At 39.4% G+C, this 72,089-nt stretch overlaps 1 pseudogene; it reads right to left on the reverse strand.

Annotated features, from left to right (window-relative positions):
• Positions 1–10,320: 10,320 nt before the first annotated feature.
• Positions 10,321–33,965, reverse strand: LOC140713105 (histone-lysine N-methyltransferase SETMAR-like; annotated as a pseudogene).
• Positions 33,966–72,089: the final 38,124 nt, after the last annotated feature.

Consider the following 72,089-nt stretch of genomic DNA (forward strand, 5'->3'; position numbering starts at 1 on the left):
TTATCATAATTATTAGGTTTACAATTCTAAACCTTTGGTGAAAAGTAACAATCCAAGGCATTTTTCAACAGCCAGTTTTAAAAATGAATAGCTTCATGCCTTCTCTGTAATATTTTTGTTCATATCGGTTGTTTTCAAATGGAAACGTTTTTGAGGTCTTTTCTTAGCTTCAGTTTTTGAATTGAACCCACTTTCCTACTATAGTCACAAAGGACTCTCAATGTTCGATGCTAATATCAGAATCTAAAATCAGAGTCTTACAAAATTTAGGGCTAAATGAGCTAAGGGCACAGAAAAGCTCGAAGTGGCTTGTGTAACTGAAGAACAGCTACTCCTTCTCATTTGCCTCATTCAGGGGATGAATGCTCCTTCTCTTCCTCTTCATCCCCCACATCCTAAACAGATTTCCTGAAAGACCTTCTGGTTAAGTTCTCATCCCCTTGGCAAGGCAACTTGTCTGCTGAGCCAGTCAGCTGTCTCATTGAGATTCACTGCCAGGTGGACAGCTTTGATGGCAAGGAGGTGGCGTTCCGCCCAGTTAAGCAGCTTTCAAGCCTCAAGCCATAAAGATGAGCTCCTGGCCCTCCTTCCTCCAGGAGGATACTGCAGACATATTGCCTGCCCTTGGAAGGATGGCTTTCCTGTGGTGCAAATTATTGAGCTGTGCAGAGCACCTTACTTACTGCTCTCTCCTCAGAGCACTTGAGACACAGACCTTGTCCAGTTTCTTGTGTCAGCTTTTTTCCTGTGAAAGGTGCTGTTCAAGTAATTAGCTTGAGTTGGAAACAAGCAGTAAGTAAGTTAGGGGAATATGTGTTTTTTTTTTTTTAGCTGAGGCTGATCTTTCTAGATACACAAGGGGAAGAAAATCCTATGCTGTAAGATGTGTACAAAATAAAAGAGCGCATGTTTCTGAATGAACCTTTCTTTTTTCAATAGTCCTTGCACACTTTTTCAGCTAAATAAACCAATAGCTATTACACCTTGAGCAATGATGGTGTTATCTAGCCCATTTTATAGATGTGAATATTAAGAACAAAAGATGATCAAAGACTTGAATGTGACATTTTAAAAATGAAACAGAATATGTCACATATTTTTATCAGAAAGGTACTATGTGTCCATTAAAAATACAAATGGGGGGAAACAAAAATCTCCTATTAAGACAGCAATCAGAGAGAATTGTCATGGAGGAAACCTGTTTAGGAAACTCACCAGTAAAGAATGGGCAGTTGGGATTTTGTGACGTGGACTCGCCGGGAGTGGGCTATGCTGTTGTTTTCACCGATTCACTGCCTCTCAGAAAGGGAGGCAGAGAGGAGCTTCCTCTCCCCTTATGCATGTGAGAGAGGTTGTCAAGGAAACTCTGGGTCTTGCTATGGTTATGCAGGAGTTTGGTGAGCAGAATGTGCCAATGTCCAACATCCACCTGGAAAATCTAAAGGCAGAGATGAGTCATCCAGCTGTTTAGCTAGTGAAGCAAAAAAAAAAGAACTGTTGCCACACTGGAGTCAGCTGCATGCCTAGAGTGTGTCAAGCTGAAATGTGCATGAATATTTACTGTGGGACATCAGGGTAGAGGTGGAGGATTAAGCCAAATGTGAAACATTTCAAATCCTGCCCAACAGGATACCCTAATAAAGGGCTGGACAGGGGACTCAGATAGAGACAGTCCACATGGAAGGCCACAGGAAAAGAAAGGGGAGTACAGCTGGAGCAAAACGAATTGTCTGCATCATGGGATGTTCCATCACCTTTTGGTTCTTTAAATAAACAAAACACACATGTACCCAACAATGAGTCAATCTGCCAAGGCCAGAAGTGAAGCCATCTTTTAAAAGCACCAGTTGAGTAAGAATGTTTCTGTCCTTCTTTGCCATCTCGCCTGTCCTCTGTGCTTTTTTCTACCCTTCTCGGGGTGAGCCAAATAGAGAAGAAAAGGTGGAAGTCAACAGTGGGTAAAGAGGAAAGAAAGTCTATATGCCACAACTCCCACTGTTGGTTGTAGGCAGTTTGATTATAGTTGCTGCTAGCGGGCCAGCTGAATGAGGTGTGGCGAATCCTTACGCTTAAGACTGAAGTGTTGGCTAATATATTAGGTGGGCTCTTTTTGAATAAACACTGTGTATTGTAACCAACATCACTGTAAGATTTTCTTCTAACAATCAAAGTTGTCATAATATTTCAGGGGTAAGGAAAAATTCGAATAAATATTAAAAGGATAGTAAGAGATGTAAAAGAGAGTCATACAGTCTGTCACAGCTGCACAACTGCTGTAGTAGCTCAAAAAACAGCCATGACAATATGTAAATGATGGGTGTGGCTGTGCTTCCATAAAATTTGCAGGCTACCATGGCCCATGAGCTGTAGTTTGCCAACTCCTGTTCTGCATCATCATTTTTAATGGCTGCATAGAGTTCCATTCTGCAATTTTAACCAGATCCTATTTAATCATTACACCGCTATTGGACATTTAAGTTGCTTCTAGTCTGCTACAAAACGTGATGCTTGGATGCGCATCTTTATACATAAAACTTGATGCCCATCTTATTTATTGTCTGTTCCTAAAGTGCAACTTCTGGGACAGTTCCCATTTTAAGGGCTTTTGAACAATACTGCCAAATTGCCCTGAAGAAAAGTTGTCACGGTTTTCGTACTCACCAGTGGGGTGAGAAAGTGTCCATTTCCCTATAAGACAGACTATGAAGGGGAACGCTTTGCACACACATCACACAAATTTTAAAAGAAGGAAATGGAAGCTGGGCAGATTGTGTGCCTAAAGTGGTTTATGAGTTACAGTCTTGGTCCAGGAGATGGTGAGGCCCAACTGTCTCTATTACATGATGCTGCTTCTAAGAGACACAGTGAGAACAGATGATTATCCACTTCTGAAATCTCTGGCTACTGTCTGGCATCACATTTTCTTGATTTTGTTTCCATGGGCTGCCGTGATTACAAGCAGAGTGAACTAGTGAACCAAACCGAGAGTGGGCACACACAGTAAATGATAACCCTATTCTAACCTTGTCGCACAGTGTGACCCTGGGCAAGACCCTGAACCTCAGCTGTGTGGCGGCTTCTCCTCAGAAAAATGTGACAGCACCCTCCGGGGAGAAAGCAGAAACTAAATGATTACACTCCTCCCTACAAATAACAGATGTTCGTGAAAAGAGTTTTCTGACCCCATCGCAAGGGAGGAAGGATACGAACTCTTTAAAGATAGATGGCTACTGCTTTATCTGAAAGAACGAAAGCAATGGAATTTTATTGCCTTTATATCGTTTGGAGAGTTAACACTGTTCCTCAGTCTGGGCGTTAACTGAAAAAACCTCTGCATCTTGTTCACCAGTTTATATCATGGTCCCATCGTGGCCCTGTTTAAGCCCCAGGAAGACATGCACATGGGACATGTTTCAGAGCTGCCACAAGCATTGACACCCTAACCCCAGGATTCTCCAAACCATCTCCACTCATGTTTCTTGCCTTCCTTTGTTGTCCAGCAGCCACTTGGCTCCCCACCCAGCTTCTAGCTCACCACTCTGACCCCTCTTATTCTAATATCCATTTCAGTGCAGCTTTATGGCTTGACTTCTCTTTCCAAATTTTGATAGTCTGTTTTAGGTCCCAACGCTGGAAGCTTGCACCCAGATCTAAGGACATTCCCCAGGAATATGCAGTGATTGCGTGTGTGATCAGATAATTACCTTCAAAGATGAAGCCACAACTCAGCAGCTATTGCCTTTAAAAAACTCTTTTAACATTTTTACAACATCTGGAATAAACCTAGGCAATTTCACCACACAGTAGCTTAACCACTACGCCATAGGCTCTCCATATAATTATATTCATTCTCCACAGTTTCACTGCCCTATTTATCTAAAACATGAATCAGAAAATCTCACTTTTCTGCCTAAAACCTTTCGGGGACTGTCTACTGTCCTCAGGATTAAGTTCCCTTGGCAGAGCTTAATGAGATATGTTGCTATCTGACCTTGACCTTGCCAGTCTTTTCACTTATCTGACTCATTCCCCTTTTTCCATTCTCAGCATCCTCCACTTCCAAAACACACGGCTCTCACATTCTAGATTTTAGCCAAGAATATTGAACCCAGGCTGTGCATCTGAATTGCCTGTGGAGTGTTTTAAATATATATGATGTTCAAGGGGGAGGGAGTATATAGGACCTCTCTGTGCTAGCTGCTCTTTTTTTTTCTGTAAACCTAAAACTATTCTAAAACTAAAGTGTACTAAATGTAGCCAGGTGCCATCATGAAGTTTTGAAGTGGGCTGGCGCTAGCTGGTGAGTCTGCTCCGCAGGTAAGACCATTGCTTGGTCCATACTGATCACTCACCACTCCCTCTGGGACACAGAGCACTTCCAGGTTCCATTACGTACGTAGCTCAGACTTTATTTCTGGGGAGGAACTATACAGCCATCATACATCACTCCATTGTGAAGTCCTCCCAACTTGCCAGACAGAACAGACCACTCTTCCCCGCTGTTCTGTATTTCTCTGGACACACCTCTACCATGAAATTGATCACAGAGTGAAATAGTGTTCTTTATGAACCTGTCTCTTCTATTAGACTACACACCCTGTCAGGGAAGAAGCTCTGTTCTCCTCAAATTTGCATCCTCTACTGTCCAAGTTCAATGCCAGACATATTATGAACCTTGTACATGATTTATGAGTAAATAAATGGATGACTAATAGTTAATATTTATTGAGCATTTACTATGTGTTGGCCCAGCTTTAAGAGTTTCACAAACACTCTGTAAGTCAACACTTCTAACAGGTTGAAATTGATATTTTTTATTATCCATTTTATGCAACAGTCAATAACTGGTTTGCTACATAGTTGGTTTCAAGTCAGAGTAGCCCAGATCCAGCAACCACTATATATTGTGGCCTTGCATACATTAAGGACCACCAAAATTCAGGATCTCTGATATTAAGGGATATTTTAATCCATTCCTAAATATTTCTTCTATTTTGAACTTATAATACTGAACACTTTGACCCATTGTCATGTCTGTATGAGAGATTGGTTTCACCAAATAATGCAATAAACATCAAACTAAAGTATACACATAAGCACAGAATAGCTCTGGAAACCAGACTGCTTAAGTTCAAATCTATTAATAACTGTGCAACCTTGAGCAAATTATTTAACCTCTCTTTGACTCAGTACCTCTCCTTAAAGTAGGGATATCAGTAGTTCCTATTTCATTATTATAAAGAGTAAATAAATAAAGCAGTTACAACAGCACTTAGCATGTAGAAAGAGCTATGTAAAAGCTGTGTGTGTATTTTTTATATAAACAAATCTAACTTTAGCTGGTTTCAGCCATAAATCATCCGAATCATTGAGAAAGATGTCTTATAACCTTTACCCTTATGGGTTCTTTAGGTAATACAATTTGTATGAATTACATATCATATGTATTGCATAATCTCTGATGACTCTTGACCATTTTCTTTCATTTAATTGAAAGTTCACAGCACGAATAATGTAACTTCCTGGTCTATCTCCTAGGAGTCATCTTTGTAGGTGTCATTTGGTCACAAACTTATGATTGATGGTATGTTCATACAATTGCTGTAATTTGTGTTTCTTTTGAAGTCAGCATTGGAACCAGCAGGAGACAGACCCTACCACAAAGGCAGCTGCAACCACAGTCTCTCCAGGAGACAGACCAGGTTAGGATTATGCAGAATTTGATCAGCAAACTTTTTTTTTTTTTTTTTTTTTGAGACAGAGTCTTGCTCTAGTGCCAGACTGGAGTGCAGTGGCGCAATCTCAGCTCACTGCAACCTCCCTGTTCAAGTGATACTCCTGCCTCAGCCTACTGAGCTGGGACTACAGGCATGCGCCACCATGCCCAGGTATTTTTCTTTTTTTTGTATTTTTAGTAGAGACAGGGTTTTACCATGTTGGCCAGGATGGTCTCCATCTCTTGACCTTGTGATCCTCCCACCTCAGCCTCCCAAAGTGCTGGGATTACAGGCGTGAGCCACTGAGCCTGGCCAATAAGCAGACTCTTAATATGTCACCTGAACTCCTGCCAAATGTGCAGGACCATGCTTCCATGGCAAAGACTGGGAGACTAAAGGGGCCCCAAGAGACCAGTCAGGAAGCATGGTACTCTCTTTTAAGTGCCAAGATAAATGATTTAACGCAACAAACAAGGACAGAAAGTTGCCAGAGATCTCAGAGGGCCCATAAAATACTAGATGGCAGATGTTTTTTGAACACTTATGTGGAACCCCAAGTTTACTTCAAACCCAGCTCCCTTTATACTAAACTCCACTACCTGCCAATGCAATTTAAATAGCTAGACATTTTCAATAGGCACCTCATAGTCACATTCCTAGTAACATTTTGTTTGGCCTCTAGGGTGTTTCTTTAAAAAAAAGTAGTTTCCAAAATTTAAAAATAGGGAGATGTCAAATAAAATCTATGTTTTTGGTTTTTCTGAAAAAAAAATCAGATCTGATCACCTTGGGATACAATTCTTCATGGCAACAATTGGCATCTGTGGGGTAGCAGCTATACCTTTACCTAGGGCAGGGGTGTTCAAGTCTACTCTGGATCCACCAACCCATCTTCTGTTCTGTAGATATTTGAGGTTACATCCTCTTGGATTTCATGCAAAACCACTTATTGAATACTACGTACTCATTGATTGTTCAATTTATGTCTGAGGTCTTAAAAAAAGGCTTTACTGTTTTGTTGGGTTAAATGATAAATCAGTACCTGATAAGAGAGGTTCTGATCTTTAACAATACAATAGCTTTTATGAAACCATAATATATATGCACATACCTTTGTCCTTACTCTATGAAAAAAGACACAGCTCAATAGAGAAGAGAAAGAAAATGCTTTGGGGTCAGCCAAAGTGGAGGCAAAGTGAATGCTGGCGCTTCCCCTTTGAGCAGTATAACTAACTCTCTCTGAAGACTCTCAAAGTTTCTGTTTTCTCTTTTCTACAATGAGGATAATTAAATCAGCCTCACAGGGACATTGCAAGGTTTAAAGCAATACTTTTGTGTTTTGCTCATGTTGTAGCTTCAGCTTGAAACTTTCTGCGCAGTCCACCCTTTGTCAAGCTGACAAACTTCTCTTGTCGACCAAGACCAAGACACAAATGCCATTTATTCTCCAGTCTTCCAGCCCTTGCTGCCCATGCCATATCCTCTAGCACCCTGCCCCAGAGAAAAATTAATGCCTGTGCTTCTGATTTCTGTACTTACTATCTCTGTAGCAGCATGTTCTATTATATGTAAACTTGTATGCAAATCTTTCCCTCCACAACAGGAAGCATTCTTTGTGTTCCTAGAATATGATACAGTACCTGTTTTATATGTGTTTAGATAATAGTGACCCATTAATACGTGGATACATGCCCTCATTTTTTCTTACTGTTTGACTCATGATCTTAAGACGACTACTAATAGTAATGATGATGTTTTATTAACTCAATTGCCTAGAATAGATGCATACACACTTGCACTTTTCCAAGCTGTCTGTTAAAAATATATGAAATGAGCTTATGTAGAAGGAATTTTCTACTCAAGCAGTTTTATTAGGATGGAAAAAAAGTTTCAGTAATAAATGCTATGGGCGTGTTTAACCTCCATATGGCCAGAAGAAGCTGATCTGAATAATTCAGGGGAAATATGATAAACCCTCTTTTTCTCCCAGGATTCATATGTAATTTTAACCCAAAGTCTTTTCAAATTTCAGACTTCTATCAAAATCTAGGTGATAAGGTTCCTGAGGGCAAGGCTGTTTTCTTTATTAATTTATGTAATCTTTGGAACAAGATCTGCCACATTAGAGAAATTCAACAAATATTTACTGAATCAACATATGAATATGTCAAGGATGCACTGGAATATCAAGCACTTGGTAGGAAGTAACATTAACATCACACTACTTGCCAGTCAATGTGATAGTCACTTTCCCTTTTTTTTCTTTTTAGAGAGACAGCTTCTCATCCTGTCACCCAGGCTAGACTGCAATGGTGCCATCATAGCTCATTGTAACTTCAAACTCCTGGGCTCAAACCATTCTCCTGCCTCAGCTTCCTGAGTAGCTAGAACTACAGGTGTGCTGCCACCATATCTGGCTTCTTCTTCTTCTTCTTCTTATTATTATTATTATTGAGACTGAGTCTCGCTCTGTCGCCCAGGCTGGAGTGCAGTGGCACGATCTCGGCACTGCCCCTCGAATTCAAGCAACTCTTGTGCTCAGCCTCCCGAATAGCTCGGACTATAGGCGTGTGTCACCATGCCCAGCTAATTTTTTGTGTGTTTAATAGAGACAAAGTTTCACCATGTTGGCCAGGCTGCTCTCAAACTCCTGACCTCAAGTGATTCACCTACCTCGGCCTCCCAAAGTACTAGGATTACAGGAGTGAGCCACCACGCCCGGCCATGTCTGGCTAATTTTTTTAAATGTTTGTAGAGATAAAGTCTCCCTATCTTGTCCAGGCTGGTCTTGAACTCCTGGCCTCAAGAGATCCTTCTACCTCAGCCTCCTAAAGCACTGGGATTACAGGCATGAGTCAGCACACTTGGCCACTTTCTGTACATAATCTCATTTATTTTTATAAGTCTTCTCTGAGATTGGTACCATTATTATTGTACCATTTTACAGTTATGTCCTCTTGACTCCAAAGTCTTTGCTCTCTCCCACCACCCATGCCTGTTCTTGAGGTCTGCATCTCCTAAGAAAGGGCAGACACGCAGAGCATGTCCTCCTAGAGCATTGAAGGCAAAGGAAGGTCATGGATAATTTTTCTCTCCCTGTGGACCCTGCCTCCAATCATGAAGTTGTCAGTGGGCACAGCGATATTCCCAAGTGGAGGAGCTGCTGTTGAACTTTTAGATTAATGAACAGGCTTTTTTTTTTTTCTTCTAGTCCTGATCTGGCTCCCTGGCAAGCAGAACACAATTATGTCTTAACCTTTAAAGCCTTTAAGTCATGGCATGCCTTGCATGGTTGTGTATATGGTTTTACCTTATTAACTTAATTTTTATTTATTTAAATGGCCCTCATGAGAGTAAGTCGTCTTTGAAAGGGGATGGTTAATAGGGCTTCCTTTCACTCTGTCTACAGAAATCTCAATAAGAGGACTGATGACCAATCTGATGGAACAGCACTTCCCTGTAGGCCATTATTTGCAACTGCTAGAGTAACCAAAACAAAAACTTGCCAACAATGTTATATAAAAACAGAATCTGGTGGCACAGAAGATCGTGTATAGGTCTAGAGGAAAATTGATCCACAGGGCATGAAATAGAAAATCTATCCTGGTACTCCCCTGCCAACTCTCCTTCCTTAATACTGTCTTTGGAATGGATACTTTGGACCAGGTGAAAATTGAGCATTTAATCATCTTTACTGGCTTTAGCTAATTCAGAGCAAGCTTTTGTTTGCTCAAATTATAGATGCATTAAATCTAAAAACTGTGTCCTTTTCTTGAATTATAAGTTTAAGTTTCAAGTCTGGGCCTTTCTTTTATTCTTTCTTTTCTTTCACCTTTCGCCCACCCTCTTTCCCTTCCTCCTCTCCTTCGTTTTTGTGAGACAGTGTCACTCTGTCACCCAGGTTGGAGTGCAGTGGTGTGATCTCAGCTCACTGCAACCTCCACCTCCCAGATTCAAGTGATTCTCGTGCCTCCCAAGTAGCTGGAACTACAGGCACCCACCACCATGCCCGGCTATTGATTCCCATTTGATTTCACAAATGAGAATCAATTTAAACCAGATTGCAGAGATTTGGATTCAACTCTTGGCTATTTATTATTCTGCATAGCATCTGTACTAGAATCCTAGCATCAAAGTATGATTTCATGGTAATAGTCTGTTGCTGGATCATATAAATTCCACTGGGACAAAACAAAGGTATTTTCTGCCTTTATATCTTTTAACGTTGTACTTAAATTATTTGAAGCTACTTTGAGTGAGTTGAATATGTAATCTCTCAATGTAAAGAATGTCAAAAAAATCATTGTTGGTGTTAAGACTGCATAACAAATCACCCCAAATATTAGTGACATTAAAAAATAACCATTTTAGTAAGAAATTCTGCATGTCAGGAATTCAGGGCACTGCAGGGATGGCTTGCCTCTACTTCTTAATATCTGGGGACTCAACTGGGAGTGATTCAAATGCCTTGGGGATTTCCACAGCTGGGCCTGGAGGATTTGCTTTGAGATGACTTCTTTAGGCTCTTATTAGGTTGGTACAAAAGTAATTGTGGTTTTGGACCGTGAATTTTAAATCATTATAACTAGGCTGAAACACATCTTTATTGGTCAAAATAGGAACCATTACAATTAACATGTTTTTGTCGATGAGAAATAAGTTTGTTTATTCCTGTAGCATAAAAATCTGTGCTTCTGCATTCGACAAACTATTGGAAAGCATTTTCTGCATCCTGCTGGTTGTGGAAGCATTTTCCCTGGAAAAAGTTGTCGAGATGCTTGAAGAAGTGGTAGTCAGTTGGTAAGAGGTCACGTGAATATGGCAGATGAGGCAAAACTTTGTAGCCCAATTTGTTCAACTTTTGAAGCTTTGGTTGTGAAATGTGTGGTCCGGCTTGTCGAGAAGAATTGGGCCTTTTCTACTGACCAATCCCAGCTCCAGGCATTGCAGTTTTTGGTGCATCTCATCGATTTGTTGATCATACTTCTCAGACATAATGTTTTCACCGGGATTCAGAAAGTTGTAGTGGATCAGACCAGCAGCAGGCCACCCACCAGTGACCATGACCTTTCTTTGGTGCAAGTTTGATTTGGGGAAGTGCTTTGGGGCTTCTTCTCAGTTCAGCCACTGACCTGGTCATCACTGGTTGTCATATAAAATCCACTTTTCATTGCACATCACAATCTGATGGAGAAATGGTTCATTGTTGTTGTATAGAGTAAGAATAAGATGACACTTCAAAATGACGATTTTTTTTTTTACTTTTGCTCAGCTCACGAAGCACCCACTTACCAAAATTTTTTCATCTTTCCAATTTGCTTCAAATGCCTAATGACCATAGAGTGGTTGACACTGAGTTCTTCGGCAACTTCTCGAGTAGTTGTAAGTGGATTCACTCTCAATTGATTATTATCAGCTTCCGGTGGCCGGCTGCTGTGCTCCTCTTCTTCAAGGTTCTCATCTCCTTTGTGAAACTTCTTGAACCGCCACTGTACTGTACGTTTGTTAGTAGTTCCTGGGTCAAATGCATTGTTGATGTTACGAGTTGTCTCTGCTGCTTTATGACCCATTTTGAACTTGAATAAGAAAATCACTCAAATTTGCTTTTTGTCTCACACCATTTCTATAGTCTAAAATAAATACAAAATTAGCAGTAATAATTCATTGGCAAAAAACAGAAAGCAAGAAATGTGCATTAACGTGATGTATAACATAACCACATTTGTTTCAGAATGTATTCCAATATCAAATGGCAAATTTCAAAAATGCAAAAACCACAATTATGTTTTCACCAACCTAATATTTGACACCTCAGTGGATGTGGCTGCAAGGCTGAGCTCAGCTGGGACTATAGGTCCAAGTGTCTATAGGTACCCTCTCCAACATGGTGGCTCAAGGAATACTTCCCCCATGACAACCAAGTATTCCAGTAAAGCAAGTTGTAAGCTGCAAACCAAGTGACCTTTGCATAGTGTCACCTCAGAAGTTACAGTGTCACTTCCACCATCCTTTATTGGTGGAATTGGTCACAAGTCTACCAGGAAGAAGGAAAGGAAAGATAGACTGCACTTTTCAATGGGAGGAGAGTTAAAAGGATTTGCATCTGTTTTAGAAACCACTATACTCGTGTAAACTCTGATGTACATTTTTTGGACATTTTATTTTTATGCACTAGATCACTGTGTGAAAAAAATATTGTCTGAACTTTTCTGAAATAAGCTTTTCTGAAGTAAAACAAGCATTTTTGGAGACATTTTATAGGTGTTTTGTAGCTAATTATCTTCTGTAGCTATAATACGTAAGGGAGTAACTTTTAATTAGGTTGTCTTAGATGGCACACTAGGAAAGTCACATGTGATAAAACTAGACATTAGTGGCCATGATGGATGTTTGGCTATAATTTGACATTTATCCAGAGCATTTTAATGTATTTACACTTTAATATTAGCAGTTTCATTTCTAGAGGAAAATTTAAAAGTAGTCAAGGAGTTAAATCAAGATTTACTTACAAATATGTTAATCACAGAATTATTTGTATAGAACTATAAAATTGAAGGTAATCTAAATATACCACAAAAGACTTTGAAACTATTATGGTATATTTATTTCACAGAACACTACAAAAACTCATGCTCTGAAGGATATTTAGTGACAGGAGAAAATATTCATAATATGCTTGTTAGTGCTAAAAGGACTAGAAAATGGGTATATGAAATAATATAAATTATATAAAATATCTGACTGTATTGTATATATAAAACTAAAATATTAACCCAAAATATTGGCAGTGATGATCTGTTAGGTTTGAAAATGTGCATAAGTTTATTGTTTTTGTTGTGCTTTTCTAACGGTGTATTTTAAAACTTTTCTAAAATGATTACATATTTTTTATATTTATAAAATGAATAAATCTTGCATTACTTTATAAAATATGTAAATTTAAATTTTTAGACCTTTTGAATTTTATACCAATAGGGTATATTCCCTCTTAAAAAATAGAAGAGAGAAGAAAAAGAAAGAAAAGGAAAAGTCAAAGGAGAAATGGGGCAGCAAAATATAAATACAAAGAAGGAATTATTTGCATGACACAGAAAAACAGCCTAAACACTGTCTTCAACTACTTGTCTCACTGAAGTTCTCTTTGAAGGGCCTAGAAGATCTCATCTCTACCTTTTAAAATCCAGTTTGCTTTAATTTTTTCATTTGTGTCTGCTTGTTGTGGGTTGAAATGTGTCTCCCTCAGAAAACATAGTTTGAATTCCTAACCCCCCAGCATCTCAGAATATGATCTTATTTGCAAATAGGGTTTTAACAGAGGTAATCAAGTTAAAATTATGTCATTAGGATGGGCTCTAATTCAATATGACTGATGTCCTTATACAAGGAAAATCTGAACAAGAGGATAGAGAGAGAGGAAAGATGATGTGAAGAGACACAAAAGAAGGAAGAAGACAGACATCTACAAGTCAAGGAACACCTGAAGTTGTGAGAGGCAAAAAGAAGAAGAGAGAAAGAGAGAGGGAGACCTGGAACAGATCCTCCCTAATAACTTCAGGGAGCATGGTTTTGTCAACATCTTGATTTTGGACTTCTGGCCTTTAGAACTGGAATACAATCAAGTTCTGTTCTAAGCCATCCAGTTTGTAGTACTTCGTTATAGCAGCTCTAGGAAACACACACACACTAATATATCCTCCTCTTTCTATCTTCCCCCGAAAAAGACTTTTTTTAAATTGACATTCTTCTATTAAAAGATGAAGAAGAAAAAAAGAGGAGGAGCAGAAAAAGTACAGTTGATAAGGCTACATGAAACACAACATAATAAAACAAAAATACATATAAAGAAAGTTAAAGAGAAATAGGATAAGATAGAAAGAGGGAAGATAGGGAAGATTTGGTGAGTTTAGGGCATTAAAAAACTTGCCAAATTAGGAGAAGCCTCATTGCTTTCCCAACTGAGACAAAGGTCTTCCCCATACAAAAGATACATTAGGATATCATCAACAATGTCCTCATCAGTATTCATTCAGGAACAAATTGATAGATAAGTGGGAGTTTCTTTATCTGTCAATACAGGCTTACCACATCTTGCAAAAGCATAACTACCCTGGAGGAATTCAGAGGAGTAAGGAGTATGTAGACATAATATGTCTGAGTTGTCACAAAGGAGGAAGGTGAGGGAAGAAGGGGAGGAGTAATCAATACATTTAGACCCCAAACATAGCTCTAACAGTCTAGGGTAATCCAGATCCATTTCTTTCCCAGACTCATTTTCTGAAACAAAACAAAACAAAACAAAAAGTAGCTCCATGCCCATTAAATGTAAATCTCACCTTTCAAGTCGCCAAGTAATTCCATAGTTTTTCTCAATTAGCACAGTGAAAGCCCAAACTGGTTTTGTTTTGTTTTCTTTTTTTAGACAAGGTCTGGCTCTGTCGCCTAGGCTGGAGTACAGTGGCATTATCTCAGTTCACTGCAACCTCTGCCTCCTGAGTTCAAGTGATTCTCATGCCTCAGTCTCCCAAGTAGCTGGAACTACAGGCACCCACCACCACATCTGGCTAATTTTTGTGTTTTTAATAGAGACGGGGTTTTGCCACGTTGGCCAGGCTGGTCTAGAACTCTTGACCTCAAGTGATCCACCCACCTCGACCTCCCAAAGTGCTGGGATTACAGGTGTGAGCCACCACACCCAACCAGAATACTTCCACTAATTTATTTTTGTCCTGATAACACATAATCATTCTTTTAATGGGTAAAGCATTTCACTGTATAGCTGTATCATAATTTATTTAATCATTTGCTGTGTTGTTGGGTATCTATGCTGTTTCCCACTTTCCAGTATTGGATAAATTCCTTAGAAGTGGACTTTATGACTCAAAGGGCAAACATGCTTTATGTTATCTGGTACATATTATCAAATAGCCATCTAGAAAATCTAAACAATTGGGAGCTTGTTTTTAAGTTTAGAAATCAGAAAAAGTATTAACAATATTGTAGTCATGACCTATTGCTTATGGTACAGAACAAGGGTTGGCAAACTCTTTCAGCAAAGGGCCACATTGTAAATATTTTCAGCTTTGTAGGCCATACAGTCTCTGTTGCATCTCTGCCACTGTAGTACAAGAACGGCCATGGACAATATGTAAATGAACTGGCCTGGCTGAGTTCCAATAAAATCTTATTTATGGATCCTGAAATTGAATTTCAAGTAATCGTCACATGTTATAAAATATTATTCTTTTGATTTTTTTTTCAGCCATTAAAAAAAAAGGCCCAGACTATGGTTCACAGGCCACACAAAAACAAGTTCAGGCTATATTTGACCCACAGGCTGTGGTTTGCCAATTCTTGGTGTAGAATTTACTACTTTGATAAACAATTTTGCAGCATACTAAAAAATCCCTCCTTGAGGAGAAACTTGAACTTTCCTGCAGGTTCTTCTTGGCTCTTTAATATTCACACGATATTAAGACTTCCTTGGACACCACCAATTGTTAGAACAGTCAATGGGTAAATTAATGTCCCTGCACATTAATTGCTGTCCATGTTAATTCAAATAACCGTTGAGCGTATTTCCTAAGGATATAAAGAATATCCATTCCTATGGTTTCTCTTAGAGCTGTCCAAGGATTAAGACAGACCATTAGAGCCATGTTCAGAATCATACTGTATTGATTACTCTTCCCCTTCCTCCCTCACCCTCATCCTTTGTGACAACTCAGACATATACATGACACACTCCTTACTCCTCCAAATTCCTCCAGAGTAGCTATGCAAGATGTGGTAAGTCTATATTGAGAGAGAAAGATACTCTTACTTATCTATCAATTTTTTCCTGAATGAATACCGATGAGGACATTGTTGATGGCATCCCAGTGTATCCTTTGTATGAGGAAGACCTTTGTCTCTGTTGGGAAAACAATTAGGCTTCTTTTAATGTTAGCATCTTTATTATGCCCTAAAGTCACCAAGTCTTTCTTACCTGTTTACTCTATTTTCTCTTTAATTAGCTTTCTGTATACATGTTTTAATCTATTTGGTTATGCTGTATTTTATGTAGTTTTATAAGCTGTATCTTCTTTATCTCCATCTTTTAATGGAGGAATTTTAATAAAAAGAAAATAAGAATGAGGGGGTGACAGGCAGGGATATAGAAGATCAGGATTTGCCAGGGGGTGGGGTGGGGAGGGTCCTAATGCCCCACAGTAGTGTCTTTCAGCTTTCTCATAGGATTTCCTTCTAGTCTCTTTTCTCAGTGCAATATAGCAGCACCATTCAAAACAGAGCCCCACATTTATTTAGCTCTTCTGCCTTTTGTCTAATGGTTCCGTTTGTGAACCACTCTGCCCTAGGAGCCCAGACATGGATTCTCCTGAAGGTCTGGAGACTCTCAGGCTGGAAGTTCTCTGTGCCCAAGATCAGAGCCCAGAAAGGAGCTCAGGCCAAAGAGTTTGCCCTGGGGGTTTATCTGCAAGGTTGTCGGGAATGACAGCAAAGAGCCAGGCTGCTTGATGAATCCAACGAACAGAAAAATCTGTCAAAACACGCAGAACGTTCATTGCAGGGATCGTGGAAACATTGCCTATTTGTTTGGAGCGCGTTTAATTATTTTTAAACATATGCAGTCTGTAGTTCAGTGAACATGTCAGGAATAATAGAGGAAGAAAAGCAAAGGAGGGGAGGGCGGCGCTGTTCCCAGAGCGACTCCTCTTCGCAGCTGGCTGATGGGGAGAAGCAGTCGATGCCCTCCGAAGTGTGGCTCCCTGTCTGTCACCTAATGAAAAGCAGTAGGGGGATTAATGTCATTAGCTCCAGGCCAGCATGCTGTGTAGTAAACAGATATACATCCTGGCTCATTTGGGTGAGTATTTCTCAGCTCCTGCCCACTGGCCTGCAAAGGTCACTCCCCAGCCTTCTATTAGTTAAATGGGGAAAAAAATGGGTTGGTTGAGAGAATCTTGTGGTCTGTTCCAGTGGGAGCAGTCGCTGGGAATTCTGGCACCTAACTCTGCCCCTCCCCCCCCCACTCACCCTAATTGGGTTTAGATTTCTTCTTTGGGAAAAATCTGAGGTAACAAGAGAAGATAAAAGTCCTACAAGTAAATGCTTTGCAGAAGAAAAGAAAATGCTTTATTTTGATAACAAAATTGAATAAGGAGTGTGGAAAAAATTGGGGGTTTGCTGTTTGGATATCATGACCATCTCTCTTCACTCTTGAACCAAGAGCTTTTTCCACATATTAGCACACGCAAAGCTGAAGGCTGAGCCATGCGTGTGTTCACTTTTCCCTAATCCGCAAAAATGTGAACAGTAAACAGTCACAGGTGAATAAAACTTAAATATTTTATGTTCTTAGAAAACACAGAAATTCTGACTTTAGAGTGGAAACTATTTAGGGAATGGGAAATAAAAACATAAGAATGTCAAGAGGAAGAACAAATACTTCCTGAAGATGGTGATGACCAACCTACAGCCACAACAGGAAACTTTAAATAGAGGAATACCCAGAATCCTCCAGAGAGAACCAGGGAGGGTCCAGGAAGCCATTTTGATAAAATGAAGAAATAACTAAGGAAAAGAAAAAGCATGTTTGAGGGAAATGTGGCAAGGAAAATTTAGAGTTAATGCAACATTCCACAAATAGTAGATGAAGAAAAATAAATGCTGCCTTGTAAGAATTTACCTTCTTTTCTTATCAAAGCAGAACACTCTATTTTATACTAAAAGCTTTGAACTGTGCCCTGATGTTTGTGGGCTGTGTAGTATTTTATAGCAATAGATGTTACTATCAAAGAAACAATACAAATGAAAAATAAAAAGAAAATTCAGAATCATTTGTATTTGTTATGTCACAAACTCAATTCTGAGCTCCCCCTCCTCACCCTTATGACTTCCTGAGAGTCACTGGAAGTCATATTTCTTGAAAAGCATCATGGCAGAGTTAATTTTCTCTTCCACTAGTAACGGGCCAGCAAGGGAGAAAAGGAATAATGGAGAGGAAGAGCACACCATAAAAAAACCAAAGCAGAACAAAACAACATCAACAACAACAACAACAACAACAAAAGGCAAATTTAAATAGTTTTAGCTTTTAGAGATGAACCTAAATCTTTAGGCCTAACCAGCCTCTAGGTAGAAACAGGATCCGAGAGCTTGATACTAGTGATCAGACTGTTCTCACTGGTCAGCTGTTGACATAAAGCCTCAGACCCTTTTCCTAGGTCCTAGTTCACAAATAGGAAGGAGGAGGCCCCTCTGATGCCTCTGGCTGCTCTGGAGACCCACGCGCCTGGGAATAATTCACTACACCCCTGCAGGTCCCACCATGTCCCAAGGAAAATGGGGACTTCACTGCAGAAAGATTGCTACCTTGCCCATTCAGCTGCTTCCTGATCTTTCCTGATCCCCCATGTTCTCCACCAGGCCAGAGTCAATTCTCTCCTGCACACAGAGAGAGGATTATATGGCTCTTGATGGTTAGATTTAGGCCCCAGGGCCAGCCTGGGGGAGGCCCATCCTGGCTGATCTCTCCTTGACTTGTCTCTTCTGGCTCCAGGCTTCAGTGCAGGACATTCCTCACTCCTGGGTTCCTTTCTCCTTTATCGAAGCACTCATGCCATGGATGCTCAGAGTGGAGGTGGATTACAGTTAGGGCAGAGGAAGACAAGGTCAGTTTCCACTGTCTAAGGATGAACCAGGATCTACCTCTCAGAAGTTTGATTACCAAAGCTTACAAGAAAATGTTTACATCTTACATGACTTAATATGTTAAAGTAAAAGTGTTCTTATGAACAAAGGGGGAGACTAATGAAACTAGGTATTATCCAAGCATTTTCAGAAGTGCAATTGAATCAAATAGAGAAGGAATATGCTCTGTGTGTGATTATAAGAAAAGTGTGGACTCCCTGCTTCATTTTAACTGATTGACTACTATTGACTACTGAGGTGTTTTTTTTTTGTTTTTTTTTTGTTTTTTTTGTTTTGTGGTAAAAATAAAAATCCTAAGAGATTCCCTCTTGCTTAGCCAAAACTAGCAGTTTTCATGTATGACAAAATAAACTCTTCCAGCTGCAGAAAGCTGGGGCTATATTTTTATCTCTGGGGTCTGGTGACTGCATAAACTATAAGAACAAAGCTAGAGTGATTTATTTACTAAGTGTCAATTAGAAACTTCAGATTTTTTTAAGGGTTTGTAAACATGTACAGTATGGGACATATTATATATATACTGTTTGGCTAACACAAAACACTCATAGCAACCTTGCACATTACAAATTTGATCCAGAAAGCCATTGGGGGTATTTTTCATCCCCTTTCTTTTTCAGCCAGTGTCATTGTCTTGCCTGACCTCAGTGTCACAGGGCCTTCTGGACGAGGAAAGAAGACTATAGTGGTCTGAGGGCCCTGATTTCGCTGGCTTAAGCCATCAAGGGCAATGGGATCCTGTGTTCTTTTCCTTGGACTTTAAATCTCTCTTTTTTTTTTCTTTTTTTAAGACAGGGTCTCTTTCTCTTGCCCAGGCTGGAGTGCAGTGGCACAGTCATGGCTCACAGCAGCCTCTACCTCCCACCTTAACCCCCCGAATAGTTGGGCCTGCAGGCACACACCACCATGCTCAGCTAATTTTTTGTATGTTTTGTAGAGACGGGGTTTCGCCACATTGCCCAGGCTAATCTTGAACTCTTGGGCTCAAGCTATCTGCTGACCTTGGCCTCCCAAAGTGCTGGGATTACAGATGTGAGCCAACTGTGCTGGTCAACTTGAAAACTTAATGGGCATCAGAAGCATCTGGAAAATTTGTTAACAAAAATGTAATTGCACAGATTCCACCTCTGGATACTCTGATTCAGTAGTATGTGTTGAGATCTAAGAATCTGCTATCTATATATATCTATATATAGATATTTTATATACTTTAAGTCCTGGGGTACATGTGCACAACATGCAGATTTGTTATATAGGTAAACATGTGCCGTGTTGGTTTGCTGAACCTATCAACTCGTCATTTACATTAGGTATTTCTCCTAATGCTATCTCTCCCCCAACCCCAACAGGCCCCAGTGTGTGATGTTCCCCTCCCTGTGCCCATGTGTTTTCATTCTTCACCTCCCACTTATGAGTGAGAACATGCAGTGTTTGGTTTTCTTGCCTTGTGATATTTTGCTGAGAATGATGGTTTCCAGCTTCATGTCCCTGAAAAGGACATGAACTCATCCTTTTTTATGGCTGCACAGTATTCCATGGTGTATATGTGCCACATTTTCTTTATCCAGTCTATTATTGATGGACATTTGGGTTGGTTCCAAGTCTTTGCTATTGTGAATAGTGCTGCAATAAACATACGTGTGCATGCATCTCTATAATAACATGATTTATACACCTTTAGGTATATACCCAGTAATGGGATTAGTGAGTCAAATGGTATTTTTTTTTTTTTTTTTTTTTGAGATGGAGTCGTCTTGCTCTGTCACCCAGGTTCAAGTGCAGTGGCGCGATCTCAGCTCACTGCAGGCTCCACCTCCTGGGTTCACGCCATTCTCCTGCCTCAGCCTCCCAAGTAGCTGGGACTACTGGTGCCCGCCACCATGCCCAGCTAATTTTTTTGTATTTTTAGTAGAGACGGGGTTTCACTACGTTAGCCGGGATGGTTTCAATCTCCTGACTTTGTGATCCACCTGCCTCGGCCTCCCAAAGTGCTGGGATTACAGGCCTGAGCCACCGTGCCCGGCCCAAATGGTGTTTCTAATTCTAGATCCTTGAGGAATCACCACACTGTCTTCCACAATGGTTGAACTAATTTACACTCCCACCAACAGTGTAAAAGTGTTCCTATTTCTCCAGTATCTGTTGCTTCCTGACTTTTTAATGATTGCCATTCTAACTGGCATGAGATGGTATCCCATTGTGGTTTTGATTTGCATTTCTCTGATCACCAGTGATGATGAGCATTTTTTCATAAGTTTGTTGGCTGCATAAATGTCCTCTTTTGAGAAGTGTCTGTTCATATCTTTTGCCCACTTTTTGATGTTTTTTTTTTTTTTTCTTGTAAATTTGTTTAAGTTTTTTGTAAATTCTGGCTATTAGCCCTTTGTCAGATGGATAGATTGCAAAAATTTTCTCCCATTCTGTGGGTTGCCTGTTCACTCTGATGATAGTTTATTTTGTGTGCAGAAGCTCTTTAGTTTAATTAGATCCTGTCTGTCAATTTTGGTTTTTGTTGCGATTGCTTTTGGTGTTTTAGTTATGAAGTGTTTGCCCATGCCTATGTCCTGAATGGTATTGCCTAGGTTATCTTCTATGGTTTTTGTGCTTTTAGGTCTTACATTTAAGTTTTTAATCCATCTTGAGTTAATTTTTGTATAAGGTGTAAGGAAGGGATCCAGTTTCAGCTTTCTACCTATGGCTAGTCAGTTTTTCTAGCACCATTTCTTAATAGGCAATGCTTTCCGCATTGCTTGTTTCTGTCAGGTTTGTCAGAGATCAGATGGTTGTAGATGTGTGGGGTTATTTCTGAGCGCTCTGTTCTGTTCCATTGGTCTATATATCCGTTTTGGTACCAGTACCATACTGTTTTGATTACTGTAGCCTTGTAGTATAGTTTTAAGTCAGATAGCATGATGTCTCCAGTTTTGTTCTTTTTGTTTATGATTGTCTTGGCAATGCAGGCTCTTTTTTTGGTTCCATATGAACTTTACAGTAGTTTTTTCCAATTCTGTGAAGAAAGTCATTGGTAGCTTGATGGGGATGGCATTGAATCTGTAAATTACCTTGGGCAGTATGGCCATTTTGATGATGTTGATTCTGGTTATCCATGAACGTGGAATGTTCTTCCATTTGTTTGTGTCCTCTTTTATTTCCTTGAGCAGTGGTTTGTAGTTCTCCTTGAAAGGGTCCTTTACATCCCTTGTAAGTTGGATTCCTAGGTATTGTATTCTCTTAGAATCTGTATTTTAATAAGCACCTCCCCTCAATCTAGTCATTATTCAATATTAGGATCACATTTTTGAAACATTGATTAGATCTTTCAATTACAGTAATGCTTTAAATATTATAATTTAAATTATGGAATTTGGGGGAGCACTTTTTAGGAAGGTGTGAAGCACAGCATTTAGTATGCATTGGGGGCCTGGCCTCATTTGCTTAATGCATAGTATGACTTTAGGACGACTATTATCATCTTGATGACATTGTTTAGTGTACATTGCAGATGGAGTATTTTCTCTGTTCCCTCCAGCAGTCTGTTTAGGGCTGGAACCAAGTGATCATAAAATATTGCAGGGAATTTGAAAGTTTTTCCATTTAACTCGTCATACTGGAGCTCAGGGATAGAGCAAAATGTGTGGGGCTCATGTCGCCTGTTAGTATGATTATGTGTGCAACTCAGAAACATGGGGCCTTGAACAAGAAAGTGACTTAGTGGGTGGCGCTTTGTAAGTAGCATAAGACAAAACACATAAGAAAACTATATGTGTGTATGTACATGCGTGTATATGGTGAGTTACACTGTTTGGCACTTAATGGTTTGGACCTATACCAAAGGCAAACCACTGAAAAAAATACTTGCCATTTCAAGGACTGCATAAGGTGACCGAATTTCCTCTATGAGACATAAATTTCACTCTTGCTGCCCAGCTGGCTGATTGTTCAAATTCAATAAATCACAGATTCAACAAACACATATTTAGAGAAGGAGGGAAGAGGAGGAGATGAGTAATATCAAGCTGTGCAGATAAGAAGGCCAGGGCTAAGTCTTTGAATTTGTGCACAATAGAATGAATACCTTTTATCCATTCGCCCCACTAAACACCACCACCAGGAAAATCATTTTCCAATTAGTCAGCAGGTTTCAGCATCATTACCTTTGAGATCAGATTTGCTACCATTCAAAAATGCATCAGAGGCAGTGTAGGAAGAGTTAAGCATCATTCCTGGCATGCGAGGTCTGGGAGGAGGTGAAATTAGATTAGCTGCAGGAAAATGGGAGGGTTTACATTACCAGAGGGGCTCTACCTGGCTCCAGGCTTAACAGTGAACAACGCTCTCAGCATATGGCATTACAATGGATTAGTGATCAAGTACGATTAATCCTAATAGATCGTCTTTTGAACCTCAGTGGCTTGTTAGGTGAGAAAAAATTGTCTGTCCCCAAAGTGTCAGGTGAAACTCTCATTTGAGGTAAGACTGCCATGTGGAGATGGGTCTCCATCTGGTGGCTTCCTTTTGTGAAACTCCACCAGAAGGTGTTTTAATGAGGCTTTTATAGCAGGCACCACCTGCCACTAATCTTCCCCTCTAAAAAGGTGTAATTGAGGGTTGGTTTTACAGTATGGCTCATATCCTAACCTTGGGAATTCATCAAGAAATGCAAATCTGGGTGGGATGGTGTAATCATGAAATGCCATTTTGGCTTTGGGTTTAGACTGAAGTGGTTATAGAAATTTGTGGTGGGCTAATTACAACCAGCTATATAGTAGCTTCCCCTTTTCAGTTAGATTAATATGTGTGTCATCTCAGAATTAAATAACCAAGTTGATGGTGACCATATGTCTTCATTCAATTTTTTGCACATGTAAAGAGTTGCAAGGCTGCTAGTGGTTCACACAATTTAAAGGTTTCATTTACACTATTAAGGTTTAACTGGTTTGAATTTACTGTACATTCGTCCTCTTAGTAGATACTTCAGTTCTACAATGCATTATTTCAATAAGACATGAGCAAATTACAGAATCACTGAGTCATTTTCTATCTATGGGACTTGGGGAGTAGAGGTATTTTTCTTTATGTCTTAATTTAAGATACAGATTTCTGTTACACTGCTATGCTGGCAGGTTAGTTATTGATTATGCTGATGTTTCTACCCAGGACTTTGAAGTATAAGACGCTGTAGAAGATAGAGTATTATAGAACAACTTTGATGTTTTTAATTCAACAAACATGAGTTAAATTCCTACTATGTACTAGTTAATGTTGTTACAGATTAGGAAATAATATTATTAATAACAGTAACGATAATAATATTACACAAACTCTGCCTCCCAATAGTGTGGTATCATTTTGTTTTCATTCTTGTGCTACTCAGAATATTTTTGAAAATCATTTCCTTTTGCCAGTACTACCTTAGAATAATATGTTAAGAAACATCTCAGCTATATGTAATCAAATCAATAAAATAGTATGTATACTTAGATAAATTTCAATATTTGAGGTTCATCTATACTCCATTTTAAAAGTCAAAGAAATGCATGGCTCCTGGTTACTTGCCTTTCAATTATTAGTTTAATGAAAGAGTATTGTAAGAAAGGTACGTGACCCAAAATATCCCCAGATCCAAGCCTGGTTTGCAGTTTGAGTTTGGAACAGCATTTATAAATATGAAATATGACTTTAAAACAGAAGACATAAACTGGCATCCCAAAGGCTCTGACCTGCAGTTTTATATTTGGGCTTTTATTATTTTTGTTTGCTGGACTACACACGGTTTGTGTTTTTTAATACAAATTTTAATCCATGTGGACATAATACACTCTTTCTTTTTCACCAAAGGCCTTGTTTACTTCCTAATCTCACACCAAAGCACACTGACAAAATTGAATCCCAGATCTAAATAAGGTTGATATTCACACAAGTTTGTGAGCATTGATCCCATTACTTTAGAATCAATCCGTGAACTTGTCTGCATGCATGCAGTGAAGCCCTTAGGGATGTATGAGTGAGGGAGAAGGCAGGAACCTACCCAATTAGCAGAATCACAGAAACAAAATCTACCATTTGTAGGGCTCAACATTTTATAACTATTTTGCTCCCCTGTCCCTAAAGTCCTTGCTACACAACCAGAAGCCAGAAACTGGAGGGACAGGGTAGGTGAGAAGAAGACAAGACCACATTATTTAACCTATTTTCCACTTAGAAAAAGATTTACAATCAGTTTGAAAATGTGTAACTCGAACTTCAACTTTCCCAATGCCTTTCTCCAGGAAATTCAGTTCTCACAGACATGAATGATTAGAACTAATCTTACCAAAGAAAGAGAGTACGTGAATATTGTTCTCTCATTGACAGGAGAATGAGGTTGATTATATTTTTCTTTAGGCTTTGACAAATTAGAAAGTCAGTCTCTCCTTTCCCCTCAATAACCCCTCAGTGTAGGTTTCATTTAGAGGAAATAAGAGCTGCCTGAAGGTTACATGACTGCCTGACACCTAGTCTGTCTCTTAGTATTGGCTACATCCATGCATCATATTAAAGAAGTATCCAACCTCTCCCTGCCTCAGCTTTTCCACCTATTTTACTCATTCCACTAATGCCATAATCAGACCTAGCCTTGGGAATGATTATGAAGCAAGAAAATGTTGTCTTTGAAGTTTCCTCGCTTGATGCTGCCTTTTAGTTTCCTTTACTGTCTGGTAATGCTCTTCCCGATTGCAGCCCCTCCCCAACTCTAGGATACAGTGCCAGGGCTTCCAGCCTCAGACAGTTCACAACCACATCTGTCCGTCCATGTCTCTCCAGCCCAAACCCCCTGGGCCATGATTTTCTAGCTACTTTCACCAAGCACCTTGTTGTGAAGTGGGTTTTTGTGCCCTGTGATTTTGGACTTTAAAAGCATTGGGTCTGAAGCTAAGGGAATGGTTTTCTTGATAAAAACGAATAAAAACTCTGTAGCTGGATTGGAGAATCATATAAGACCAGAAGAGGTCTGTGGATCGCCAAATCACACCATGCTTTGCCAGGTGCCTGCCCCTGCGCCTGGATAGTTTTGTGTATTTTTAGTAGAGATGAGATTTCACTGTGTTGTCCAGGCTGGTCTCCAACTCCTGAACTCAAGCAATCCACCCACCTCAACCTCTCAAAGTGTTGGGATTATAGGCATGAGTCACCACACCCAGCCAATATGGATTTTTATGAGAGTGAGACAGTTATCCGGGCATGTTTCCTGTGACTTTTAGGACTTGAGGATAGTCACAATGGAGGTATATTGGCTAAAACTTTGTGATTCCATATTTTTGGTAATAAGTAGGAGAGTACTCACTTCTTTGGCTCAGGTAGAAGTCAAATAAATTTATTTAAACCCTTTCCTTCCTCACACAACATTCACCAGCATAATGACGCTGGGTTGTATTTTGTGTCAAATTTACATCCCTCGGTATCTTCAATTCACTACCGTTTGTCCTCTTTCATAAATTATGTCTTTATTTTATTCTTCAGCATTCACCTTTCCAGCTCTCCTATGCTCTCCCTGAGAGCCTTGCAGTGTGCCATTCTTCCCCTGGAGAACCCACCTGTAAATAAATTCCCCCCCTCAGACTTTCTACATGAATCCCAAAAATGAGGTTGGCTCACCTTGACATTTTATTGTTATCTGGCATTTTACCCTCTATCTTCCTCATTATGTCACATATGTTTGTAACTGAGGCCAGGAAAGTTTTAAGAGAAGAGAAAAGAAGAAGAGAGCAAAGGAGGAGAGGGATAGGGAAGAAAGGACCAGGAAGAAGATTTTTGTTTAAATCCTTGTTTCTGTTTTAGATAAATTATTTAGACACTAATCCATATCCCTAGAATCAGATAAAAATGTAGGTAAGCAACCTTACATGAATTTCTCTATAAGCATGAGAATTACTCACCCAAAACACTAGAATAGGTGTAGCATTGCCCCTGAAAACAAGTTGCTGGCCTCTGGCAGAGGCTCACAAAGTGCTTGTGAGATTTATATGTATGGAAGATTCCTGAACCAGCACAAGATTTTGATTTAGTAGACCTGGGTTGAATCCCAAGAATCTCAATTTATAACAGCCACCCACAGTGGTTCAGACACCGTTCTAGAGAAAGAATATGTCACAGTTTTGGGCTATTTCATCAGATCTTCATTACTCTCCTTGGCCGTTTGAGAATCCTGAGTGAGGAATTTCAAAGATGAATGTGTGTAGAGAAGGAGCCTGTTGCATAGAGAAACAGTAAATTTCATTGCATATTATGTATTTTTTAATTTAAAGAAGAGCTATCTTGGACCAGTTATGCTCCATAAATAAAGCATATAAGCATTAAACTTAAGAAAGAGTCTAGTCTCTGAAGCAGTTATTGTCTACTCACCAAAAGAACTGGAATGAATATAGGCAGCCCAGGCCAGGTATGTAATGTGGGTGTTAAGACTCTGTTTACAAAAACCAATGTGGGAAGGCATGGAATTTCCATACTGAGTGCTACTTGTGTATACAGTTCCTCAATTTGTATTCTAGAGGAACCCAAAGTTTGTTTGCTGCAGGAGCAAATCTCACATTGCAGCAAAGCTGGACATTCCATAGCTCCCAAGCTGATGTGTTGCCCTGCCTGCCCTATGCTTCCCTCCTTGTCCACTCTAGCCAATTCCTTAAAGAGCATCTAATTTAGATGAACTATAACCGTTCAGAGCATTATTGTTTAAAGCCCCCATGCCAGCTGACAGCACTATAAAGTTTGAAATCACCAATCAGCAATTATCTTCATATATTCATGATGAAATAAAGTTGCAGAAAAAGCCAGTTTTTGTTTCAAGAATACCCTCTTTTAGTTATTTTAGGGTGGTAGTGATGCTTATGGCCATTGGACAGTCTCATGCACAAAGAAATTCAAGTTGGATACAGCAAAAGTATCCAAACATGAAGGGCAATGATAGCATCCCAGCCTTTGGATAAAAAAGAAGGCCTTGATTCAATAATTTTTGGCTGGGTCAACCAGTACTTGAAATTTAATTTTTTTACCCAACATTTCTCTCATATATAAAGGATTGCAGGTAGACTTGGACTACTAGTACCTAATATAAACCACTATTTTTTTCAACTCGGAATCTACATATGCATTCATTCTGAAGCTTATCTTTTATTCCTAAAGCCTGCAAACTAGATGTAATACTAACTTTCAGCAAGCAGGCCTGGTGCTTACTCAGGAGAAAGTTTCCCTTCTTGCTTTCATCCATAGGACTTTCTATTCTGAGAGTGTTTGACTTCATCCCTGATTGATCTTTAACTGGCATGCATTAAAAGACTCTCCCTGAATAAGAAGTGCCATGGAAATAGGCACCTTTCATCTTTGGAGGCAAAGGAGCCCTGTGCCACATGGTGGGGTGGCAGTTCCTTTGATCAGCATTTCTTTACTAGAGCCCAGAAATTGAGTCACCCCAGCAGGCATAGCAATACAATAGGCAGTCAGTATCCCAACGGAACCAATGCTAAGCAGTGATTGGGAATTTCCATCAGAGCATCTTAATCCACTAGTCTGAGTTGTCACCATGAGTTCCACGATGCCCATTAAAATGACTTCAGGTCACCTTTACTGAGCCTGCCCATTCACTCCAAAACAATTATCCTAATCCCCTTAGCAGACCCAATCCCTTAACACTTATGAAGTGCCCTCCTACGCGGGGTGCTGACATTTTCCAACAACACTGGCCTCTTTGAAACGCCAATCAAAAGTCCTCCTTGTTAAAATACACGACCCTCTCTGCAAGTATAAACAGACCTTCATACATCACCACCACCATCATTAAAAAGCACTTACAGAACACCCACCTGTGCACGATGCTGTGCAGCCCGGCCCGGAACAAGCAAGTGTTCCAAGTGCTAGCCTGACGAAGGAGTGGCTACAACCCTGCGGCTTCAGGGTTCTTCTGCTGTTTATTTAACACAGACTGTGCCTAAGGGCATGGGCCTGCAGCAGACCATTTCTGGTAGCTGGATAATTGCCCCAAGAGAATTAATTAGCTGCTTAACAGAGCAGATCTAGGAAATGTAGTGTGTGACAAAGCTTACCATTAAAGTTTTACCAAAATACTACTTCTCAAAATGTTAGTTACTACTCCCCAGTACTCAACTACTTGGTTCTGCACGGGGTGATTCGGGAGGATCTTTCAGTTATTTTCCTTCCCCTATATACTGTCACCCTACTGACTACTCACCACTAAGGAAGGAAGGGTAAATCGAATCAATGTTGGTCCAGTGTCATGCTTTTGGCCAGCAAATCAGGGCAGAGGACATCGATTTATTTATCACTCCACTACTTACCAGCAGGGCAACTTTGGAGAAGCTGGTAAATGCTCTGGGCTTCAGTTTTCTTCAGTGTCGAATGGGAAGCGTACCATATATGGATTGTTTTAAAGGTTGAGTGAAACAACATAGGGTGAAAATTAAGTGCTTGGGACTCAGTGGTGTCAGAGAAATCTGGGCTAAATCTTAGACAAGACTGATAGTATTTACTAAGTCTGGGAGCCTTTTGAGAGGTGAAGCTGGGAAGGCCTTTGCATACTCAGGGGGGTGAGAAAGTCTGATGAGAAAGGAGTGAGAAAATAACACGAGAAAAGGGAAGACATTTTTTTAAAAATTATACTTTAAGTTCTAGGGTACATGTGCACAACATGCAGGTTTGTTACATATGTATGCATGTGCCATGTTGGTGTGCTGCACCCATTAACTTGTCCTTTACATTAGGTATATCTCCTAATGCTATCCCTCCCCCCACCCCCTCCCCACAACAGGACCCAGTGTGTGATGATCCTCTTCCTGTGTCCAAGTGATCTCATTGTTCAATTCCCACCTATGAGTGAGAACCTGTGGTATTTGGTTTTCTGTTCTTGCGATAGTTTGCTGAGAATGATAGTTTCCAGCTGCATCCATGTCCCTACAAAGGACATGAACCCATCCTTTTTTATGGCTTCATAGTATTCCATGGTGTATATGTGCCACATTTTCTTAATCCAGTCTGTCACTGAGGGAAATTTGGGTTGATTCCAAGTCTTTGCTATTGAAGTGAACACATTTAAGGCTAGCAAAAGTTAGGCAGGGACAACCAAGGAATTAGGGTGCCTGGAACCTAAGGGCTTCATTGGGAAGTAAGAAGAAGACAGGGTGAAACGTAAGAGAGAAGCAGTGGTGGAGGGGATGTGTGCCATCATCCATTTGTTCATTCATTTCCTCAGCCATGTACAGACATCAGCATTTATTGTTGTCTACCCTGTGCCCGATGCGATGTTTGACAAATTTACATGATTCTTTATGCAGAAAGCAATATAGTAACCTGGAAGGAACAATGATTGTGGAGATGTGAGCTTGAATCCTGGCTCTCACCTCTATTATTTTAGGCTTCTCATTAGCATCATTTTACCCTTCTTTAGCTGCATCCTTCCTGTGGGCCCAAGGGAGACATATGTTTCACATAATTTTAAATCTTGGCATAATAAAGATACTGGTGCTTCGAATCTAGCTAAAAACATGTTTTGACAAAGATGTATATGATTTAGTTTCCTCCTCCCCATTGCAATATTTTCCCCACAATGCAAGTTTAGGTATCTGTCCTTTACTTAAACCATACACAACGTGACAAGTAATAAAGACTTTAATAAGAAACATGAAAAGAATAAACCTGAAGATGCAATCTTTCCCAATTCAAAGATGTTTGTTCAAAGCAGTTCCACTCAACAGTCTTAATCTCTTGAGAGGAGTCTTGGTTTATTGTGAGAGTCTCCTACCTAAGATTGCTTGAAATGCCTGCAAAGGGAACCTGGTCTGTAACCTAGCACTGTGATGGTCTTAGGTCCTTTCATGTCTTTTCCAGTGCTTAATGATAGGTAACCTATATTCCAAAATTCTAAGTGGATATCGCTGATTCAAAGTACATAATACATATGGGTTCTAGCAAACAATATTTTACCTACAAAAGAAAAGTGAATGTGGGCTGCAAACATCCATTGATTTTAGATGTCCACATAGTGAAGAGGAGGTATTCAGTGTAGCTCACTCGATTCTGATTGAATATCCACATTTTTAAGCCTGCTCTGTTAGAGCTAACCTATAGAACTTCACTTTCTCTATTGGCAAATGGGAACAGTAGTGCCTACCACAACAGGGATATCAGCAAAACTGCATGAGGATAATTATTTAAATATCCTGGGACTGTTCTACCTAAAGCAGTCTTTTTAGTTCCTCATTGTACCATCCTTTTAAATGCTGAGGATAGGTGTCCCCATAATCTGAAAATGTATTATTTATTTACAAGTTCAATTGTCTGTTTTCTTCATTTACTAGAATGTATGCCCCAAGAGAAGAGAAATCTCACTTGTTATATATCAAGACTTGCCTGCTCATAGGAGGTACTCAATGTTTGTTGAGTGCATAGTAGTTGATCAACAAATGACAGATATATACAAAACTATACATATGTATATATATATTCATATATTTATAGCTTCTTTATTAGTGTCTGTTTACATATATATTCATGATAAAAACATTCTATATGAGCTATCATAATCCTAATTTCATGTATATAAAGAAATGAGTTGAGAAAGGTTGAGTAACTAGTCTAACTTCACAGTGCTAAGAGTACCGGTCTTGGGAATTGAACCTGTAAACCCACACCCAGTTGACATTTCCTCCATTACAGCACAGCTCCTACTCACTAATTTTTTCTTCAAGAGATGGCTATCAGTCTTCCTTACCATACCCTGTTTCAGAGTCTGTTTCATAGGTTGTAACTGTATCTATCCTTCCCAATGTTTCCTCAGCCCACAATAGCCTGTTCCATATGTACAGGGCTATAGCCTGAGGTATCCTTGTGTGGCTCTCTGGCTCTGATCTTGTCATGGAGCCATCTCAGTGCTATTATTTCCAGCAGTGGGCTGCTCCAGCATTCTTAAAGCCCCTCATTTAATTGGCTATTCAAAACTCAGATACTGTGAGCCCTCGTCCCCATGGGGTTAAAGCACCCAAAAGAAACCCCACAGATTTTCTTCTACTTCCCAGCAAATTTAAGCCACACATGTACCAGCTGCTGATGGACTCCACACCCCAGCTGTGCTGCTGAAGGGTGACTATACTCGGGCAACCGCTTCCAAATCGAGCTGCTGAAATGGGGCCTCATGAGACTTTGACAGTGTTAATTACTGAATCCTCCCAGCCTGCCAGCCAGGCTTCTCCACGGAAGGCCTCGCCTCGCCATGTGGAACTGCTCCTGGTGGCACTCCCTCTGAGCTCCCATTTGGCAGCACACAGGCAACATTTTAAAAGATGTTTTCATTTGCTTTAGCGTTTGGTTCATCCTCCCCCTTCTGCCCCCCGACTCTGACACTTCGGGACTGAAATATGTTTTTTGTAGTTGTGGCCGAGTTCCACCAGGTTCCTGAATCCTGCATTTAATAAGATAGTTGTCAGAGGAGAGGCCACAGCTGGAGGCGTTGACCCAGGTTTTACATTCAGGGGTCTGTGCACACAGACCGCATGAATGGTTACAAGTAAGGGCATGGGACAGCTCTTTACTTTGTAAGTCTGACTAAGTTTTGTTCCAGAGTCCTCCTACACAGGATATGCTCCACGTTCATATATAATATTTAACTTTTCTGTAAGAGTACATACAGAAAGAGAGCCTTGGTTGGGACAAGAGTGCTTTTGTGACAGGTTTCCTGAAAGAAAAAACTCTACATCATTTTTATGCCTGATTTAACTTGACCCGTCAATCACAAGAATTTGGCCAGCTATGCTATGAAACAATGCAAGTTCCATTCACAAGGGCTGTAATATGCCATTCATTACGATGACTCTCTTGGCTTCCACCGTGGGTGTCCTCTTGCTCCACCAGAAGACCTAAGGGGATAAAAAAGAGCCAAGCCACTAGAATAGCTGCAATAGAAAGCACTGTGGTCACAGGGCCAGTGCCAACTCCAAAGGCATGTACCAACCAAAATGCAGATGTTCGATTTGGCCATGAGAGATGGCATGCAGGCCTTTCAGGTTCAGTGAACCAAACAGGATGATGAGGGTTTTCATCTTCCAGAAGTTGCGCCCATAATTCTAATTGCTAGATTGAATTCTCCTTCTCCAGAAGATTAGCTGTAGCCAGTTACTAGGGACCCATGCAGAGAAGACACTTTATTCTTTTTCTTGGTTTTTGTACCATAAAGTTTTCAGATGGAGCAGAGAGACAGGTATAAGTCAGGATACAAATGGAGTCTAGTGCTTTCTGCTGCCTCATCTGAAAGGCAGCCATGCAGGAGATGCCCCAGACAGCAAATCATTTTTCTTGTGGAATCATGATCTAAATTTTCCACATGAAAAGAATCCCAGGCCCATTACTCTACAATTTGAATTTTTTTCCCACTTAACTTCCCAAAGAAATGCAATCTTTTCCCCAAAGTTCAGTTCCATGGGCTGAATTGCGTCTCACAAGAATTGATATGTTGAGATCCTAATCCCCAGTATCTTAAAATGTAATCTTATTTTGAAAATAGGGTCATTACATATGTAATTAGTTAAGATGAGATCATGGTAGAATAGGGTAGGCTCCTAATCCAGTATGATTGATGTCCTCATAAAAAGGGAAATTTGGACCAGAGACACTCACACAGGGAGAATGCTGTGTGAAGACAAAGGATGAGATTGGGGTAATGTCCCATAAGCCAGGGAAGACCAAAAGTTGCCAGCAAATCACTGGAAGTTAGGGGAGAGGAACAGCCTAGAACAGATTCTCCCTCTCGGCCCTCAGAAGGAACTTACCTGCCAATGCCTTAATCTTGAACTTCCAGCCTCTAGATCTGTGAGCAGTACATTTCTTTTGTTTAAGCCATTCAGCTTGTGGTACTGGTTACAGCAGCCCTTGCAAACTAATGAATAGAGCAAGTGTAACTGCTTTTTTGCACTTGTGTCCCCTGAAAATTAAAACTCTTAGGGAGAATTCTCTACCAGTTTTCCAGGTAAGTTTTAGAGAAAGATATCTGCCTTACAAGCTGAAAAATGTCATAGGTGAGCAGACGATGCTATGTTTACAGGTCAATATACTTTCTGTAAGGTTATTTATAAGCAGTGGATTTATTGCAAATTATTTAATGTCCCTCTGAGGAAAGGGGAAATTGAGATATGAAGGGCAGAGTCTCTGCAAATGAGGTTCTGTGGTGGAGAGTTGCATGCAGACTAGGGCTTGCTCACAGAAATAGTACCTGTAAGGAGATGAGGCAGAGGAGAAGTTGAGTGGTAGTGTGGCTACAACAGATGGATAAAATGACGACCATCCATTGTGGCCCTAAGACCAGCTCCAGTGTTGGGAATTGTAAATTGTGTCACTAATTTCCTATAATTTTGCAATGAAGAGAAACTTACCAGAATCCTGAGAAAGCTGTTCCCAGATGGGGTGAAATGTCCATAAAAGTTGTGCACTGCCCAGCACTGCAAGGAATGGACTGTAGTGGATGCTGTGGTTGTTGGCCAATCCCCTCTTCAAGATGAAGACCATTATTTCCGCAGATGCCAAGAGTCATGACTTGCTGAAGGCTCATAGCCGAGTTCCTCCCTCAGCATTGACCTCTGTCAAAGAAAGCTACCTAATCTTAGGACACACCTTATCTAAGGGACATCCCACATTCAACAGCTCAAAGTAACCAGGTAGCAGTCAGAATTCAAAGTTGGTGATACTCTTGCTGTGTCCTGTGGTGGAATCATTCCCTCTCTGAGGTTCAGAACTTCTGGGTCTTTGACCCACAGAGTTTCAGAGACAGAAAGCATAAATTATCCAAATGGGTCTGTGGGAATAATCAGGGGCAATCCCAATATCACTTTTCTTCCTGAGTCTTGGTATTCTACCTACTGGGGACATAATACCATGTAATGGTCATTATATGTGAATGTACATTGTATACTGTAGGATGGAGCCCCCTCCTTACAGCACCCTCTCCAAGCTGGCACATCAGCTGCTGTTTGAAAATGCTATCCCTGTGGTCCAGCAGGTCAGCAGCTACTGGGCAGTGCTGTTAGTGTTATGATTAGTGGATCCATGGTCATATGTTCATAGTGGTCCATTCTGTGCTATAAAGTGGGCTCTTTGGTCTGATGTGATATGTGATCTTGTGTTTGTGGATCAAATGTGCTTCCAGGTAACGGAGCTGATTGAGGCCCTGGGAGAAAGAAAATCATACCCATATTCAGAATGTATTTATTTCAGTCAGGATAAATTACTGCTTCTTCTAAAGTGGAAACAGTCCAATATAATCAACTTGCCATGAAGAGGCTGGTTGGTCCTCCCAGAAATGTTGCCACATTAGAGGCTCGGTGTGGGATTCTATCGCTGGCAGGTTGGCTATTCAACAGCAGCAGTAGTTAAATCAACTTTGATCAGTGAGAGTCTGTAGTGTTAAGTCTAGGTAAAGACTCCTTTCCTGCCACCATAACTACTTTGTTCATGAGTCAGTTGTGCAAGCACCAGGATATGTAATGACCTAGACTCTATTTCAGATGCACCACCTCCATATTACAAGAGATTGCTGTTAGGCTTGTCTCATTATATGAGTTGATGTATCTGACAGGACCAAAACCATGGTGGGAAGTTCTGGTCACAAGGTCATTTCATGTCCTACCACAATGCTACCAAGGTAGTAGCATACCATAGTCTTTGACATAATTTTCTGGGGGCAGATGGCATATCTTTGTTCCAGAAACATATGTACCTACACTGTGGTGCTTTTACTATGGTTTGCCATATACTTTGTATAGTATCTTTTCCACCAGTTATCTCTAATACCATATACTCTGTATAATACCATAGGGTCTGCCAGGCCTTAAGAGCCAAGCAGCAGTTCCACTTGCATTGCAACCTAGACCGACTGCAGAGTTTTCCTGCTAGGGTCCTACTCAGAGCTGACAGCCTTCCAAGTCATTTAAACTTGCCAGTGAAGAGCGAGTTTATAGAGAGGATGAAACTGCAATCCCACCATCATTCAATGAGCAAGAAGCCAATGGCGACTTACTGATACCCAAACTTACTGAACTTGCTGTTGTAAAGATCTTTGTGAGCATTAGGAATTAGGTTGAAAAAAGAAGAACCAACTTCAAGCAAAAATTAAACTTTATTTCTACTTAAACAATTAATACAGTTGAGTTAGCTTTCCAAACCTAACCTCCTGATTAAATGCCCTTAAAACTGAAAAAAAAAATTGTACATTTAACAAATCATACTCATACCCAGAATGTTGACTCCAATGTAGATACAGGAATACACCGCTTCCTAAATGCAAAGAGACCTACCAGGCACTGTGTTTCCTTCTTAGGGGTGAGAAGTACAAGGACACTAATTTGTCCTGTACTTCAAGGGCATGCTCCTGCATACCCAACTGATGCCTAAAACTTTACTAATATGGTTGGTCCTGGAATCCTTATACAGTTTGTCTTTCACCTGGAGTGTATGTGTATGTGGCTTCACAAAACACCTAAAATCCTTGCTGCTTCCTGCTAGTCTTGTTTGATTAATATTATGTCTTTAAGAGAGTGGGTCAAAATGACATTCTACAGAATGCCCAGATAGTACGTGTCCCTTTGACTATATAATTATGGAGGGGGAGAGTCAACACAGCTCTGGGAAAAGACTATATAGGCATACATTTGTCTATTTCATGTAAAGACAAATTGCTTCCAATCCTTCTTCCTAATAGAGTTGAAAATGAACACACAAACCAGCCCAATGGCTGCATACTGTGTTCCTAGGGCTGTGTGGTTATGTGCTTATGAAGATATAACATCTGACAAAGCAGCTACAATTGGAGATACTACTTGGTTGAGTGTTAAATGCTCCATTGTCATTTTTGAATTTTGCAGCAGCAAGGCTGATGAATTAAATGTTTTTGTATTACTACAGTTTTTGCATACTGTAGATCTTTAAGGGTGGCACTAATCTCTGCCATTCCACCAAGGATGCAATATTCTTTTTTTTATTTCCTATGTTGGCTGGAGTGGAAGGGTACCCTAAGCTTTATCATTGTATTTCCCACTATGATGATTATTGCACCTCAGGTCAAGAAATCATTGTGAAGTTTCTTCCAACTACTAAGTATATGCATTCCAATTATATATTAGGGTCCAGGAAAATGATCATGGACTGCATCTCTGAATCTAGTCACCTCTATGAGCCAGATCTGGGGCAGGACTTCATTTATTACTTGACTTTCAAATGCTCAGTCTTATGCAGGGCCATGATGATAACTACTGTCCCCAGGTACTAATGTCAACTTAGATTCTGTGTCTGTACTACTTGAAATGTCTGGGTATACCTTTTTTTTCTGGTGTATGGTTACAAGAATATGGCTGAAACTATTTTAGGTGGGAAACTGGAGCATCTTTACATACTAGTGGAGTTGTAGGGCCTTCCCAGGGACTTGGCATCTCCTTCAGTATGTGAGTTGTGAAGCTGAAAACTCATGTAATTCAGGAAACTGGACAAGGGATCATGACTTTCTACTAGGTGGTTTCCTATAGTCTCCTGATATTTTGATCATATAGATTGATAGTTGTCCACCTATCCTTCTCCTTGGTTCTATCAAGTATCTCCATGTTTTTATGTAGCTCAGGCACCTACACTACCTCACTGGCCATGCTGTCATTACTGTGCTTGTTTAAACAGCCACTTGGCCTCTGTCATTGTGGGATTCTATCATCTGCATTGCTCTCAGGGTGCTTGGTTGTAGCATCGTCTCTTATGTTTAGCTCTGGCCTGGCCTTCAGGGCTTCAGATCATGTGAGCAGTCCTCATGTTTTGGAGACGGTCATTTTTTTTTCCCTGGGCCTTCCCATGGAACAGAATCAGATGGAGTGTTTGCTGGCCATATGCAGTGTATTCTCTCACCATGTCTACTATCAGCCTCTTAACTCCTTCCTCTGCTGTCTCATGGCAGTTCTGTTGGCTCTACTTCATTCAGTGTGAGCCTTTGCTTTCTCTAAATTTATATCAGGATCATTGCCAGGGTGTTAAAAACTGTGTCACAGAAATTTGCTCTCATTTTGATAAACTCTTCGTTGTCCAACTTCGTGTCAGTTACCCTTGATATCACAATGCTAAGAATTCTAGTTACTGTCTCAGCTACATTTTGACTTGGACCTGCAGTTATTTTGTGGTATGGTCTATTTGCTTCATCAGGCTTAGCACTTTCATGGTTGGGTTATGTTGTGGTATAAAAGTAATTACTGTTTTGGTGCCAATGGAAAAGTGGAACTAGATCCTGAGAAAAGTGTGTATTGTCCTACAAGACTGAGACTTCTGCTTCATCTTCAAACAAGGGGAAAAAGATAGCTATTATAGGGAAGAATGGGCCACTTTACATAGGGTAGAGGATAATCTAGAAATTCAAGGCATTCAAATTCACTGGTCCAGATTCCCCCCTCAAATCTCAAGATCCTACTCTTTGCTAATCAGGGTTCTGACCTCAGAGTAGCAGACTTGCTGTGATTTGAGAAGTCAATCTTCTTTGGACATCTGTTATTCTTTCAATACAATTTCATATCTAATCTTCATTTTCTGCTTCTAGCTCTGTGAGTGTCTTGTCATATGCTGTCAAGGAGGCCCTCTGGCTTTCATACTTTACCTTGAATTGGTTGTTAATTACCCTTAAATTTTTTTTTTTTTTTTTTGGTCAATGCATCAATAGTCCTTAGAAAAAGCCATCTGATTCTGTAATCCTTATAGTTACTGTTTCCGCAGAACTATTCAAACACTTGAGATATTTCACTGACAAGTGTATTCTCTTTCACCAGAATCCCATCTGAATTCACCACCTGTAAAAGTTATAACAATTGCACCATTACTGCATGGGAGGGTTTTCAACAACCCCTGCCTTACTCTGCTGGGGCTGCCACAACAAACTACCGTAGACTGGGTGGCTTCAACAACAAAAATTTATTTTCTCACAATTTTGGAGACTAGAAGTCTGAAATTGTGGTGCCAGCATGGTTGGGTTCTGGTGAAGGCTCTGTTTCTGACTTTCAGATGGCCACCTTCTCACTGTGCCCTCATAAGGCAGAGAGAGAGAGAGAATGTGAATTTTCCTCCTAGGACCTCATTTAATCTTAATTATTACCTCCTAAAAATCCTATCTCCAAAAACAATCACATTGAGGTTATAGCTTCAATACATGAATTTGGGGGAACACAGTTTATTCCATTGCACTCATCTACCGTCAAGGGTGGGAACCTGGTTCCTTTAACTATTACTGGCACCAAATGTTAGTTTCCCAAGGAAACAGACTCTGAAATTCTGCAATTTTCATCTAGATCACTTACTGGGAACTGCTTTTAGGAGCAACACCTGTAGGAAGGTAAAGGTAGCAAGACTGGAACCGTGATGCAGCCTCAATCAAGTCATTGGTTGATTTCAAAGAGAGCTTTGAAGCTAGAATGGCCATTCAGAGATGTCTCACACTGAGGCAAGGGGACAGAGCTTTTGTACCACTTCCTGACCAGCCTCAAATGGAGGCTGCTTCCTGAGAAGAAGGGGACAAGCTTGGATGAGGCAGCTTTTTTCAGCGAAAGGCAATTCCCAGAGAGAGATTTAGTGGTCAGTCTTAGCAGCCATCACTCCCAGAGATTGGGTAAATGTCAATTCTAGGGTGGGGTGGGGGATCTGGGTGGCATGCTATAGCATCCACCTGTAACAAACAATTAATTATAAAAGTTACAGTAGGAAAGAGGGAGCAAATCTTAATTAAATTTGCTATTTGAAAATACGTTTGCTCAGTGTATTTATATTATACTAAGATATATAAATGGATATCAATAAATGTAAAACACTAGATATTATAAAATATTAACTGAAAGCATTTGAAACATTTTATTACCTAATTCTTTGATTTCAAAAAAAGGAAACTATCAATTTTTTTGCTCTTAACCCAATTCCATCTTCTTGGTGAATACCACCTTGAAAATTAAAAAGTAAATCAAATGTTTTAAAGTCTCATTTATTTTGTATAAATGTTGTCTGAATTAGTTCATATTTCTAATTTGCATAGTCTGAAAAAACCTTACTATGGTGTAAATTATTGATATGAAAGAAAATGTTGCTTTGAGAACAGTTAAAAATATTTGAGTCTTCAAGTAGTACTTCAGAGAGTATTCTCAGAGACAAACAATTTCTCTGTATTGAGTCTAGCTACTTGAACACATTATAATCAATGTCAACGTGTTTAGAAAAACCTGAACCTTATGTACGACTTTATACTTAGATGGAAGTTTATGTATCAATTCAAGCAAATTTTATTACATAAAACTATCTGTTCAGAATTAACTTATAGATCAGTAGAAAAAAACAGAAATTACACAACATAGAAAATGAATGTAATAAGTATCAATAATTTCTTTTGTTGGACATTTTTACCTTTACTTAAAAATTGGTCAGATTTAGAAATGTCACTCTGAAAGTTTCATCTAAAGTTCTCAGAAGGTTTAATACCATTTAAACCTTTATGTCTAGAGATCTACACTCATCAACTGAGAAAATACTTCGACTATTTTTTTTACATGATTGTAGCAACTGCAGGATTCTTTTCAAGTAGAGTATTCTACTTTTGCCCTAATATGAGCAGTATTAGAATTATACACTGTCATAAATATATCTTACTACTGATTCATATAATATGACTTGGACCTTAACCAATAGCTTAAATTATACATAGTAATCATTCCAAAATGGACCCTTCATGGGTGGGGGAAAATGTTTTGTTCCATTTAAAAAATCCCCATTATGTAATAGGAGTTGAGAGACACCACATTCAAAAAGAATAAGATATACAATAAATAACAAAAATTATGCAGGCAATCAAAGCTCTAGTGCCAACATTCATTATAATTAACCGAAATGAACTGGTCATATGAATCTCTTACACAATTTTTTCCTAAAACTGTTGCCATTTGTTATCCTATATTCTTACATTGTTCTGATTAAATTAAAGGACAGGCTCTGGCTTTGATCTTTTTCTATCTGAATTTCAGACCTTTCTTTTTCACTCACTCACATTCTCATATGTATACTTGCAGCCCACACTTCTTTTCTGAGCTCCTGACCTATATGTACCCAACTGAGTATGATCTTGACTCTGATTCTTTTATCAATTTCTTAATGGATATTTTAAAGATCCATCCCTTATTCTCTGTCCTCTCTGCTTAGGCCCCCAGCAGCTCTTGTTTGGATTATTATGATCCAATTATTCTGTCTGCCTGATATTTTATTCCCTACTGATCTATTCTGTACATTATTTCTATGTATACCACATAGAAATACTAAAGTACAAATCTAATGAAGTCATATTTTCAGTTAAAAAACTTTAATGTAGGCCAGGCACTGTGGCTCATGCCTGTAATCCCAGCACTTTGGGAGGCTGAGGCAGACGGATCACGAGTCCAAGAGATTGAGACCATCCTGGCCAACATGGTGAAACCCTGTCTCTACTAAAAATACAAAAAATTAGCCAGGCATGGTTGCAGGTGCCTGTAATCCCAGCTACTTGGGAGGCTGAGGCTCCAGCGAGCCAAGATCGCACCACTGCACTCCAGCCTGGGCAAAAAAGAGTGAAACTCCATCTCAAAAACAGAAAAAAACCTTTAATGTGACTCCATTGTCTACAAGAAAAAGTTAAGGTTCTTGACATTACAGAGACAGCTCACCATTGCTGGCTCCTGGTTTCTTCTTTAGCCCATAGCATCTCATCCCTCTCCTATGAGGCACAATCACGTGAACAATATTGTTCAGGTCACTGGGCCCATTTCTTTCACCAGTAGTTTCCACTTCTGTCTCACTAGGTTGGCAAAGTTCTTCTCATCATATTTCTTGCGTTCTCTTACTTGACCTTTTCACTATAGATAGTATGATGGTTTATTTAGGTGTCAACTTGACTGGCTTAGAAGGGGATACCCAGATAGCTGGTAAAGAATTATTTCCGGGTATGTCCGTGAAGGTGTTTCCAGAAGAGATTGGTATCTGAATCAGGGTAAGGAATATCCACCCTCACCCAATGTGGGTGGACACCATCTGCTTGGCTGAGGGCCTTGACAGAACAAAAAGGCAGAGGAAAGCTGAATTTACTTTCTTTCTTCTGGAGCTGGGACACCCATGGCCCTCAGACTTGGGTGCTTGCACCAGTACCTCCTCCTGGTTCTTAGACCTTCAGATCGGAACTGTGCTACCAGCTTCCCTGTTTCCTCACTTGCAGCCATCCCACTGTGGGACTTTCCAGCCTCTATAATCATGTAAGAAAATTCCCCTCACAAATCCTCTTATAGAGACATATACTGATAACATAATCAGATTTTCTGTGCTGACTGTCATGTATGCAAACATTAATGAACCATAGTGTCTAATTATAGTGTCTATATAAATCACAGTTTCTAATTATGTGATATATAGATATCTATATAGATGAATAAATCCATAGTGTCTAATTATATAATATATAGATCTACCTATATAGATTAACAAATCATAGTGCCTAATTATATGTTATAGATACGGTGACCCTGCTTGTATTAATCAGGGTTCTCCAGAGAGACACAACCAATAGGGTAGATATAGATTGAGTTATATCTATGTATTTATAACATATCTATAAAACATATATCTCAGTCTGTGTCTACCCTATTGGTTGTGTCTCTCTGGAGAACCCTGACTAATACAAGCAAGGTCACCACTTTTCTTTTTTGTTCTAAACTGGGACACCTTGGAAAGTGAAAAGGGTGAGACTAATGCTTACTCTAATGGATTTTGAAGCAAGGTCATAACCTAGGACTTTTCTCAGCAAACTGATATGTATTTATCCCTTACTTACAAGTCAAGTTCATTATTCCCTTTTCTTTATGCTTCCTCTCTTTGTGTCAACTTGTATCCCAATACTTATTGTATTATCTTGAAATTACTTATTTATATGTCTCTCTCACCTACTATATTTGCAGCAATACCCTTGGGGATTAGACACTATGGTTTATTACTATTTGCATACATGAAAATCAGCACAGCAAGTCTGATTAGGTCATCAGTATATGGTAGGTAATAGAAGGCTACTAGATACCACAAATAAAGGGATAAAAAGCCAAACATTTTACTAAACTTAGATTCCTATTAAACCAGCCTGAAGGTAGAAAGTTCCATGTCTCCCTCAGGATAATTCTTGGAGACAGTGTGAGCAGCCAGGATCAGGAAGGTGCAGACATGTTTGACAAACAGCATAAAGGGCTAGGTAGTGCCCAGAAACCACAAATGAAATGGAAGCCAGATGCATATGAAATAAGAGTTGAGGAGTTCCTTGTATGAAAGCAAGGTTAAGACAATAAAGAGGGTCAAAAATCAGGAGTCAAAACAGCCAACATGTGGCATGAATGACAAGAAATCTTGAAAATTTGACTAATTTAAACTTGTCCACGTTCACAGGTGGAACTTGGAGTATAGAACCAGTGATAAGAGATCACCTGAAATAAGTAGACCTCGCTGGCACCAAATGATCCTGTGTGTGTGTGTGTATACAGAGATATACACATATACAACAAGGTCATACTTTAGTCAGGTTCATACATATTGATGTAAGCATATGTATAGATATACACTTCTCTGTGTGTGTAAAGTCACATGGTATAAGCAACAAATATTCATTTTATCTGCTGACTTAATTTCTATAAATTTAGGTTTTCTTAAATATGCAATATAAAAATTAGCTTAATTCTGAAAATTAGCTAAGTCAAAGACATTCTGGTTTCTGATGGAATGAAAGTTTCTTACTAGAAGGCAAAATATTATTTTGATTACTTAGTTTTATTGCTCAACTTAAATATCCTCTCCTCACGAAGACCTTCTCAAACCTCCACTTAAATTATCCCAGCTGGGCACAGAATATACTCAATATGTTCTAATCTGGAACACTTATATTTTGTTTCAAATTAGATACATCTCTATTTCTTCACCAATCTACACGGAGGCAGAAAGTCTGAAAAGAGCCAAGGCTATCATGAACAATACTGACTCTCGTAAATAAATTATTTGCATTCTATCATCTCCATTTAAAGAGTTCTTTTTCAGTGATTCATTCCCCACAAGAAACATGAATAACTTTTCCCTTGGTGTTTTGCTTCTTTGAAGCTCAGTCTGGCCATCTTTTCTCCTACCACTGTTGTTTTCTTTGTTATCACTGAAGCCACCATCTGCTCCAAAGCGAAGGTCCTTAATGGGACTTGAAGCGCTAACAGTGCTGCCTGAGGCAAAAGTCTGAAGTTAAAATTTGGCGCACAACCATCTTTGCTTTCAGCACCGATGCAGCCACCTCCCCTGGGCACCCAGCATTCCCTGGGGCTCTCTGTTTAGAGACCTCCCTGGTAGCGCTGTGTTTCCCGACAGTGTCTCTTCTTCTGTCACAATCTATTCCATATCCCATTTCATCTCAGGCAATTGTCTTCTGAAAATCAACTTTGTGAACCAGTCCATGCTAAATTACTACTAACTGATCTCCTGAATTGACAAAGCTTTCCAACCAAAGAAAAGGGATGAATGTCCATGGTGCAATTTCTGGCCAGAAAATAATACATTGGTTAATTTAACATTCTGTTACTCCCCAAAACATATCATGTGGGTTTACTGCCAAGTCTGCAAGGGTGATATCAATATATAGTTTAAATTTTCACAAGAATTGTTGTTTGGTGAAACTCTTCTAAAAAATCTTGCCAGCTCTTTAACACAACACACTTAAATAGATGTGAGTTGGCTAAAATGCTAACTCCAGAGAGACAATTTGGAAACATCTGAGGGTCAAAGACAGGTAGCAACCATCGAGAAAAGGCTTTATAGAGTGGTAGAGGAGAGCTTTCTCTGCCTAGAAGACATATTGCTCTCACCCAAATCCAGGTTGGTCTATAAAAGCCCTTCCCTGGCAGCTGCAGCAGGCATTTTGAAAATCACATTATATAGGAGGCATTTTTTAGAGGGCCTTTTGCAACGCACATTAGCAAAATGTATTTCCATACTTCCGTGAATTTGTGAATTAGTAGATTGCACTAATGACAGCCATAGCAACAGAACTACAGTTAATGAAGAAACTCTAATTGAGACAGAAGAAGCTCTGTACTTCAAGAAATTGCAGCCACAAATACTGTAAACTTTCTGAAATTAATACACGGAAATAAACCAACATGAATGAACATGGAGCAAAGTAGCAAAACTGCTAGACTAACTGAACAAAAAAATAAAATTAGTACTATAACAAATTATGATTCCTTAGAAGAGAGTGCTGGTTACAAGCATGTATATACATATATAATGTATATATAAGCATGTATACACTATATGTGTACATATACTATATATACATAAGCATATATATGTAATACGTTATATATATATGTACATATATGACATTTGTGCTTGTGTTAACACATAAAATATATTATAAAATTTACTTCCATGTATTTATAGCCATAATCCTTGTGTTCTTTTATTATTAAGGTTATAAGTAAAAGGCATTATGCTAATAAATTAAGGAGAATCTTGAACTGGAATTAAGATTCCACCAGATTGTATTGTAATATCTCTGCTTAAAGTATCTTGGTGGCTTCCAGTGGCACTTAAAGTAAAATTCAGCCTGATTCAATAGCCGACAAAGTCTGCAGGATCAGACTCTTGCATTTCCCAACCTCAAGTCAGCCACTCTTCGCTTTGATAATGACACTTCAACCATCCTTATCTTCCACAAGTGCCCCAAACACTCAAACCCCATTCTTGCTTTGAGGCTTTGCTATGTGCTGTATACTCTGGCAGCTAAGAGTTCTCTTCCCTCTGCTATTACCATGGCTGGTTCCTTCCATGGCTTCCTGCCTCAACTTAAGTATAAACTCCTCAGAGAGACCTCTTCAATTCTCCATATTTAAACTGATTTTATCCAACCCCTCCACCACTATGTCCCCCCCAGAAGTAAATTTTATTTCATTATGGAACTCATCACAAATTGTGCTTTTTTTTTTCTGTTTATTGTTGTTTAATAGCATATGGCCTGTCTCTCTCACTAGATCGAAAACTGCATAAGGGTGGGGCCCAAATCTGTCTTGTTCACCATTTTATGTCCCACACCTAGCATGGTGTCTGGTTCACATTACCTGCTTGTGTTTGCTGGCAAGGTTGTCAAAGAGATGTGCCAAGGCAAACCTTAGTGATAATTATTTGTTGGGAGGTACAATCTCTGGGCAACAAGGCTGAGCGGGGAAAAAAAGTGAAATAAAGAAAAAGGAGGCACAAACACAAAGGTCATAGTCAGGGCTCTTAATTACCAAGCTGGCTGTAGCTTCCCAAGAGACACAGTCAGTTGCTTAGCTATAAAGGATATGTTCAGATGAGCTAAACAGAGTCATTGCACCTTAGAATGGTGGATTGGAGAAAGGAAAAGAAAGGAGTTCATATCCTCTTTTCTCTCATTGATCAAAGTTCTCCTGTAGGCAATTACCTACCCAGCCCCTGGTATTCTCAATCCCCGTACTTCAAGGTAGCCACTAGGGAAGCCAGATGGCAGACCCTGTGTTAGAATGCTTTATTATTATTACTATTTTTGGAGGTAGAGTCTCCCTCTGTTGCCCAGGCTGGAGTGCAGCGGCACGATCTTGGGTCACTGCAACCTCCATCTCCCAGGTTCAAGCGATTCTTCTGTCTCAATCTCCCAAGTAGCTGGGATTATAGGCATGGGCCACCACATCCAGCTAATTTTTGTATTTTTAGCAGAGATGGGGTTTCACCATGTTGGCCAGGCTGGTCTCGAACTCCTGACCTCAAATGATCCCCCTGCCATGGCCTCCCAAAATGCTGGGATTATGGGTGTGAGCCACCGTGCCCAGCCTAGAGTGCTTTATTTAAGTTGCAAAGTGGTAAGAGGAAGAGGAGGCTTATGAGTCTCGTTAAGTCAAGCCTGAGTTCCAGGTTTGTGTGGCTTCTACTAGCAAAAGGTATGATGGGGACATAGTGTCAGAGCTGAGCACTCACCAGAGAAGACTGAGAAAGTGGGTGTTCCCCAGAAATAGTCATGGCAGCTGGTGCTGTGGCAGTACTAGTAACAGCCAGAGGTCTCCATAACCAAGTGGCCAAGGGCCTAGGACAGAAATAAGGCCAAGGAAATGGGAGAAGGTACTTAAATCTGATTTGGTGCTCAATGTTTGTCAAATGAATAATAGCAGAATGGATAAATATATTGCTAGAAGCAGGCCAACTTAGTAAACAGATCCACTTAGAACCTGAATGGTTGGAACATTTCTTGCCTGGAAAGAAACCACTCCTGAATCTTACCATTTTAAACATGCAATATGATTTACCACTTCTGGACTTTCAATAGAACAGAGCCTATTCAATATCTCCCAGCTCAGCCCTTTATTTCATTTCTGGCCACACGTACCAACAGCCTCATCCACCTTTCTGGTACATCTCTGCCCACTCCTCATCAGTCACAAAGTCATTTGCTTTGGTCTGGTCCATCTTTCTGTATCTCAACAGATCAATCAGCAACTATTTATTGGGTGTCTGGTGTGGACAAGCAGCATAGGAGGAGTAATTGACTAAGAGTTATGGCTGCTGGATTCAAATCTTATCTAAGCTCCAACTTCATGGAAGGGAAGCCTAGCTTAGCTGCTGCATATCCTAGCATTGGACCAGTGGGAAAGGGAAGGAATCTGGGAATGAGTGGCTTTGAGAACATGTTCTAATATGTACTATTCTGGCTGATGCGCAAAGAAGACCACCAGCAGCTCATAAGTTTCAAATGGCATAAAAATGTAGGGCTCAAATTGAGTTGCAATGATACCTAAATGAGAGAGTGGGTGGAGAACCACATATATGAAGTGCAAGACAAGGGAGGACAATTCTGCAGTTGACATGTTTTGTCACTTCGTTTGGTTTGGGAAAATATTTAAACCCTCAAGCTTATAGTATACGAAGCTGATACCAGCCATCAAACAGAAGGGCCTGGCACAGAGGAGAATGGAACTACAGTTTATTACACATCTGGTATGTGGTAGGCAACAAACATACAATTATTCAAATTAAGTTTATCCTCACCAGTACTTTATACAGAGGTTTTATCATTTCTGTTTTACAGATGAGCAAATGGAGACTCAGTAAAGTTATGCCACTTCCCCAATTAAAGGCAATAACATTTGCTTGACTCTAAATTGTATGATTTCCTGCCATATCAATCAAACTTAGTGAGAGACAAATACTGGGAAGGTAGAATTTCATATTTCTAATCCAAGAGGCTGGAGACCAGGGCAGGAGTCCATTCCCAATGGGTTTAGGGGCTGCACTCACTCCAGCCCCCTCACTGCTTATCACTGGACAAAACATTCCACCCTCTGTACTTCTATTTTGTCCATATAATTGAGGAGCAATTAGTTTCAGAGTGTGCCTAGGATTTATCTTTCTGTCTCAGTTACTGTATTGCTGTGTGAACTAAACAAACAAAAACCTTATAAGCTCCATATCCACAAGGAAGTTACAATCTCTTAGAGAAAAGAAGAATACTCATGAAATTATTAGCAACACCAGATAGCATGCAGCTCCTCTCGGTGTGCATTATGTATATGTGCATGCAATATAGATATGACAGAAGTTAAAGTTAACAGAGGCATCATTTTAGAAGGTGAAAAGGAAAGCAGGAATCTGATTCTGTGTAGAATGAGGGATGTGGGGAAAGAATGAATAAGGGAAAAAGGCAGGATCTAAGACAATTGCTGTCTTTCTTCAAGACCATTGGAATGGCTTCCATAGTCCTGTTAGTACAGACCAAATGTTTGGTCTAAGAACTCCCCTCTCTACCGTCCCACCTCCTCCCAAATACACACAGGTGCTTACACATACACACACACCAAGATAAACTATAACTTTCCCCAAAAACTCTGCAGTCACTTTTCATTTGACTTCTAGTGCTGTTTGTTGGAATTTTAAAAAGGCACATTCTCTTTCCCATCTCACAATTTTGTGCCCTGTTAATAAAATACAGCTAGTCTACTTGCTTTCCATACTCAAAGATGTTTGCTGGAAAGGAAGGGAAGGAGAATACTAAAAATAGAAAATGTAAAACTGTTGAATTTTTTTTGAAAGTTGGGGAATCATCTATTTAGGATTCCATTTTCTCTTCTATTGATTTCAAACAAAAGTAATCCAAACCAAAACCTTGTGTCAGAGGGATGGCATGCATGTGTAGAGACAAATAGCTTAGTCTAAAATGGAGTAATAAATAATAGCATTCATTGTTGAGCAGACTATACTTAAAATTATATGCAGAGTTCCTGCATAAGCTACTTTTTCATTCACAAATTTTTCTATGTATTTTTTTGGACTCTGAGCACTTTTATCTTGATCTTATCCCAAAAATAAAGTTTTCATAAGTTGAATATAATGTCTTCAGTTGCTTTTGAGCTAAGCAAGCATAATTTTAAAAATCACATTTCTACCTTTACAACAATTAAAGAGAATACTTTGTGTATGGATAACTCCAAGCCATACAAAGTATAAAGCTGAAACTTTCCATGTGTCTAATTCTCAAGGAAAGTAGATCCCTTGGATAATTTCAATCCTGTTTCTTAAAGATAATATAGCCCAAAAGCCTCAGGCCTCATCACCCTGTGTATACAAATGTTTTAACATTAAAATGTAAACCCGACTTTTTCTATTTAAAAAATATTTAACTACAAAACATTTAAAACTGCAACACATTAAAAAAAAAAAAAAAGAATAAACTCATTGCCTAGAGAGAACAAGCATTCAAATTGTGCCATATTTGCTTCAGAAATGTTTTTGGGGGAAATGAAATGCATGGAGTTGAATCACAGTGTGTCCCTTCACAGATTTCCCTCTCTCAGAGGAGATCTTCTTGGGGGTAACTACCATCCCAAGGCAACTTGTGTTCTTCCCCATCCTTGTTTTTAAAAAATGCCACCATAGATATGTATATGCATCCAAAAAATATATTCCAATGTTTCATGTATTTTAAAACATATATATAAGTGGCGGCATATTGTACTTATCCTTTTGCAATCTGCTTTTTTCACTCAACATTTTGTTTTTGAGAATTATTCATGTTGATGCAGAGAGGAAGTTAAACATTATTTCAGACAGTGAAAACATCCCAGCTCACAGAGGAACTCTTGAAAAGTCCACATGGCATTTTGTGGATGTCCCCAGGAGTGTCTTGCATATGCTCAGGAGTCCCTAGGACCTTCCTTCCTGTCACCATGCTGTGTGGGGCTGCCTGAGCGTCAGGTTCCTCAGCCACCCTTTCCTCAGCTGCTGACTCAAGATTCTGCTGTCTTCTAGACAGCTAGAGCCAGGACCTGTGGATCCAGATGTCCTCACTGCTGCCACTCTTGGGGCCAGCCAAGCCTCCATGCTGCCCTCACCCTCACTCCAACAGACAGATATTCAGCAACGTCTCCAGGCATCAATGTCCCTGATACTTGTGGGCCCCCAACAAACAGTAGTTGGCCAGAAAATGAGAAAGAGCTCACATACTTTGGTGTAACTATTCAGAGGCCTGTATCTGGGTGCTTCTGTTAGGTGTTTCACAATTTGAGCTCTCTTAGGTCACACATAGAGCTGTCAATGTTCCCTTTCTCTACCTCAGCAGACACATCACCACCTGACTGAATCAGACTGGGTTCCAGGCCCAAGTTCCAACTGTGCAGATGTCTCCTCATTCTCCTCCAGCCCTCTGGCTGGGTTTCTGAGTAAGTCTTTATTCTGTCAAAGACCAGCTGATTTCTTCCTGAAATAAATGGTTTGCATCTTTCCAGGCTCATCCTTGATGAAGACGAGGGGTTCATATATTTTATTTTCTTTTTACTCCCATGTTTGACTTCTAATATAATGCAAGTAGATGCTTGGAGAAGTGAGACAGAGAAAGGGGGAAAGTGCCACCCAATTCCACTCAACGGAAAAAATTAAACTTAGCTTTAGCTCAGCTAGGACCCCAAATATGTCAAGACATGTATTTGAGGTAAGAGGCTTTTTATGTGTGGGATAGGTAAGCAAAGAAAGGAATTACAAAAATGTAACCTATGACGACCTCATTTTTTGGAGGTCTGTGTGGCAAGCAAAAACATTGGGAGCCAGTCTCTCTAAATTGTTGCTGAAAAATTATTCTGAAAATAGTAGAATAGATTTATCCAAGCCCCATGTGATTCCTTTCATAGACCGTTTTATTCCTAGGTTGAATATAAACTTCTTGTCATATGAACACTATTTCAGAGTTCATACTTAAAGGTGTGTTTATATTTATCGTCCATATTGCTCATGTATGTTCTTTATTCATTAACATCATAAACATCTATAGAATGCTTACTCCAAACTACACACTCATTACAACATTAATCTTGGTCTATCTTGGATTGAGATCCTCTGTTATTACTCCCCTAGTAGCTTGGGGCTTTCCTAGGCAGGCGTTGTGTCTTATTCATCTGTGTATGAAATTTTCGTTCAAATTATGGGTCTATCATTTGCTGTGTTAGCTGCGGTGCATTCACATATTAGAGACCACAGTTATGTGAAATTAATATAGTGATAGTTAATGTAAAAAATTAGAGTGAGAATTGAATTTATTATAATATATGTAGAAAAATAAAATCAGTACCTAATGAGTATCAGTTTCTTTTCTAGGTCTGTAGCACTTTAAGCAAGGCTTTAAAGGAGAGTAAAGAGATAATAAATGTTTTCGGAATGAAATCATACAATACAATTCAAGAAACCCCGGTAACAACCACATGGAAAAACACACAAAGCTTAGAAAATGCTTTTTAGAGCTTCATGTCAGCCCCAGTTAATTTCCTCACTAATGAAACTCCGCCTGCTTGTTTCTGAAAGACAGAGGATGCACTGAGACCCTCAACCTTTGTATTTGCTAATCTGTACATCGTAAGTACTTAGCACAGAATTGACTCAGTGTCTGCATCAGGGCAGCGCAAACCAGCATGGGGCTGTGGCTGACTTTGATTTGGAATCCTAAGTGAGCCCCCTCAGCAGGATGCCTGAGCTCACATCACCTGCCCTTGTCAATCATTTTGCCTTTCCCTCAATTCTATTTCAGATGAGACTCCCAAGGAAACATGGGAAATCATGTCATCCTCAGAGGCTGGGAAAGTTCAGTCCAATCTGAAACCCAAATGGCCTAAGAGCTTCTAGTTTTAAAAATAATTTTAAAGCTTTTGATACTTTTGTCTCTAAAGATGTATTTTACAGTGGGATGGCCGTATATACACAAATTAGCTTACCATAAAATGTTCTTTATTTTTAACAGTAGATTTAATTTACTCTGCAACCCAGGGGAGTCCAAACCAGGAAAAGGCCCAAAGCAACAGATAAAACAAAGCGTTGACGATGTGCAAAGCTGGCATTTCTCGGAGCTCAGGCTGTGACAATCATCTGTTCAACTCATTTGTTCATGACCTTTTAAGACCCTTCTAAACATCATGACATTTCTCAACACACACATATCAATGGCTATCAAAATAATAAACCAGTAAGGAAACATAGCCAGGTAAGGCAAGTGACACAGGGTGCAGAATGGCCCATTTTGCTCGGCAGTTTTCTTTCACAGGGTCACTGAAGGCCACACTGTTTGTTCTCTCTCCACCATTATTTTTATACCTCATGTCTTTTTCTTCTGGTTTGTTTCCCCATATACCACCTACATTTCTTTGCAAATGAAAAAATCACCATTGATTAAATATTCATAATCTGGCAGGCACTTTGCATATGCATAAAGTATATGTATCACCTCTCTGAACTAGGCATTATTATCCCCATTTTACAGGTGTAGTAACTGAGTCTTAGAGAGGTAGGTGATTTGGCCAGTTACACAGTGTGTTCATGATAGATTTCACGCCTTGCAGATCTGTCTGATGTCAATACCTGCATCCTTAAGTGGTACTCTCTATAACTCCCCACTGCTGATCTTTGTCTTTGAACTTTCAGAAGCTAAAAATGGCATTCCTTGTTCATCTCAGAGACTATGACTATCTACATTAACTTTTCTCCATAAATTTTTTAAGTGAGATTGATAGAACAAGCAATATGCCATCATCTCCTCATTTTGTATCAAATGAATCATATTTAAAAGGACTAAATTAAAAATAGACAGGATACAAGCACGGTTTTTTGTGTGCTTTGCCCATATGGCATTTTTTACAAATTGCAGGTTTGGGGCAATCCTGGGTCGAGTAAGTCCATCGACGCCATTTTTCCGACAGCATGTGCTCACTTTGTGTCTCTTTATTACACTTGGGTCATTCTTGAAATACTTAAAGTTTTAAAATTATTGTTCTGTATGTTAGGGTAATCTGCGATCACTGCTCTTTGTTGTTACTATTGTGATTGTTGGGGGCACCATGAACGTTACCCATATAAGACATAATTTTTGTGTGTCTGTGTATTCTGACTGCTCTGCCAACTGACCATTCTCCCATGTATCTCCCTCTCCTCAGGCCTTCCTAGTCCCTGAGACACAGCAACATTGAAATTAGGGCAAATAATAACCCTACAATGTCCCTCAAAGTGTTCAAGTGAAAGGAAGAATGGCACATCTTTCACTTTAAATCAAAAGCTAGGAATGATTAGGCTTAGTGAGGAAGGTATGTCAAAAGCTAAAATAAACCTCTTGCACAAAACAGCTAAGTTGAGAATTCAATGGAAAATTTTTTTTAATATTTAATTTTTGTGGGTATGTAGTAAGTGTGTATATTTAAGGGCTACATGAGATGTTTTGATACAGTCACACAATGTGTAATAATTATATCATGGAAGATGGGCTGTCCATTCCCTCAAGCATTTATATGTTGTGATACAACCAATCCAATTATACTCTTTTAGTTTTTAAATGAACTATTAAATTATTATTGACTATAGTCACCCTGCTCTACTATCAAATACTAGGCTTTATTCATTTATTCCAACTATATTTTGTACCCATTAACCACCCCACTTCCCCCTATCTCCTCCACTACCCTTTCTAGCATCTGGTAACAATCCTTCTACTCCAAGCTTGTCCTACCCATGACCTGCAGACCACATGAGGCCCAGGACTGCTTTGAATATGGTCCAACACAAATTTTGTAAATTTTCTTAAAAGATTGAGGTTTTTTTGCATTTTCTTTACCTCATCAGCTATTGTTAGTGTTAGTATTTTATATGTGTGGCTCAAGACGATTCTTCTTTTATTGGGCCCAGGGAAGCCAAAAGATTGGACACCCTTGTGCTACTCTCTATCTCCACAGGTTTAATTGCTTTTGATATTTAGGTCTCAGAGATAAGTGAGAATATGCCATATTTGTCTTTCCGTGCCTGTCTCATTCCACTTAACACAGTGACCTCTAGTTCCATCCAAGTTGTTGCAAATGACTGAATCTCATTCTTTTTTATCACTGAATAGTATTCCATTGTATATAAGTACCACATTTTCTTTATTCATTCATCTGTTGATAGGCACTGAGGTTGCTCCCAAATCTTGGCTATCTATTGTGAAAAGAGATGCAACAAACATGGGGGTGCAGATATTTCTTTGATATGTTAATTTCCTTTCTTTGGGGTATATACCTACCAGTGGGATTGCTGGATCATCTAACTCTATTTTTAGTTTTTTGAAAAACTTCCAAACTCTTCTCCATAGTGGTTGCACTAATTTACACTCCCACCAACAGTGTACAAGGGTTCTCAAAAGTGCTATTCCAGTGAACACACAAATGGTTAAAAAAATAAAAAATAATAAAAAAAAGAAAACAGCCTTATTGCTGAGATAGAGAAAGTTATAGTGGTCTGTATAGAAGATCAAACCAACACAACATTTCCTTAAGCCTAATCCAGAACAAGGTTCTAACTCTCTTCAATTCCATAAAGCCTGAGAGAGGTGAGAAAGCTGTAGAAGAAAAATTGGACGTTAACAGAGATTGGTTCAGGAGGTTTAAGGAAAGAAGCTGTCTCCATAGCATAAAAGCTCAAGATGAAGCATTAAGTTCTGATGGAGAAGCTGCAGAAAATTATCCAGAAAATCTTGCTATACTCACTGATGAAGATGGCTACACTTAACAACAGATTTGTAATATGGACAGAACAGCATTCTCTTGGAAGAAGATACCATGCCGTCTAGGACTTTCATAGTTACAGAGAAGTCAATCCCTGGCTTCAAAGTCTCAAGAACGAATGCAGCTGGCAACATTAAGTTGAAGCCTATACTCTTTACCACTCTGAAAATCCTGGGATTCTTAAGAATTATGCTATGACTGCTTTGCCTGTGCTCTATCAATAAAATAACAGAACCTCGATGACAAAGCCTACTATTGAGAACTGCTGCTCAGAGAAAAAATATGTTAAAATATTACCACTCATTGACTCATTGACAATGTACCTTGTCAACCAAGAACTTTGATGTACAGAGATGTACAAGGAGATTAATGTCATTTTCATGACTACTAACACAATATCCCACGGATCAAGGAGAAATTTCAACTTTTAAATCTTACTATTTACGAAATACATTTTGTAAGGCTATAGTTGCCATAGATAGTGATTCCACTGATGGATCTGGGTGAAGTAAATGGGATACCTTCTGAAAAGATTTTACCATTCCAGATGCCATTAAGAACACTCAAGATTCATGGGAGGAGGTCAAAATACTAACATACTAACATTAATGGGAATACAAAATACTAACATTAATGGGAATTTGGAAGAAGTTGGTTCCAACCCTCATGGATGACTTTGAGGGGTTCAAGGCTTCCATTGAGGAAATCACTGCAGATGTGGTGGAAATAGCAGGAGAACTGGAACAGAAGTGGAGCCTAAAGATGTGACTGAATGACTACAACTCATGATCAAACTTGAACAAATAAGGAGTTGCTTCTTACAGATGAGCAAAGAAAGTGGTTTACTGAAATGGAAACTACTCCTGGTGAAGATGCTGTGAACATTGTTGAAATGAAACAAAGGATTTAGAATATCACATAAACTTAGTTGATAAAGCAGTGGCAGGGTTTGAGAAGATTAATTTCAATTTTGAAAGAAATTCTACCATAGGTAAAACACTATTAAACAGCGTCACATGCTACAGAGAAATGTTTTGTGAAAGGAGGAGTCACTCAGTGAGGCAACCTTCATTGTTGTCTTATGTTCAAAATTGCCATAGCCACCCCAACTTTCAATAACCACCACCCTGATAAGTCAGTAGCCAACAACATCAAGCCAAGATCCTCCACCAGCAAAAGATTGTGACTCACTGAAGGCTCAAATGATTGTTCATATTTTTAGCGATAAAATATTTTTAAAATAAGGCATGTGTAGTCCCAGCACTTGAGGAGGCTAAGGCAGGTGGATCACTTGAGGTTAGGAGTTCTAGACCAGCCTGGCCAACATGGCAAAACTTCATCTCTACTAAAAATACAAAAATTAGCTGAGCATGATGGTGCATGCCTGGAATCCCAGCAACTTGGGAGGCTGAGGCATAAGAATTGCTTGAACCTGGGAGGTGGAGGTTGCAGTGAGCTGAGATTGGGCCACTGCACTCTAGCCTGGGTGACAAAGAGAGATTCTGTGCATGCCTTCTTTTTTTTTGTTTTTTTTTTTGAGACTTTTTTTTAGGTATAACACTATTGCACATTTAATTGACTATAGTATAGTATAAACATAACTGTTATGTGCATGCAGAAAACAAAAAAGTTGTGTGACTCATGTTACTACAATATTGGTTTTATTGTGGCAATCTGGAGCCAAATCTACAATATCTTTGAGGTGTGCCTGTATCGAGTCTTTTACTCTTCAACATTCAACGGGACATACTGAGCCTAGGAATCGCTCTCTATGCTCTTTAGGCCCAGCTCCTGTTGGGTTGACTGGTGAAGTATAAACAGTTCTCCCTAGCCCTCCAACTCCTCAACATGTACCCAAAGTTAAGTCATGAGAAATAATAATCAGGAAGCATTTTCTGAAAGATACAGGATTCATCATTTTAGCCCTGGTCTAACCCAGCACAGTGGAGTTTGCATAGTTGGGCCCCTCTAGAATTACTATGTTTCCTAAATTTAATTTTATGGCCACCAAGTATGGCAACAGGGTACAATTCCACTGTGCACCTTCACACAAAGATGTGAATAGTGTCGTTTGGAGCTGTTCAACAGGTAGTCCTCTCTACAGAATGGTTCCATGAACATCAGCCTAGAATTTAATAGAAAGGTTATGAGCCTGTCTCTTATTCCTTCACTCTGTATAAGGATTCACAAAAGAAAATGCCCTCAGGCTTCAATGCCTGGAGCAATGTCCTTTTCCAGATTAGTTGTTACACCTCCAGTGCACAATGTAACACTTGTTTGACATTTTTGTATAGTTTTTTTTGGAAATTCAGAGAAAGTTTTATGTAGACTTTTAATAATTTCAAAATTACATGGCATACATTTGTTATATTATTCCCTTTAATTATTCCTTTATCTCAATAAACCCATTTTCATCTTTAAAAAGTTAAAAAATTATTTAGCCTTCTAATATTCTTTTGGAATAAGTTAAAAATAAAATAATGCATAAAAGTAAGGTGTTCATTAATTTTTAACTTAAAGCAGTACGTATTTTTTATATTACAAAAGCAACATATAATTATAGAGATATTAGATAACACAGATTATCTAAAGAGCATCAAAAGAGAAAACAGATGATCAAAGATCATCAAAAAGAAGAAAATAGAAAATACATACAATTCCAAACCCAGGTATTTACTATTTGGTAGCCTGTTTTTTCAACACATCAATAGAGGAAGTGCATTTTCCACATTCTTTTGATGTGTACATAGTATATCTGTTGATTAATTTTTGAGGAGTATATTGTATTCTATTGCATGTATATACCAAAGTATAATTAATGGCCTATGAATTTGGGGCTTTTAAAATGTTTCATAATATTCACTGTTATACACAGTATTACAATGAACATCTTCAAAGCAAATCTTTAAAAATATTCTCAATAGTTTCCTTTTAGTAAGCTAGATTAATTTTAAAAGTATTAAAACAATTATAGATCTGATACCCATGAAGACCAACTGAATCAAGTCAGTCTCTCCCCCACCCCCACCTTTTTTTTTTTTTTTTTTTTGAGACAGACTCTCACTCTATTATCCAGTTTGGAGTGCAATGACACAATCTCAGCTCACTGAAACCTCTGCCTCCCAGGTTCTAGCAATTCTCGTGCCTCAGCCTCCCAAATAACTGGTACTACAGATGCCTGTCAACACGCCCCCCTAATTTTTCTTTTTTTTTTTAAGTAGAGACAGGGTTTTGCCATGTTGGCCAGGCTGGTCTGGAACTCCTGACCTCATATGATCTGCCCACCTGAGCCGCCCAAAGTGCTGGAATTACAGGTGTGAGGCACCACACCCAGCCAATGTCTCTGTCTTCTACATCCATCTCTCTGATTTTACTTTTGACCAGTATTTCTCAAACATCCTTTTACTCGAAGAAAAAAAAGTGATGACTAAGTCACTTTTTGAATCACACAGCTTATATATTTACAAATATAAAAGCAGGAATGAATCCATATGGTATGGATATCGGTGAGTTACAGTTGTCTATGAAAGGTGGTATCCATCTATTCACATTTTTCAGAATAAACGATCTGTTGAGTTTGATGAGGTTTAAAAAGTATGAGTCATATCCAGGACTATGATTTAGTTCTCACACATAGTCTACTAGCCCTTTATAACCTTTTAAAAAATGTATGATTAATAAAACGTTTTTCATTGACTTATTCGTGGAGCTTTGCTTCTGTTGAGACCACCTGGGGCTTAGAGCACCCAGATTCTTTAGTGAGCTGATCTGAATGCTATGCCTTCAAATTACCTACCCAAAGCCGCCAGCCCTTCCTCAACTAAAGGATGAAAACTGAAGCCAGAAGTTCAAAATACACCTGTGATTTCGAAGAGGCTGTTGGGATTCTTAAATAACAACAAAAAAGTAGTTTGGTGCTCTTATCTGCACATGCTACAGTAAGTCCTTAGGGGAATGTTCTGAGAGTGATGACTGTCATGGGAAGCAATGGTTTTTGTAGGTGCTGGTTTGTGGGGTGATTACTTGGGCTTAACCTCTTTCTCATAGGTAAATGTGAAGCCTCTCAAGTTCACATTTGTTATTCAGGCAGAAATCAACTGAAATTTGTCTGTAAGAAGATATTGGGCTGGCCCCTGTTTTGCCTCTTACTGCCCTTCCTTACCTATCCTACAAGCAAGCTCCCCGCCCAGAAAGGGCAGCTTCCTCCACAGGATCTGTCTTGTATCTTGTCTCCATATGTTGCTGGGAAACCTCTTCTTGAAGTCAAGTGATAAAGTTGCACTTCTGTTTCCAATGGCGCCCGTCCAGCCCAAAGTGAGACTGGCTGCTTTGTGAGAGTTTCTCAACTGGGTGACCAAGCACAGTAGTGCAGCTGGAAAGCGTTTTCTCACTGTTGTGCCCCAAGACTGCGGTTAGTTTCACATTCCTATGAATGTGACTAAAAAATGTTTGCGTTTTAGCCACAATCACTAACAAATTACACTCAGTTATTCAACGCACAGACCAAAAGAGAGCCTGACCCCATTATCAAAACTCAAACCCAGATGGTGAGGAGTCCCAGCCTAATGAGGGCCTCTCAGTCATTTCAAACAAATTTCTTGTCAATCATGCCACATTGCATATGGGGGTCTTCTTTCAAAGACATCCAAGTTTGAGGACTCAGAGGCTTTCCAGAGCAAAGCAATGCCTTCCTCCTAAAATTACTCAATTTTAAAGAGCTTTAAGAAAATCTTCTCTCCTTTTCCTCCCTCCCTTCCCTAGAAAAAAAATATTCTAGCCTGTCTACACTAGACAACTTTATCAGACTCAAATCTCAAAATGGAGCAGCCAGAAAGTCAGAACTACATTCTTGGCTCACTCATCAGGGAAAGAAAAAAACAAAATGAACTCAGAAGAGAAAGACAATATCAAAAAGCTTTATTGAATGGTCTTCTGAATGTAAAATAAATTTACCAGAAACTGTAATTCTAGGATCCAATGCTCACTTTGCTTGCAATAAAGAGTTAGAAAGAAAACCACACTGTTGTCTGGAACTTGACAAAGGTACAAAGAGAATCCCCTGTTTTTCCATCTTTCTAGGTGAGATGCAGAATTTTGCCCTCTGCCCAAAAGGGCTTGGCCTTATAGGCCTGTCTTGACCCTGTGTTTGCTCCTATTCCATTTGGTTCCTTCCCTACTGTCAGTGAATCAAAGCCTGACCTCTGCTTCTTGGCTTTTTCTCCTTTCTCAATACTCCACGCACACTTCTCTGACTATGAAAGTGTCGCCCCTGATGTTCTCTCTGGCATCTCTTGCAGGCAGCCACGCTTAGTGGTAAATTCCCTCCCCTGGAGAGGCAGTCACAGCTGTGTGTCCTATGAAAGGACTGAGCTGCTTGCTGCGTGCAAAGTAGAAGAAAACCAGTGTAAATCGCAGTCCTAATTGCCCATATGGGAGATTTGCAAAGAAGGGAGTGAGTACAATGAAAGAGCAGGGCAAGTTGTGAGCAGAAGGCTGAGACCGGAGTGCTGAGGGAAAAGCAGCCACCATATCAAGAAGTTCAGAAATTGTTTCTGTTACTGCTGCTGAGGATTCAAAGAGGGTTTTAGAGTAAAACAAAGTCCGCTGGTGTTAGGACTGAACTCCATTTTCTGTGTGAGGCTGAGCAAAGAGAAAGATAAACAGAACCTTTCACCGACAGGCATATTTTAGAGTTCAAGTGTGACATGACGTGTCCAAAATAGATTCCACATGATTGGAGCAGATCCAGAATCCCAGTCCCTGAATAGCAATCAGTGTTGGAAGCTAAGAGCCGGCATCCACTATCATCACATAAAACATGGAAGAAACGGCAAATCCTACACAGCTGTTAGTGAGTAAGGACAAGCCATACATGGAGCTGTATGCTATAGGCACATTTTCTTAAATTACTCAGCTTATTTTAAATTGAAGGCCTATTTGAGTTTTTACATGTCTTTTAATGAATACCCAGAATTTTACAAAACTTTCTTTTCATGAATTTTCCTTTCAAAGAAGGAGAGTTATGCTCTTTGCAATATTCAATCCAGGCAGAACTAATGACCCAAGGGCTTCACGCTAGTTTATTTTCATGAAAAGCTCGCCTTAATTTGAAATCACATAGGGTTCCAAGCATCTCAGAAGACAGAGGCCAAAAGTCCAGGGCCCTATATGACTTTGTCATGAAGAAGACAGAGATGGTGGGAAGCTTCACTTTCAGGACCAGGTAGGCTGTTCTATGTGGCCTATCACTATCTGACAATTTTCAAATAGAAGAAGGGAGGAAAAATTGAAGAAGAAAGGAGGCAGGAAGTGAGAAAAAGAAGAGGAAAGAGAAAATGAGGGACTAGAAGAGAAATGAGGTCTGTGGTACTCAGACATTTTCTCTTCTGTTTAAGGACAACTATTTTCCTTTAAAATAGTCACCAGACTGCCTTCAAGATCAGTCCTTCCCATGTGGCTAATGTTTAGAACATTTAAGAAATTTTTAAAACTTTTATAATTTAAGAGGGTCAGTTGTAGGTCATTCTCCAACACACATGCACACACAAAAAAATCTAAAGGGCTCTTGTTGCTAAATGCATCTTTGTGAGAGGTTGTCAATCAATGAACGATCCCTTGTGCCATGATTTTTTGGAGCTGTACTATTATGAAAGTAAAAAAAGTAGCAAAAAATGAAGAATCAAGCACTTATAGAGAAATGGCTGGTACAGCCATGTGCTAAAACTGTACTCAAACTGGCTAGGAAATCAGCCTCTGACCTCAAACCAAAATGATAGGCACTAGACAACTGGATTTTTCCCTCTGTGTTAACATTCCCTTCATTATTTTAGTGTCCCTATATGTATTTGAAATTCTGTGACTGCTACTTTAGCACATCATGGACTGTTTATGTTTACAGATATTTCTCTTCGGTTATACAATTGCCCCTTAAACAACACAGGTTTAAACCATGCCAGTCCACTTATATTTGTTTTTTTGTGTGTGTTTGTTTGTTTTTGAGCAAATGCCAGATGGAAAAGATACAGTATTCATGAAACCTGCCTATGTGGATGCAAGTTCCATAGGTCTGACTGTGGGACTTGAGCATGCACAGATTTCAACATACAAGGGCAGTCCTGGAAGGAATCCCCCATGTATACTGAGGGACCACTTTATTAACCTCAATTGTCCTTTAGTATCTTAAAAATAGATCAAAGCAGAGGTTGGCAGTTTAGAATGTCTACAGGTTATTACTAAAACACAATGAAAAATCCAGGGGAAAAATGACAAGGCTCCTTCTCTCTTCATAGCATGGTATGACTGATGCAAATCTTAACACAAAGAGTCCTTCCAGAAAGATTTCTGATGACTTTGGAGCTTTACTTTTTTCATTATACTTTGCAGTGCCTGCAAGTACTGTAGGATATTTGTTTAAAGAGAGGCTTGTGATGGCCTGCTAGAGTTTAATTACTAAGGTTACAAACAAATAAAGCTTTAGTGTATTGCAAAGCATTGATTCGTGGTTTTCACAAATACCATGAAATTACATAATCATAAAGCTTAGAGCTCAAAGCAACCTTTAAGGATCACCTGATCTTGTCTCATAACTTCAGAGAAATCAGGTATTATTTATGTTTGGTAGATAAAGCACCTGAACTTCAAAAAGGCACACTGTCTTGCTAAATCTCACCCAGTTAGTTTAGGGGATTTGACCTCTTATCTTTTGCTTCTAGTACAATTATTTGTATGGAATGAAAGTACAGTCAACCTTAAATCCACAGAGATAGAAAACAGATTAGCAGTGTGCAGGGGTGAGAAAACTGTTCCAGAACTAGATATTGGTGGTAGTTGCCTAACATTTGGAATGTACTAAATGCTGCTGAATTGTTCACTTCAGATGGTTAAAATGGTGAATTTTATTTTATGTGAATTTTACCTTAATTAAAAAACAAAATCAAGAATAAAGTATTGCTATTAACTGTTCATCTTTCTGTCTCCTCTACTTCCTGTCAAGTTCTTTGAGTTCAGGAACTGTGCCTTACGTCACTTTGGCCCTCTAACACCTGGCACACCTGGCACCATGTTTGAGAAATTCTACTGGACCTCTTCCCCCAAAATCCAGCCAGCCAAAATAATAAGAATCCTCACACATAGCAAAACCCTTTTTATTGCTGAGTTTACAACATTGCCATCATTTTGTCTAGTTTGCCTTACTCCACTGTTGAGTCAGATAAGATTATCTGAGACCTGAGTAGAGCTAGCTCACCTCCAAGAGCATAAATAAAAGAATATATGGTTTGTTGATAGGACCAGCAGTGCCAAGGATAGTGGCCTGCACAAAGTAGATTCTTATTAAATATTTGTCTTAGGGGTGAGGGATGAATCCCCTGGGATCCCCAGGATCTGGAAAGGGATATTTTTTCACAAGAGTACAACCCAGTTTAGGTCCATGAAAACATCAGGTTTTTGAAGGTCCTATCCCTGTTCGGTCATTTAGACCACTGCTCATGAAGTAAGCCCACAGGCAGTTTACCAGTCCCACGGCTACTATCACTTACCAGAGAAATATGGTGGCCAAAGCTCAGTCCTGTATATTAATACCCTCTCAGACAGTGGAGAAAGAAATGAATTTGTTGTTTCAATATATACCTATTCCTCACTATCAGTGTTAATCTTCTCATGAAAACTTTCTCTAAATGGAAAGCTATGAATTAAAAAGAAAAAAAGGTACTAATTACAATGGAAAAAGATATAAATGGAATAATACAGTATGTGTGCTTCTGTGAGGGCTTATTTCACGCAGCATAATATCCTCAAGATTCATGATGTGGTCAAATGTGGCAGAACTTTCTTCTTTTTAAAGGCTGAATGAGGCAGAGCACAGTGGCTCACTTCTGTAATCCCAGAACTTAGGGAGGCCAAGACAGGTGGATCTCTTGAGGCCAGAAGTTTGAGACCAGCCTGGGCAACATGATGAAATCCTGTCTCTACTAAAAATACAAAAATTAGCCAGACTTGTCGCCATGTGCCTGTAGTCACAAATACTTGACAGGCTGAGACAGGATTGCTTGAACCCAGAGGCAGAGGTTGCAGTGAGCCAAGATTGCACCACTGTCCCACTGTACTCCAGCCAAGACAACAGAGTAAGACCCTGTCTCAAAACCAAAAAAGGTTGCAAAATATTACACACATACCCCTCACATATTTTCTTTATCTATTCATCTATCAGTGGACATTTAAGTTGTTTCCATGTCTTGTCTGTTGTTAATAACACAATAAAAAAAAAAAAAAAGACATATGGTTTGATTTGTGTCCCCACCCAAATCTCATCTTGAATTGTAACTCTCACAATTCCCACATGTCATGTGAGGAATCCAGTGGGAGATAAAGGAATCATGGGACGGGTCTTTCCCATGGTGTTCTCATGAGAGTGAATAAGTCTCACATGATCTGATGGTTTTAAAAATGGGAGATTCCCTACAGAAGCTCTCTGCCTCCTGCCATCTGTGTAAGACCGTGACTTGGAGAGTCCAGCAAGATGGCCAAATAGAAACAGCTCTGGTCTGCAGCTCCCAGCGAGATCCACACAGAAGGTAGGAGATTTCTGCATTTCCAACTGAGGTACCTGGTTCATCTCACTGGAACTGGTTGGACAGTGGGTGTAGCCCATGGAGGGCGAGTTGAAGCAGGGCGGGGCGTTGCCTCACCAGGAAAGTGCAAGGGGTTGGGAAATTTCCCTTTCCTAGCCAAGGGAAGCCATGACAATCTGTACCAGGAGGAATGGTACACTCCTGCCCAGATACAGCACTTTTCCCATGGTCTTTACAACTGGCAGCCAAGGAGATTCCATCTGGTGCCTGGCTCAGTGGGTCCCACATCCATGGAGCCCAGCAAGAAGATCCATTGGCTTGAAATCCTTGCTGCTAGCGCAGCAGTCTGAGATCAACCTGGGACACTGGAGCTTGGTTGGGGGAGGGGTGTCTGCCATTACTGAGACTTGACTAGGTGGTTTTATGCTCACAGTGTAAACAAAGCCACTGGATAGTTCAAACTGGGAGGAGTCCACCACAGCTCAGCAAGGCTGACTGCCACTCCAGATTCCACCTCTTTAGACAGGGTATCTCTGAACAAAAGGCAGCCCCAGTCAGGGACTTATAGATAAAACCCCCATCTCCCTGGCACAGAGCACCTGGGGGAAGGGACTGCTGTGGGCACAGCTTCAGCAGACTTACACATCCCTGCCTGACAGCTCTGAAGAGAGCAATGGTTCTCCCAGCATGGCATTCGAGCACTGATAACAGACAGACTGCCTCCTCAAGTAGGTCCCTGACCCCCATGTAGCCTGACTGGGAGGAACTTCCCAGTAGGGGCTGACAGGCACCTCATACAGGAGAGCTCTGGCTGGCATCTGGAAGGTGCCCATCTGGGACAAAGCTTCCAGAGGAAGGATCAGGGAGCAATAGTTACTGTTCTGTAGCTTCTGCTGGTAATACCCAGGCAAATGGGTCTGGAGTGGACCTCCAGCAAACTCCAACAGACCTGAAGCTGAGGGGCCTGACTGTTAGAAGGAAAACTAGCAAACAAAGGAATAGCATCAACATCAACAAAAAGGACATCCACGCCAAAACCCCATCTGTAGTCACCAACATCAAAGACCAAAGGTAGATAAAACCACAAAGATGGGGAAAAACCAGCACAGAAAGGCCGAAAATTCCAAAAACCAGAATGCCCATTCTCCTCCAAAGGATCACAACCCCTCACCAGCAAGGGAACAAAACTGGACAGAGCAAGTTTGAGGAACTGACAGAAGTAGGCTTCAGAAGGTGGATAACAACAAACTCCTCCAAGCTAAGAACCTTGAAAAAGGGTTAGATGAATTGCTAACTAGAATAACCAGTGTAGAGAAGATGATAAATGACCTGATGGAGCTGAAACATGCAACACAAGAACTTCATGAAGCATACTCAAGTTTCAATAGTCAAATTGATCAAGCCAAACAAAGGATATCAGTGATTGAAGATCAACTTAATGAAATAAAGCAAGAAGACAAGATTAGAGAAAAAAGAGTGAAAAGAAATGAACAAAGCCTCCAAGAAATACGGGACCATGTGAAAAGACCAAATCTACGTTTGATTGGTATACCTGAAAGTGACAGGAAGAATGGAACCAGGTAGGAAAACACTCTTCAGGATACTATCCAGGAGAACTTCCACAACCTAGCAAAGTAGACCAACATTCAAATTCAGGAAATGCAGAGAACACCACAAAGATATTCCTCAAGAAGAGCCACACCAAGACAAATAATTGTCAGATTCACCAAGGTTGAAATGAAGGAAAAAATGTCAAGGGCAGCCAGAGAGAAATGTCGGTTACCCACCAAGGGAAGTCGATCAGACTAACAGTGGATCTGTCAACAGAAATCCTACATGCCAGAAGAGAGTGTGGGCCAATATTCAACATTCTAAAAGGAAAGAATTTTCAACCCAAAATTTCATATCCAGCCAAACTAAGCAAGCTTCATAAGTAAAGGAGAAATAAAATCCTTTACAAACAAGCAAATGCTGAGAGATTTTTATCACCACTAGGCCTGCCTTGCAAGAGTTCCTGAAGGAAGCACTAAACTTGGAAAGGAACAACTGGTACCAGTCACTGCAGAAACATGCCAAATTGTAAAGACCATTGACACTATGAAGAAACTGCATCAACTAATGGCCAAAATAACCACCTAGCATCATAATGACAGGATCAAATTCACACATAACTATGTGTAAATGGGCTAAATGTGTAAATTACACATAATTATGTGTAAATGGGCTAAATGCCCCAGTTAAAAGACACAGACTGGCAAACTGGATAGAGAGTCAAGACCCATCAGTGTGCTGTATTCAGGAGACCATCTCACATGCAAAGACACACATAGGCTCAAAATAAAGGGATGGAGGAAGATTCACCGAAAGCAAATGGAAAGCAGAAAAAAAAAGCAAGGGTTGCAATCCTAGTCTCTGATAAAACAGACTTTAAACCAACAAAGGTCGAAAGAGACAAAGAAGGGCATTACGTAATGGTAAAGGGATCAATGCAACAAGAAGAGCTAACTATCCTAAATATATATGCACCAACAAAGGAGCACCCAGATTAATAAAGCAAGTCCTTAGAGACATACAAAGAGACTTAGACTCCCGCACAATAATAGTGGGAGACTTTAACACCCTAATGTCAATATTAGATCAACAAGACAGCAAATTAACAAGGATATCCAGGACTTGAACTCAGCTCTGGACCAAGTAGACTGAATAGACATCTACAGAACTCTCCACCCCAAATCAACAGAATAATCATTCTTCTCAGCACCACATCACACTTATTCTGAAATTGACCACATAATTGGAAGTAAAACACTCCTCAGCAAATGTAGAAGAACAGAAATCATAATAAACAGTCTCTCAGACCACAGTGCAATCAAACTAGAACTCAGGATTAAGAAACTCACTCAAAACCACACAACTACATGAAAACTGAACAACCTGCTCCTGAATGACTACTGGGTAAATAATAAAATGAAGACAGAAGAAAAGAAGTTCTTTGAAACCAATGAACACAAAGACAAAATGTACCAGAATCTCTGGGACACATTTAAAGCAGTGTGCAGAGGGAGATTTATATCCCTAAATGCCACAAGAAAAAGGAGGAAAGATCTAAAATCAACACGTGAACATAACAATTAAAAGAACTAGAGAAGGAAGATCAAACAAATTCAAAAGCTAGCCGAAGACAAGAAATAATTAAGATCAGAGCGGAACTGAAGGAGATAGAGACACACACACACACAAAACCTTGAAAAAATCAATGAATCCAGGAGCTGGTTTTTGGAAAAGATCAACAAAATAGATGCACTGCTAGCCAGACTAATGAAGAAAAGAGAGAAGAATCAAGTAGATGCAATAAAAAATGATAAAGGGGATATCACCACCAAACCCACAGAAGTACAAACTACCATCAGAGAATACTATAAACACCTCTACACAAATAAACTAGAAAACCTAGAAGAAATGGATAAATTCCTGGACACGTACAGCCTCCCAAGTCTAAACCAAGAAGTCAAATCTCTGAATAGACCAATAACAAGTTCTGAAGGTGAGGCAGTAATTAATACCCTACAAACCAAAGAAAGTCCAGGACCAGACAGATTCACAGCTGAATTCTATCAGAGGTTTAAAGAGGGGCTGGTACCATTCCTTCTGAAACTATTCCAATCAATAGAAAAAGAGGGAATCCTCCCCAAGTCATTTTATGAGGCCAGTATCCTGATACCAAAACCTGGCAGAGACACAACAACAACAACAAAATTTTAGACCGATAACCCTGATGAACATCGATGTGAAAATCCTCAATAAAATACTGGCATACCAAATCCAGCAGCACATCAAAAAGCTTATCCACCATGAACAAGTCTGCTTCATCCCTGGGATGCAAGGCTGGTTCAACATATGCAAATCAATAAACATAATCCATCACATAAACAGAACCAATGACAAAAACCACATGATTATCTCAATAGATACAGAAAAGGCCTTTGATAAAATTCCACACCTCTTCATGCTAAAAACTCTCAATAAACTAGGTATTGATGGAATGTATCTCAAAATAATAAGAGCTATTTATAACAAACCCACAGCCAATATCATACTGAATGGGCAAAACCTGGAAGCATTCTCTTTGAAAACCAGCACAAAACAAGGATGCCCTCTCTCACCACTCCTATTCAACATAGTATTGGAAGTTCTGGCCAGGGCAATCAAGCAAGAGAAAGAAATAAAGGGTATTCAATTAAAAAAAGAGGAAGTCAAATTGTCTCTATCTGATGACATGATTGTATACTTAGAAAACCCCACCGTTTCAGCCCAAAATCTCCTTAAGCTGATCAACAATTTCAGCAAAGTCTCAGGATACAGAATCAATCAATGTGCAAAAATCACAAGCATTCCTAAACACCAGTAACAGACTAACAGAGAGCCAAATCATGAGTGAACTCCCATTCACAATTGCTACAAAGAGAATAAAATACCTAAGAATCCAACTTACAAGGGATGTGAAGGACCTCTTCAAGGGGAACTACAAACCACTGCTCAAGGAAGTAAAAGAGGACACAAACAAACGGAAAAACATTCCATGCTCACGGATAGGAAGAATCAATATCGTGAAAATGGCCATACTACCCAAAGTAATTTATAGATTCAATGCTATCCCCATGAAGCTATCAATGACTTTCTTCACAGAATTGGAAAAAACTACTTTAAACTTCATATGGAACCAAAAAAGAGCCCACATAGTCAAGACAATCCTAAGCAAAAAGAACAAAGCTGGAGGCATCAAGCTACCTGACTTCAATACTACAAGGCTACAGTAACCAAAACAGCATGGTACTGGTACCAAAACAGAGATACAGACCAATGGAACAGAACAGAGCCCTCAGAAATAACCCCACACATCTATAACCATCTGATCTTTGAGAAACCTGACAAAAACAAGCACTGGGGAAAGGATTCCCTATTTAATAAATGGTGCTGGGAAAACTGGATAGCCATATGCAGAAAGCTGAAACTGGATCCCTTCCTTACACCTTATACAAAAATTAACTCAAGATGGATTAAAGACTTAAATGTAAGACCTAAAACCATAAAAACCCTAGAAGAAAACCTAGGTAATACCATTCAGGACATAGGCATGGGCAAAGTCTTCATGACTGAAACACCAAAAGCAACGGCAGCAAGAGCCAAAATTGACAAATAGGATCTAATTAAACTAAAGAGCTTCTGCACAGCAAAAGAAACTATCAACAGAGTGAACAGGGAACCTACAGAATGGGAGAAAATTTTTGCAATCTATCCATCTGACAAAGGGCTAATATCCAGAATCTACAAAGAACTTAAACAAATTTACCAGAAAAAAAGAGAACAACCCACCAGAAAAGAAGCCAAGGATATGAACAGACATTTCTGAAAAGACATTTATGCAGCCAACAAACTTATGAAAAAATGCTTATCATCACTTGTCATTAGAGAAATGCAAATCAAAACCACAATGAGGTACCATCTCATGCCAGTTAGAATGGCGATCATTAAAAAGTCAGGAAACAACAGATGCTGGAGAGAATGTGGAGAAATAGGAACTGTTTTACACTGTTGGTGGGAGTGTGAATTAGTTCAACCATTTTGGAAGACAGTGTGGCGATTCCTCAAGGATCTAGAACTAGAAATACCATTTGACCCAACCATCCCATTACTGGGTATATACCCAAAGGACTACAAATCATTCTACTATAAAAACCAATGCACATGTATGTTTATTGTGGCACTGTTCACAATAGCAAAGTCCTGGAACCAACCCAAATGCCCATCAGTGATAGACTGGATAAAGAAATGTGGTACATATACACTATGGAATACTGTGCAGCCATAAAAAAGTATGAGTTCACGTCCTTTGCAGGGACATGGATGAAATTGGAAACCATCATTCTTAGCATAGTAACACAAGAAGAGAAAACCAAACACCTCATGTTCTCACTCATAAGTGGGAGTTGAACAATGAGAACACATGGACATAGGGAGGGTAACATCACACACCGGGGTCTGTTGGGGGGGTGTGGGGGACTGAGGGAGGGATAGCATTAGGAGAAATACCTAATGTAAATGGCGAGTTGATGGGCATAACAAACCAAAGTGGCACATGTATACCTATGCAACAAACCTGCACGTTGTGCACATGTACCCCAGAACTTAAAGTATAATAAAAAATAAATAAAATTATCCTTTGCAAAGAAAAAAAAATCCATAAAATTAAGTTCCCAGTCTACTCCTGACACTTACTAATAAAAATCTTTTTAATGAATAAAATTTAAAAAAAAACTGTGACTCGCTCCACTATGCCTTCTGCCATGATTGTGAAGCCTCCCCAGCCATGTGGAAATGTAAGTCCATTAAACCTCTTTTTCTTCCCAGTCTCTGGTATGTCTTTATCTGCGGTGTGAAAATGGACTAATACAGATATGATACATTTCATCCCAACCCAAAACATACAATTTCACAGATAGAATATATTCTTAAAGAATGAAAACAAGTTTATATAATAAAAATTTAGAATTAGTTGTATATAAGACATAATAAAGTTTGTTTTACCCATTATATTTTTCTACCATTTTCTTCAATTTTTTAAACCTTGAGTTCATAATGATAATTATGCTTCAATTACTTAAAACTAAATGTTATAGCACAATTCATCTTACAGCAAAATACAATGTAAATATGAAAGTCCTTGAAAGCATGTGAAAATAGCACACACAAAAAACAGAGCCTTAGAAGATGCTACCTCTTTATTCCTTTCACTCTACCTAGGTATCAGTAGTGTACCAGCAAATGTTTAATAACTGGTTCTCCAGAAAAAAAAATATGCATAAGTTTATTACAACTGTTACTGCTATAAAGACTGAATTGTACACAATTTATATATAATAAGAAAATGTACGATGTTCTTTTATTGTAACTTTCACAAGGCTAATTGACTCTCAAATAATGCAGTAATTGGAATTTGCCTAACTCTTGTATCTGTAGCCAATCTGTGGATGTAATTGACAAAGGAAGGTAGGACAAACATGAATGTTTGTTAATATTTTATTTATATTTATGTTAATGAGTAAAGACAAAAGTGAAAGAATGAAGACACATGTAAAACTTTCCATGATTGTCAATTACAAATTCTTTTGCTGAACTGAACAATAGATTTTGAACAGGAGAAAAAACTCAATTTTTCTGTGTTGTCTACAATGTAATAGTGATTAGGTACAGCATAATATTTCACCTTATAGATACAATATATGTAAATCTATTAAGAGGATAGATAATAAAATGTAGTAAAATAATCGGGAAATGATAACTTTGGGGTGTTTTCAGTGTAATTGTTTAAACTGTAAGTTTATACAATTCAGTTTGTAAATAGCAAAAGTTAAACTCTCAATTCAAGAGATTAAGAAATATCCCAAAAATTCCTAAGAAAATACAAAGAAACAATAAGAAAAGTAGAAGCAAATTAGAAAATAGAACAATAGAATAGATAAATCTAAGATCAGATTTTTAAAAGTAACATGATACATTACCTCAAAATAGCAAATCTAGTCAAGAAAAAAAGGAAGAAGAAGTGTATTTATAAAATTAGGGAGAAGGTAGAGTGAATAGGAGCAGATTCAGAGGTGTTTAAAAATATTGAAAATCATGATGAAATGATCATTTATGGAAAAGTAATACTTATTCAAACTAAATCCAAATGGATACAGTGTGAACTGAAATACTACCTAGAAGAAACTTCAAATATTACAAAGAAGGTCTAAAATGTTTCTAAACCAGATGTGCCTTCCAATGAGACTTTCACATTTTCCAGAAACAGGTAATTTCCGTACTGTATAAAATCTACTTCTGCTCATAGAAACAGATGGGAAGTTTTAAAATTAATTTTGAAAGGCCAGTGTAATCTTGAAAATAAAACCTTACAAGAAAGAACACAG

This window comes from Chlorocebus sabaeus, chromosome 12 (genome assembly GCF_047675955.1).
Source record: "Chlorocebus sabaeus isolate Y175 chromosome 12, mChlSab1.0.hap1, whole genome shotgun sequence".
Taxonomy (NCBI): domain Eukaryota; kingdom Metazoa; phylum Chordata; class Mammalia; order Primates; family Cercopithecidae; genus Chlorocebus; species Chlorocebus sabaeus.